General features: G+C 31.5%; 1 protein-coding gene across 2 annotated transcripts; it reads left to right on the forward strand.

Annotated features, from left to right (window-relative positions):
* Positions 1-17,443: 17,443 nt before the first annotated feature.
* On the forward strand, positions 17,444-46,836 carry LOC129975151 (acyl-CoA Delta-9 desaturase-like). 2 transcript variants are annotated; one of them, XM_056088112.1, is made up of 6 exons: positions 17,485-17,528; positions 29,542-29,600; positions 30,166-30,344; positions 33,732-33,862; positions 33,940-34,145; positions 46,182-46,836. In XM_056088112.1, exons 3-6 carry the CDS (start codon positions 30,167-30,169, stop codon positions 46,660-46,662), a joined length of 996 nt encoding a protein of 331 aa, XP_055944087.1. In that variant the 5' UTR covers positions 17,485-17,528; positions 29,542-29,600; position 30,166; the 3' UTR covers positions 46,663-46,836. The 2 variants fall into 2 exon arrangements, with proteins under 2 accessions (XP_055944088.1, XP_055944087.1); XM_056088113.1 differs by lacking the exon at positions 29,542-29,600 and having other exon boundaries at positions 17,444-17,528.
* Positions 46,837-72,089: the final 25,253 nt, after the last annotated feature.

A 72,089-nucleotide genomic window follows, 5' to 3' on the forward strand; every position in this document is an offset into this window, starting at 1 on the left:
CTTACCATTCAGAAAATTAATATGAAATTGACACTTCGTGCTATAATTTATATGTTCCTTTTAATTTTGCTGTGTAAAAGAATTACATTCTTTTTCTTGCATATTTCTGTGAATTTAGTCTATATTTATCTATTACGATGGAAAGATGATGATGGAATTACGTTCATTCTATATTTTAGTTTTGTTCCTATAAATGAATTTAATTTACGAATATTTCAGAATTTACTTTTCATGAAAATAAAATTAAGCCTATACAATATTTAAGGTAATTTCTCATACAGGATAGAATGATTTTGAAGAAGATTCTGCAGATATTTGAAGCAGAGCATTGGAGACAGATAATTATGACCTTGCTTACAAATGCATGTATTTTTACATTCATGTATGTATGCTCTTCTGCATCCATGCATGTAGCCGAAATACATTTTGTTTGGATTATAAAGCTACTTTAATGTGAGTTTTTATTTTCTTTCACTCTGATATCATAAATGAGGTGAATATTCATAATATATTTAAAGATTCTCTGTCGCTTTGTCTCTCCTTCTTTATGTCACAAATGAAAAAGATATCTGAAATATTTTTATGAGGGCACAAGAGTTATCAGTAGACAACAGAACTATTAAAATATTTAACTTTTTCTTGTCGCCCGGTTATCACAAACGAGAATTATCAATGAACAGCAGAACTGCTTAGATATTTTCCACTCTGATGTTAAGGATCAAGATACATCAAATAGTCATATAATTGCATGTGTATCTTTATTTCGATGCCATAAATGGAAAATAGTGTCGTATAATTGTAACAGTGTATCTTTATGCCAGTGTTCTACTCAGGGGAAATGGTGTCATATAATTGTAACAATGAATCTCATACCACTGTGACACACGGGATATGTTGAAGGGTTGTGAACAGAATAATACTCATAATTTATCAATCTTAACTAATTTCTTAAGTATACGAATAAAATATGATATGTATTAATTGTATCTTGGGTTTCCACAACTCTTTGGCTTTAAATTCATCAAAATTAACGGGACGAGACCTAGAAAGCAACTTTTTCCTTCAATGCAGCATCTGTTATTTCGCCAGTTCTACGCACACATTTAATGTAATTCACAACACAAATCAGATGGCAGAGACTTTAGAACAACTCCATTTTATTCGCGTGCTTTCTACACTCTCTCTCTCTCTACACAGCCACTCTCACGTTACAGAATTATTTTCGCTTCACTTTGGGGGCGCCACCATACAATCATTTCACAACACCGAACATCCACCCCCGGGTTGAATGATACATTCAAAAACTTAAAAGTAAAGAACAACAATACAAATGAACACATACCACTTAATACAATAAACAGTATACAACATTGCAAAAACAAGAAATACTCAATTTATCAAATATACACAGTTGAATTCACACAAAAGGTAACAAGTATAATACTCAAAAACATACATAACAATACATAAAGAGAAATTTTCGCACAAATTACTCATTTGGGATGGGTAAAATACAAATTTTAGTAATAGGACGTTTAAAAACTCCATTTTTGGTTTTCACTAACACTACTCTGATTTTATTATCTTTACCATAATACATACACTTCAAGAATTCGACCAAGAGGCCAGTTACACACAGACAAATTTTCTTCTTTCAAAATTACCATATCATTTATTTTTACATTATTTTTCTCAAAAAACCATTTATTTCGATTTTGAAGTGTACTTAGGTAGTTATTTGACCAACGTTTCCAAATCTGTTGTACAATTTTTGTTAGTTTTTGCCATACCTTTAACCTGTTATCAGGCAGTTCAGTTAAACTCGGTTCAACAATTGCTGAAATCGGACGACCAACAAGGAAATGACCAGGAGTCAAAACATCAAAATCGTTAGGGTCACATGATAAAGGGTAGAGGGGACGTGAGTTGAGAATTCCCTCAATCTGGTTAAGAATCGTTAAAAATTCTTCATAAGTGAATTTTAAATTACCCATAATTCGCTTTATATGATATTTGACGGCCTTGACTCCAGCCTCCCAGAGGCCTCCATGATTTGGTGCTCTTGGTGGAATGAAACTCCACTCAACACGTTCATCACACAAAAATTTACTCATATTATTGTTACTATTACTCAGAATTTTTCTCAGTCTCTTTAACTCTAATTGTGTGCCTACAAAGTTGGAAGCATTGTCTGAAAATATATGTTCAGATTTTCCTCTTCTACTAAAAAATCGTTTTAAAGCCGCAATGAAGGCTTCGCTAGTTAGATCTGAAACTAATTCAAGGTGACATGCTTTTGTGACCATGCACACGAAAACACATACGTAAACTTTATTGAAAACGCCTTTTCTCTGATTAGGATATTTAATCCAGAAATGCCCACAGAAATCTACTCCCACTTTGTTAAAAGGAAAATTTTGAGAAATTCTCTCGGTTGGCAATTGACCGATAATTTGTGAACAAGTAACGGGTTTTGCTTTAAAACAAATTGTACAGTTATTAACTAATTTCCTGCACATATTACGACCATTTAAGGGCCAGAATCTCTGTCTAACAATAGACAATAAAGTTTGTGGACCTACATGCAATTGTCTCTTGTGAGTCAATTCAAGAATCAAATTAGTTAACTTGTGATTCTTAGGAAGAATTATTTGGTGTTTTTTTGTCATAATTTAAATTACTATGTGCCAGTCTACCTCCTACTCTTAGTACCTTTTCAGAGTCTAGAAATGGAGAGAGATTTTTTATCTTACTTTGAGGGCTAACCATACCCTTAGTGGACAAGTCCTTTAATTCTGATTCAAATTCTACCTGTTGCACCAACTTCACAAGCGTAGTTTCCGCTCGTTGGACTTCGGATATCTTCAATGGTCCAATTTGTTTGTTAAATGGTTGCTTACAATTATCGATGAACCTGTAAATATAACTAAGAACACATAAAATTTTTTGGAAATTATTAGATACAGAAAGAATTTTGTTCAAAAAACTATTGTCCAAAGTCACAGCCAAAGTTTTTCTCTCAGATGATTTTAGTTCTTCCTGACACACACTGTCATCACTAAGTATCACGTCATCATTTTTAGGGACAATGTTTTCTTCATGTAGGAAACTCGGTCCATTCCACCACTTCTCACAGTTCAACAGTGAGTCGGCGCTGATGCCTCTCGTAAGAAGATCAGATGGATTGTCCTTTCCAGGACAATGGTGCCACATATCTTTGTTTGTCAAGGATTGTATTTCCTTCACACGGTTGGCGACAAAGACTTTCCATCTGCTGCTGGAACCTTGAATCCAACTCAAGGCTATAGTGGAATCTGTCCAAAAGTGGTTGGTTGCTGGTATTTTCTCACTGAGGACTCTTGATACTTCTTTTGCCAATCTCGCAGCAAGTAACGCACCCATTAATTCCAAACGTGGAAGGGATAATGGCTTTAGAGGAGCCACACGGCATTTTGAAGCTAAAAGATACACACAAATTTTGTTAGGAGTTTTCAGTCTTAAATATGAGACAGCTCCATACGCTTTAATGCTAGAATCGGAAAATGTGTGTATTTCACATTCTGGGGGATTCTCACTATCACACTCAAGGATATATCTAGGAATCTGAAGTTTACCTAAGAAAGACGCTTCTGAACACCACTGTTCAAACTTCTCATTAACATCTGGCAGTAACTCTTCGTCCCAGTCTGTTTTACTTTGCCAGATTTCTTGAAATAAGATTTTAAATCTTATAGTGAAGGGGGATACAAATCCCATTGGATCAAATATTCTGCCTGCGGCCATCAACAAGAATCGTTTAGTATTTTTCCTTTTCAGAAGGAAGTCCAATAGACCTTTTAAATTAAGACTAACATAGTTATTTTGAGGACTCCACGAAAGTCCCAAAACACGATGTGGTTGGTTCACGAAATCGTTAATATTTAAATGGTCGAAATGTTCTGTCTGCCATTGTTTCATTAAATCACAGTCATTTGAAATCCACTTCCTCAAATTCATCCCTGCATCATTCATGATTTTCGCTGCTGTGTTTGACAAGTCAAATGCTGATGATACGTCGTCTTCACCAGTGACGAGATCGTCCACGTAAAAACAACTATCGAGTGCCCGCACAGTAGCGGGATATTGTTCCTTATATTTCTCAATATGGGTTTTTATAGTTGCGGCCAATAGAAATGGAGACGAGTTCACACCAAAAAGAACTCGATTGAATCTATACACTTGAACATCTTTTTCACTGTTAGCCACAAGAAACCTAACTGCGTCTTTATCTTTTGGAGTCAAAGAAATCTGGAGAAAGGCTTTTTCCATATCAGCTAAAATGGCTATTTTGTTCAAGCGAAAGGATATAAACAAATCAAAAATGTTTGGATTTAAATTAACTCCTTGATGTAAACAATCGTTCAGCGATAATTGTCCTATTTCATGTGCACTAGCATCAAAAACTATACGTAATTTTGTTGTTAGAGATTCATTTTTTATTATCACTTGGTGAGGAAGATAAAACACTGGGTTATTTGTTGAAGCAAACGGATTTGTTACCCTCTCAATTATCCCCTCATCTAGGTAACCCTTTAAAACTTTAGAATACTCAGAATACAACACCTTATCATTTTGCATTTTTCTCATAAGACTGCTGAGTCGTCTTTTTGCTAAATCAAAATTATCGCTCAACTCATTACTATCTCTTTTCCACGGGAGTCCCACCTCATACCTACCATTTTTAAAACATATATTTTCCTTAAACAATTCTAAATTCACGTCCTCCTCACTAGTAATACCCTCGTCCTTGACACCTATTGATTCTAACTCCCAAAAGGTCTTTAATGTTGTATTTAAATCACTATCTCGAATTAAACCACAGTGCATTTTGTTATTCACCTCCTCATCTACACTTCCGCTAGCGACATATCCGAACACTGTATTTTGCAAAAGTAGTCGAGAATCTCCTGCATAAATTTGACCTGGCCTAAGCAATTCATAAAATATTTCCGCGCCTAATAAAACATCAATTTTTCCAGGAATATTAAATTTGTAGTCTGCCAGCTCAATATCGTTAGGTAAATCAATTGAAACATTAATCATTCTTGAAGGAATTAAATCGGTTATTTTTTTGACACCTAGCAAATTAAACTCTTTTTTAAAACTCATATCAAGATTATTTATGGTTGCCATAACACACCCATTAACCGTCATTGATGAATCATTTAAACAAGATACAAGTAAATTGATTTTCTCATTCCTCAACTGCAATCTATCAGCACAATCCTTCGTTATAAAATTTGATTCGCTTCCTCCGTCTAGAAGGCACCTCACTTCATGTCTTGCGCCGTATCTGTCTCGTATTAAGCATCGCACGGTACTCAATAAAACTGTTTTTGTTTTGTTTTGCAAAAAACTCGTAGCCACTACTGATGCATTTCTCTCGCTCTCACTTTGGGGGAAGGCAATATTTGCTGACCCTCCCTGACTGACGTAAGCATGTGCATTTGGATTCAACGGCGTCGAATCATTGGCTCCTGTTGCGGTTTGTGTCTGAGCGGAAGAGTTATCTCTTTTGGGATAATGAATTAATCTATTGTGCGGTTTCCCACAAAAACAATTTTTAGCTCTACACGGCTTCTTAACGAAACAATTTGAGGAAAAACATTTATAACATAAGCAATTAGTTTTCACGATATCTATTCTTTCGTCAACGCTAAGAGATTTGAACACAGGACACAAATACAGTGGGTGGGATTCCTTTGTTTTACAACTATTTACAATGCATTTCGCATTTTTAACGGAAGACAGATAAACACTTGAAGTATTTTTTGACCCACGACTATTATTTTGATTACTGACATCATAACGCCGGGGTTCATATTTAGATTTATAATTAGGTATTAAACTTTGTTCTCTAATTTTTCCCTTCGACGATATGAAAATATCGCATTCTCGGCCTAACTCATGTGGTTTAAACCACGTCTCTCCTTGTTTTACGCCAATATGAGTAGTTAATTCTCTATCCAACGTCTCGATTATTTTATCTGACACTATTAATTCACAAATTGATTTTAAGTCTTTTACCTCCCGTAACTGACAATAGTATTCAAAGGTTGCACTCAATCTAGATGCGAACTGCACATAACTTTCATTGGGTAACCTTTGCGCCTTTTTAAAGTGATTTAGACATTCTTGGGGTGTTGGTTGAAACTCCTTTAACACTATGGCTTTAAGTTTATCATAATTACTCAAATCTTCTTCTCGAAGATAAACCATTAAATTACACGCTTTCTCTCCAAGGATATTTAAAAGAATTTCGGGCTTTAATTTCTCGGGAACATCTTTGGTTTTAAATGCCTTCTCAATCGACTGAAAAAATAAATTAAATGACTCGGCTCTCTGAGGAATCGGAATAGTTAGAGTTTTAATACTCTTAATCAAACTCTCTACATTACACTCTGTTCCGATTGTTTTAATGTCATTTTGTGATGGCTCACTCTCTCGAGATTGTTCACGCAATTTTGCAATTTCTAATTCCCTTTCTAACTGGGACAGTTTAATTCTCTCAAATTCTAGTCGATTTTCGTTTTCTAATTTTTCCCGCTCAAGTCGATTTTCGTTTTCTAATTTTTCCCGCTCAAGTTTATCTTTTCTCTCGTTTATTTCCTCAAGTACACAGTCAACAATAGTTTGATACGATTCTTTATCTGTTTTATAAATCTTACTCTCCTGTATTAACTTTCTTAAATCTAGAACTTTAGCATTATCAGGTATAGGTAATTTTAACTCCTCGGCAATAGCCTTTAACTCCTCTTTTTTAAACTTAGTAATACTCATTTTCACAGAAATTAACTCAATCACAAATGAAATTAATAAAACACAAATTAATTACGTCTTAAAACACTAGATATAACAATATCAATATCATAAAATTTGAATAACTAACCTCTCACCAAGTAACAATAACAACTGAATCTCCGTGAAACCCAAACTTGAACTCTGAACAACACAAGACTATCGCTTTCGTTTTCAATTAATTTTCGATGCACTATTTTCAAAATTTTTGTTCTTCGGTCCCAGCCACCTCCGGGTCGACGGACCATGTTATTTCGCCAGTTCTACGCACACATTTAATGTAATTCACAACACAAATCAGATGGCAGAGACTTTAGAACAACTCCATTTTATTCGCGTGCTTTCCACACTCTCTCTCTCTCTACACAGCCACTCTCGCGTTACAGAATTATTTTCGCTTCACTTTGGGGGCGCCACCATACAATCATTTCACAACACCGAACAGCATCCGAAGATTTATTGTAACCTTTTTATGAATAAAGAGTTTTAAAACAACACCTGCGTAAGTCTGCTTTCAAAACTAAAAACACATTTTGACAATATCTTCCCTCATCGATTATATGCAGCCGGATTTATCTACAAGAATAATACTATGATCCCTAAATCGTCCGAGATCGCCGCGTCAAACAGAGGTCGGACTTAAGCGCTTTGAGGCGTTTATGTGAATTTAAGGGGTGAAAAGTATTTTGCGACGAGCGCACTATATGCTCGCTATAGGGGGTCCGCTAACCTTGACATCGATTGATGCGCTGCTTTTCAAATCTGCTATGTGTGCGAAGGAAAATGGCACGTCCGATAGTAACTAAGGCGATGAAACTTTGTTTATCAGTTAAAAAGACCCAAATTCAAAGATTGGATTTTTTTATAATCATTTTATTACGATTGCATATGATTTTCTATTTTTTATGCATAGAAAATCATATGATTGAGGCGTTTAGGTGAATTTAAGGGGTGAAAGGTATTGTTACGAACCTGCGGTGCTGCTTCCCAGCATAGTTGGTTCCACCATCGGAAAGAATGTTTTACAGTCATCGGTATTGGAAGGAGTCCGGTTCGCGTCGGAGGTCCTGGAGCTTGGCGACAAACTTGGCAACCATTTGGCGACTTGGTGACGACTGCGGCGATTTTGGCGCCAAAAAAGATTATACCCCAAACATCGAGAATTTTCCCGATTCGTCCAATAGAAACGGAGATACGCCTCGAACGTTCCTGATTGGTTGAGAGGCGGCTAGCCCCGCCTCCTCAGACCTATAAAAGGAAGCGGCTGCAGCTGTTAGGGTAGAGTAGTCAGAAACGACAGTAAAGAAGTGGCCTTCCGGAGATAAGCGGAGCAACGACGGAGTGAAGCTAGTGCTGAACTAAGCTGTGTTCCACTTTCTGCAGTAGAGTTTGTTGTACGCTGCTGTGTATGTTGCACGTCTCGGATGAAGATAATCGTCTTCTGTGCTGTATATAGTTGTCGTCTTTGTGTTGTCCTGTGTGTCTTCGTGTGAATAAACGTCGTTGTTTTATTTTCTACCGCCGCCTGGTGATTGAGCGTTCTTCACACCATATAACTTCCACTATCCGAACGAACCCCGGAAATTTCGTAACAGTATTTTGCGACGAGCGTACTGTCTGCTCGCTATAGGGTGTCCGCTGACCTTGACATCGATTGATGTGCTGCATTTCAAGTCTGCGAAGGAAAATGAAACGTCCGATAGTAACTAAGGGGATGAGGAAAATAAGGATATTTATCTGTTAAAAAGGCCCAAATTCAACGATTGGATTTTTTAAAATCATTTTATTACGATTGCATAAGATTTTCTATTTTTTATGCATAATATAACATAATTTCTAATATTTATATCAATTCAAAAATCTATTTTCTTCCTCTTTCTTTTTTATTTCTATTGGCACTGATTATTGAAATTTTTTTTTCTTTCGAAATCTGTTTCCTTATGTTTTCTTTTCTGATACCTTATTCAATTACAGATCAATTTTTTTCTAAATTTTTGGATTACCAAAAAACTTCGATTAAATATTAAATTAAAATTTCGACAATTATTGCTTTTTTCCTCACCTTTTTGAAATTAGTACATTTTAGAAAAATATGGTGAATCTTAAATAAAATCGATTGCTATATAAAATTTAGAAATAAAGCAAAATTTGATGCATTCAGCTTCAATTTTGAAGGAACTTCTGGGATAATAGTTGAAAAATTATGAACTGATTTATAAATGTCTATATGCGTGCGAAAGGTACAAATATTCTTAACATATTTATTACCTTATTTGTCAAACATTTCTTAGTTTTATACAAAAAGAAAAATTCTGCTGTTTGGAATAAAATTTATTATGTTTTAACTACGCAATTAAGTTTAAAATGTTAATTTTGATTCAGAGACTAATTTGTATTGCCGTGAAAATTCCACAAAATTATGTAATAGAATGTTTTATGAGAATAAATAAAATAATCATTTGAGGAATCGATAACGATACTTTTTTAACTCTGAAATATCGCCAGGGCACTTTCCTCTCCCACCACCACCCCAGTTATTTACTTTATCTACTAATACGAAAACAGATTTTTTTTAAGAGGCAAAAGAGGGCATAATTCTGTAAGATACTCTTCGCGATCATCTTTACTGAAATAGTTTTTCAGGGAATTAAATATACAACGCAGAAAGGAAGACATTTTTACAAGCTGCATTTTATATTACTGCTGATATTTGGTTATTCCAACACGAACAATCTCTAACTTATAGGCAAGTAAAATCGCTTACCTTTATTGTTTTGTTGGAAGCTCTTTGTTTACATATTGATGTTGTTGTCTCCATCTGGTTACAATTGAAAATCTCAAATTTATAATTAGTGGTAGATTCAGTGATTAATACTAAAGTAAGGGGAATTTATCTTTAACAAGATTATTAAATAGCTACTTGATTACATGTTACATGAATAAGAATATATTTACAAATTAGAAGAAAATACAGAAATGCGTTCGTTGGTTTGCCGCCAAACCGAGAGCAAGTAAACAAACCCCTGGTGGAAGGGAGGGAAAGTTCTTTACAGTCAAAATTGGTTCCAGTTAAGTCCTTGTTTCCGACACTCTCCCACCTTTGAGTTTCGTAGAAGACTTCAGAAACTCAAACAAAATGAGTCCAGGAGAACACTGGGCTTTAAAAGCCGGCCATAACTTGATCTTCTTGGTTGGTTCACATCTGGAATAGCATGAGAGTCACTAGATGTAGGTGTACCATCAGGAGTCATCATTGTGGGTGGAGAATCACTCTTTGGGAGACATGGGATAGAAAAATTTTCACTTTGGCTTATCTCAAGAAGAAAAGGTCTCTGGATTGGACGTAGGAAATATCCAGATTTGGTCTAGACTTTCACGAGACGAACTTTCATGCCTTTTCCAAGATATAATTTGATGACTCTTCCCGAAGGCCAATTTATTCGCTTAATGTTACTATCACCGATGAGAACAATGTCTCCTTCTTTAATTTTGGATTCATTAAGAATCTTTGAAAATTCTCTAAGATGTCCAAGATATTCGATTCTGAAACGGTTTCTGAGATTTTGACACAATTTTTGCCTGTAGAAGAATCTTTTATTCATTCTCTTAGCATCTATTTGCTATATATCTGGAACTCCTATTTATTTTACATCTTGCAAAAAGCCGACGTCCTTGCATAGGGTAGCGCATCTTCCCCGTGATCTGGGCGCCCCGGGTTCGAATCTCGGTTCGGGCATGGTTGTTCTTCATTTGTGTTCTATCTGTGAGGTGTGTGAATGTGCCTCCCTGTAAAGAGGAGTTGTGCAAGTGAATGTGTGAGTTTCATCTTCATATGAGCTAGAAATCAGACTTCTGCCCTCGCGTGCTCAGGGGTCTTTACCCTCAGAAACTACTCCCCTCCCCCTTTTCCGTGGTAACGCGGACACGACATCATCATCTTGCAAAAACATAGCAGGTGTTAATGCTACAAGGTCTTCATTGTTATCACTTAAATATATCAAAGGCCTTGAATTTATAATGCCCTCAGCATCACATAGTACAGTGTGCAATTCTCAAACTGTAAGGAGGCATTTCAAAGAATTTTTCTTAAGATAGATTTCAACATACCTATAAGCCTTTCCCCAAATCCTCCCCATCATGGGGCTGATGGGGGGGGGGTAAATTTCCATAGGATTTTCTTTACTGAAGCATATTTTCCCCCAATCAACTGATTTCAGCTCATTAGAAGTACCCACTAAATTGGTTCCATTATCTGAATAAATTGTAGCTGGTCTTCCTCTTCTAGAAATAAACCTTCGTAAGGCTAGAAAAAAAATATCTGTTGATGAACTAGTTACCAACTCGATATGGACTGCACGATAAACTGCACATATAAAAAGTACAGGCCAACATTTGGTTTTGGTTTTCAAATATAGTGGTCCGCAAAAGTCAACTCCTACTACTTCAAAAACATAAATCTCTGATCTCTGACGCGATCTTCGATAGTGGAGCACTTACTACTTCTAATGGCCGAGATGAAAAACGTTGGCATACTACACAATTCCTTATTACTTGACGTATTGTCTTTCATCTTTTTAAGATCTAATAATTCTCTCTTAAACTCGACATCAAAATCTGTATCCCAGCATGACTAAGTTCAACATGCTTTTCAAAAATAAGTTTTCGGATAACATCATGCTTTGAAGGCAGCAAAATAGGAAATCTAAATGTCGGTAGATCACTTCTTTGAGAAATTTTGGTCTTTACTCTTAACAAACCATCTGAATCCAGGAATGTCTGTAAGTTCAGTTTTTCGTTCCCCAAAAAATATTGACTTTGAACTTGTTTTAAAATGAACTTTTCTGCAGCCAGCCTCTATTTCTTCAAAATCTAAAATGCCGCATTTTCTTTCTTTTTTCTCGGTTTTAGCATTTTTACAAAAACGAAAAATTCAAACCGTGATTCTGGTCATTTTTCGAAAGAAGATACCTTAGAAAAGTACTCTAATTGCTCTGTCGTGGTGTAAGTGACAGACTTAATAGATTTTCTTTTTTCGGAGTTTACGACATCAAAATCTAGTATAGTTTCTGAAACAGGCCAATCTTCTATAGGTATTCGTAGCCAATTTGTACCCAACCACCAAAGAGATTTCACAAGTTACTCTGCATTGGAACCTCGTGATAGAAGGTCAGATGGGTTTAACGTTCCACTTATGTGCCTCCAGTCTTCCGGATATGTGAGTTTACGGATTCCCAGTACCCTGTTGTAAACGAACGTGGCCCAATTCTCATTTCTTTTGATCTAGTACAAAGCATTCATGAAGTCAGACCTGTAGAAAATTGGTATATTCTCAAGTCCAAGTTCGAAGATGGTTGCTTTTGAAAGTCTAGCTCCAATAGTGCCGGACAAAAGTTCTAGGCGTCGAAAAGAGATGTTTTTCAAAGGAGCAACTCTATAGCTTGTATTAACTGGCACGACGTGCTATCAGCAGATTCAGCTTTCAAGAAGATACATGTAGCGAAGGCACGCTGACTTGCGTCACAGAAAACATGGATGGAAAATTTGGAATCTTCTGCAAAGTCCTCACGTACACATCTTGGTATTTCAGGAGCATTCAATTTCGGAAGCTTCAAACTTCCAGCGTTCAAATCTTTCAGTCATCAGCAGAGGGAGTTCAGCATCCCAGGACAATCCCAATTCCCAGAATTCCTGCAACACAGATCTGGGCTCTATAGTCACAGGACAAGAAAATCCGATCGGATCTAAGATTCGATGAACGGTTGACAGGATTTTTCTTTTTGTAATAGGTCCTTTATAATCTTTCATAAACTTTTCAAATCTAGAGATATAGTGTCCTTTGGCAAATTCCACAGAAGTCCAAGAACCGGAACCTTTCGGTATTTTTTACCTTACTTCAGTTTTGTCTTCAGTAGGAGAATGCTCCCACCCTCGAAGTTCAAACTTGGCAGTAGATAATAGTACTTACGATTCCGAAATAAACCTAGCGAGTTCTTATTTTCTGTTGACGCTGAAAACACAATTATCAACGTAGAAGGTCCTCATAAGTTGTTGGGCTTTTTCCTTGAGATGATCTGGAGCATTTTTAAAATGAAGTTCTAATGTAGCTCCCAGAAGGAAAGGACTGGAGGAGATTCCGAACACAACTCTTTTGTGCTGCAGGATCTTGATATTTCCTTCTTTTCCTCTACCCTTCCATAAAAATCTGAGATATGGTCTATCTCGTTCTTCTAATCCAATTTGCAGAAAGGCCTTCTTGATGTCAGATATTACTCCATATTTTCCAACATGAAACGATTTATGAGAGATGGAATGAGTTCCACAAGATTTGGTCCCTTTTCGAAGCAGTCATTAATAGAAGGTGTAATCTTTTCTTTAGCTGAACCATCAAAAACGGGTCGACTTTTGGTCGTCGAATTCTCCTTGAAGACAGGATGGTGAGGTAAGAAATGCTGCCTTTCTTTGATTTCTTGCGTAGGATCAACATCTTCAATAATACCCTCCCTCAGCTACTCACAAAAAACATCATCATAATCGACCAGCTTTTCGGCACGTTCTAAGGCTTTAATACAAATGTTAAGTCTTCGTTCAGCTATCTTTCTGCCATCATTAAGAGGTGGATGATCATATATCCACGGTAGAGTGACAATGTAGTGCCCCTCGTTATCTCGTGTTAAACTGCGTTCAAAATGTTCCTTAGCTGCTTCTTATAGTTCTTTTCTACTTTGAATTTCCGCAAGGTCATTGATATCCAATGTATCAAGCCTCAAATCCGATATATTTACGTCGTTGACAAGTAGAGACATTAGCGTGCTGAAACTGTCGTTTTTATTAATTCCCGATCTTCAATAACTGTGCATCCTAACTTGATGTTCATCGCGATTAGATCAGGCGAAAGATTTTTAATTTCCTCTGTAAACAATCTGGCTGCCGTATCTGCCCCTAATAATATGTTAATTTCCTTGGGATCGTTTTCATACAAACAAAGATTTTCATTCAAGCAAATATCACTAGCAAATATACCCAATTGTTTAAATTCTTCGATATTTTCAGGATCTTCTAATTTGGGAAGAGAAGAGCAAATTTTATTCTGATCCATTACTTCTACATTAGATGAGAAATTATTCTCTGTATTACGCAATTTAATGGAATACTTCTTGTGGTTTTCCCGCCTTTTCAGCCCTTCGAAAAGTCCATGAGTTACCGTTTGTTCCCCAAGACCCGCCACGTATTTGCTGACATACGACCTCTGGCTCCCTAGATCAATGATCGATCTAACATGGTGTTTTAAATCATTATTTTCGACGCTAACAATTAGTCTGGAGATAAACCTCCTGTGAACATAAATTATTCGCCAACGCGAAATTTTAATTTAAAAAATTATTCTCATCCTTACTTTCATTCAAATGGGTATTATTTTTCGGAACAGAATTGCCTTGATTGCATAATATGGATAAATGTTTTTTACCACAGAGAGTACAAACTATTTTTGACCAACAAAATTGAGCTACATAAAATGGCTTTGCACAAATAAAACACGCAGCGTTTTTAGCAATATACATTTCCGCTCTTCCAAACTTAAAAGTACGTACGTATTCACAATCAACAACATCGTGAAATTTATTGCAGAATAAGCATTCAGGTGTTTTTATTTTTAATTCAGAACTGATAAAATCTGAATTGCTAAATCTCTTTGCAGTGAAACATCTAGGATTATTTATTTTTCCGCTCGATTAGTCATAACGCAACGGGGGGGGGGGTATGAATACTTTACTTTTTTCGAACTCACGGGAGAAGCATACATTAACGATCGTTCTTTTGCTTTCAGCTGAAGAGACAGGAAGTCGAGCAATTCATCTATTTCATATTATCCGATTTCCTGCTTTTATTATATTCTAAAACGAGAAGGGGGGGTAGGCATTTTAATAGGACTGGGCAAAATAGGTTTTCGTAGATTTCCTTCAAAACATTAAGAGATTCAAGAGATCGAATTTCTGTCTGTATGATAGCAAACATTTTTCGGAGTGATACAATATCATCTGAGTTCTTTAACTGGCAGATATGCAGTAAATTATTCAAATTGGTATTAATGAGAACATCTGATCTTCCGAAACGTTCTTTAAGTAATTTTATGGCGATTTCGTAATTTTCTGTTGTTAACGCAAATTCTTCTATGGTACTAAGGGCAGAATCACCTAGGTATGCTTTTAAGTAATTAAATTTACTGTCTTCACTTAGTGAATCATTTTCATGGATGATTCAAAGGAGTTCCAAAATGAAAGCCATAAACTTGATTGCCCATAGAATTCAAATATCGCAAGTTTTGGCAATTTAATGTTCGATGATTCTTTATAACATGAACTTGGAACATTCAAAGAATCAACATTTTTGTTCGTTCGCGTATTTTTTTGGTCACTCTAAATTTCCAACTTATAATTTCTCGGGTGTATTCCGCTACTTCTTTTACTTCTTTTCGTCCTCGGAAACGAATTCTTCAATTTGTGAATCTAGATTCTTTAATTCGCTTGACTCAACAGCAAGCTTCTCTAACATTTCTTCTAACGCATCGACATTTACATCTGTTTTTCGTTAGTTCTGTTTCAATAGTTTTACAAATTTTAGTAACAGATGTTCTCGATACTCCCCGTTTCTTTCTTAACCTGCCAGTTTTATCGTCCATTTTTAGAATTGAACAGTTCGGGATTTATATTCAGTAAGATTCACTAGTATATAAATTCAATAATAAATCAGTTCAAAATTCTAATATATATTTTTCAGCTCTAAATTAGAATAAACCACACCAATTATGCCGACAGGTATGCCAAATAATATTCCAACACGAACAATGTCTAAATTATAGGCAAGTAAAATCGCTTACCTTTTTTGTTTGTTTTTGGAATTTCTTTGTTCGCTTACGCTTATTGATGTTGCTGTCTCCATCTGGTTACAGTGAAAATCTCAAATTTCTAATTAGTGGCAGGTTCAGTGATTATGATTTCATTAATACGGGGAACATATCTTTAAGAAGAAGATTATTTAATAGCTACCTGATTACATGTTACATAATTAAGAATGTATTTACAAATTAGAAAAGAATACAGAAACGCGTTCGTTGGTTTGCCGCCAAACCGAGAGCAAGTAAACATACCCCTGGTGGCGGGAAGGGAAAGGTCTTTCCAGTCCTTGTTTCCGACATGGTAATTAGAGAAGTTTTAAATTTTATGCTGGCAAAATAATAAATTTTAACGATACATTTTTTGAACCTTTTCATTAGATTTCTTTCGGTTTTTCGAGCCACTATACCTTATTTGATATTGCACTATATCTTAGTATGGAACTCAATGACACATACAAGAAGTAGAGCTAAACTAATCTATTAACTCAACTCAGAACACAGTGAATGACAGATCTTCTGCTTTTATACTAACAGAGAAAGTTACAGAATACTTTTCTGGAGACAATTAGAAAAGTCCAGAGCACTTGTCTGGTAAACTAAAGAAATGCCCAGAATCTTCTGGAACATGAAATAAAGGAATTATATATTTACACAGACTGTGAATCGCATTGTCTCTAGCGGGATTCGAACTTACAATCTCTTGATTAAGAGACCAGTGCTATGACCATTCGACCATGGGCAGTCGCCTGCCTCTTTTCAATGCGGCAATTTTTACAAAGTTTGTAAAAATATTTTGGGTAAGCTAAAAAGCAAATAAAAGCATGTCCAATTTTACTTTAATAAATAAATTTAAATTATTTTATTAATAATTATAAAAAAAACTAAGCTTGAATTTTTAAGATTTTTGTAGCTAAAATAGCTTCCCATTCTTTGAAGACTTCATGATAATTTTCATATGCTTTATATAAAGGTTTACAAAATAATAATAATAAATAAACACTAATTCCAAGATTCGAACTTAAAATCCGAACTTTATTTTTATTATCATATGTTTTTATATTTCATAAGTAAGAAAATGCACTTTTGGAAAAAAAACTGAAGGATATTTGTAGATAATAATGCTTTATGTTTAATTAATTTATCCTTATTTTATTTCTAAAATTTATTCTTAATTCTATTGCAACGATAAAATGCAAACAAAAAAAATGCTCTTAAAGTCGTCAAAAGACGTGTGAGTTACGAAATAATATACCCCACCGAAATAATATAATATACGAAATAATATAATATGCATGAAATAATATACTCCACCGCCACATTATATCTTGCTATCACATCAATATAACCTTATTTTTTTAAAAAAATGTTTGAGCTTTAAAGTATTATCTAACTGAACCACTAAGAGTTTTATTTTGATTCGTCATTTCTCTTTACAAGTTGTTTGTTTTTCGACAGAGATGGTTATAGTCTTCTTCTGCAGAGATTTTGATAATATTGTTTTTATTTCCTTTGAATTTTGCCATTATGTTTAACTATCTATATAACGTGTCTATATATTTGTATATAGACACGTTAAAAGTAATAAATGTGAATTTCCTATCTAATGAAGAATTTCGGTATGAGTCCTTTTATATGTTTGCAGGAAAATATGAACTGTATGAATAACAAAAGTGATCAGCTGCTCGCCGCCTACGATGAAAATTGAAAGGTAGGAGTATATATAAATAATGTGATTTTTAAAAACTTTGAATTTTCGAAGCTAACACTTTGATATCTGGTTTGTAATTTTTTTTTAAAAGTAAGTAAGTTCTCAATTTAATTTTTTTCCAAAAATGTTTTTAAATGTATTGCATATAAAAATTTAATATAATGCTGAACTATTCCGTCATTCCAACGAAACTTCATTCCTTTCATTTCATGAGGGTTTTTTTTATTGTAATTACGAATGTTTCTTAAATAAATTTGCTAAAATGCTATTTAGTATGATTAGTATAATACGTACAAAAACAATATATATTTAGGAAAATGTACAAGAGTGCTTATTTAATGCTCATAGTTGCTTAAATATGATTTAATTAAAGTATAATTTACAAAAATATCCCAGCACAATTTTTATTTTTCATTTTCATCTGAACAAATAAATGTTTTATGTTTCATATATTGAATTCCATGTACGAAAATTGTAAACTAAAATAAATACATTCCATTTACGTTTTAAATATGAACTTTTTAAAACAAAATCAGAGCAGTACAGATATTATCAGTTTTTTTAAACTTTTATATTACCAAAGCCGAATTTTCAATGAATTCTACTAAAATTAATGTAAATTGTGATTATAACATTATGCAAACAATTAAATATGAATCTGGGTATTCTAATGGCTCCATATATAAACTATATAAATAAACCTGAGGAAGCGATTTTTTCACCATATAAGTCCAAGCTAATCAATAAGATTTTTTAAGAAAATTTGTTCCGAAATACTAAGAAAAGTGAGGAAAATATTTGTTAGTTTCCCTGGAAATTAAATATATAGTTAATTTTATTGACAAAATGTCTGTGTAAATATCACACATTGAACAACGACAAGAATATATCAAATTATCCAAAGATTTTGTAAAACTGGCTGATTATTTAAAAATGTTTGTTACAGAGAAAAGTTATTTCTTTACACAGAATATCCCATAAATTTTTAAAAATTTATAAAATTGGAAATAAATAATTTATTTGACTGTGTGTGCTACAACTATGAAGGAGGATTTTATTTTCGGCAAACAAAAAATAATTAGTTAAAATGCATGTCACTACACGCAAGCAAGTCGGTGACATCCTTGGAAAACCTTTAATTTTAAGCAGGGAACTGTTTACAAGCACATCATCTCTGGACTAAAATGCTTGTTCGATGCGTTCATCATCAACATAAATGGGTTTAACTCAATGGGTTTTATCCCGAATGAGTGAGGGGACCATACCTTTGAGCAGTGCTGATCTATCGTTCTTCATTAAGAGTTCTGAGAAACGTCTTCATTTCGGATGTGATATGAGGAAATATACTGATGTGCATGAATGTTATTGAGCCTAAATCATTATTTCTCAATAAGTAATAAATCACTTTCTACATTAGAATTTGTATGTAACATGTTGCATTACCTGTGGATATCTTAAAGCTTTTTTTTGCATAAAATTCTACAAGAAGAAAATAACATACGCAGGTTAAACCACAACCAATACTAGTACATTGTGAATACAGAAGCTCTTCAGTCTCTTTTTTCGAGATTCTACATTCATGGGTGCTGATTGTAACTTGCAAATATGCATATCATCTTTCAACTATTGAAAATATTGAACAGTTACGGAACATATTACCTTCCATTCTTTCTTGAAAGATATCATTATATTTCCTTCAAACAAATTATAAACTAGAAATATTTGTAAATTGGTAAAAACGCGATTTTTTATGAAAGCTCGAACATTTTAGATTAACATAAAAAGCTGCTGACCTAATTTAAAATATAATTTATTGTGTTATCAAGAATTTAATATAAACTGCTTAGATGCTATTACAAACTAAAATTCGCAGGCTGCTTTCAAGGTTAATTTTGGTGCTTTTTGTCATTTTTCACAGATTTTAGGCCCTTTGTGCAAATTATATCATACGTAATGAAAAAAGGCTAAGAAGTAAATAATTCCTTAAGATGTTATATATAGCATACCTTTAATTTAGCCCAGAGTATAGCAGATAGCTATTATTTCTTAGGCAAGTTTAGATGTTAATTAAATCAAATTATTCAATCTTTCAAATAAGGCTAAGTAACAGGATAGTTAACTAATAAGATATTTAATATCTGATTACAATGATTATTTTCGTAGTTGTTTTATGTAATTATAGAACTTCAACGGTTTTGCTCAGATTTCCTGTTATGCTAGAATTTTGAAATTTTAAATGTGTATTTGTTCTTAATGCATTACACTATTTAATTTATTTTCAAAAATGAATTTTCAGTTAATTGAATGATTTCATATTAATTGTGTCATTTGGCAGTGGATTTAAAATATGATTACATGATTCCAAAAAAAATAATAAATTATTAATAAAATACTATAATATTTATAAATTATTTCCTTTTTCTTAAAAATAAATATTATAAATATATTTTTAGAAGAACAAAAAAAAGTTTTTTCTTTCACCGATGGATGGGATGCACTAACATAACGTCATTTCAGAATAAATTAATCACTTCATAAAAGCTTTTTGAAAAATTAAAATGTATGTTTAAAGTTAAATTTGAAAACGAATCTTATTTCAAGACATAAAAAAGGAAAGCTTGTAATCTACTAGCTTTAATCTTAAAGACCAACTCTCAAGAACATGCATACAAAAATAGTCTTTTTCAGAGAAAATAACATTCCTTATAAATAGTTATCTTATTTAATTCTCATTATTCCAACACGAACAATCTCTAAATTATAGGCAAGTAAAAACGCTTACCTTTATTGTTTTGTTGGTTGGAATCTTTTTGTTAACATATTGATGTTGTTGTCTCCATCTGGTTGCAGCTAAAAATCTCAAATTTCTCAATTTTCTCAAAATCTCAAATTTTCAGTGACTATGACTCATTAATACGGGGAACTTATCTTTTAGAAGATTATTTAATAGTTACTTGATTATATGTTACATGATTAAGAATATATTTACAAGTTAGAAGAGCATAAAACGCGTTCGTTGCTTGCCGTCAAAACGAGAGGAAATCAACAAGCCCCTGCTGGCGAGAAGGGAAAGTTCTTTACAGTCAAAACTGGTTAGAGTAAAGTCCTTGTTTCTGTCACTCATAAAAAAATGACCGATCTCAAGAGAAAAAATCGACTGATTAGTTGATTCTAGTTTGGAAAAATTTAAGTATCTCTGTTTTTAATGATAATATGTAAATGCCTGTGTGCCTTTTGTTGCTATGCATAAAAGATCTTCACACATAAAAATAAGTTTATTATAAAATACTTTTGAGTGTGGCACAACGAACTTCAAAGCAATTTTCTTAAAAATTAAATTATAATTTGAATTAATTAAAACTAAGGAATATTTTCGTTCTCCCTATAATTCTCATAATTATTATAATAATAAATATGATTTTTATGTCACTTTAAAATTAATTTTATAATATCAGTATATCTAATGTAATATTTTGATCTAATTTTAATACATTTTTAAAAACGTTAAATTTATAATTTTTCATCAAATATTTTTCATATATATTGAGATTTAAACAATATAAAGTGATGCAAATAATGAGATTAAACAAAATAGTTTAAATAAACGATGCAATGTAAAATCCTTTATTCACATTGTTTCTTTGTATTATCTATTCCATTGAAATTTATAAATTTAAACAAAAGAAATAAAATTAGCTTGTTTAATCCTTAAAATACATGGGAAATATCAGATTCAAGATTTTCGCGATCTCATTGATCTTTACTTTCACAAATTAAAAACTTCTTGAATAAATTGCATACTATAACATGTGCATATGAATTACCAGTGTATATTAACAAATATTTATTTTCCTGAATGATACTATTGGCAAGAATGGAAAGGTCATTTGGCCACAAACACACACATGGAATTTTCGTACTTTACTTGTGACTTCTTCGATTTCTTGTTTGCTTATGAAAGTTTTCTGATTATTCATATAAAGTGTGTCGAATTCAAATCTGTTTTTATTCATTCATGCTGACGTTTTTAATGTGCAAAGCTAGAAAGGCGGAATGTGGTCATTTTAACTGCTAAACAAATATTGCAAACTATGATGCATTTTTATTCTATTTCATCTGTCTGTGCATTGTTTATATTTTATTTTACATGCATTTGAACATTAATTGATTGAAAGGTATATGGAATGATGGTAAAATTACCTGCTTAGCACCTCAACTGTGTATAAAAGCTAATTGGCATTTATTTATTTCAAATATTTTAATTTCAATTACATCATTTCTTCAATATGTATTTCCTCTTTTAATTCACAAAGGATGGTTCTTAAAATAAAATTTGCAAATATTGTAAAATTTCCCATCTGAACCCGATTCTGGTTCAGGTTCAAAATATCTCCTTAAAATCAGTACCTTTCTGACGGCCAGCTTCAGTGGACATATATTCTTTTCAAGAAATAATATTTTGAAGGCTACAGATATTAATTATACTCTTTCTTTAAGAAGGCGTTCGCAGCGCATCTTGTGAGAGAAGTTTTTTCATCAAGTTCATTTGCTGTAAGGTGCATAAAGCTTGGGAATTTTATGTTCATAGAGACTCTTCATAAATGAATAGATTCAGCATTGGTATAGCAGTATTTGAAACGTTTAAAACCCTCACTGAAAACTGCTAGAAAATATATTTGAGCTAAAGAGGCTTTCATTTTGTAAAGGTTTATCTAAAAGTAGTTTGGGTACGGGATTTGGCATTAAAATTTATTCAAGAAAGAATAACTCTAAATGGATTTTTAAAAAAATTATGACTCATTTGCGTTACAATCTCAAACCAACATAATTAAAAATATTTCGAGTCGATCAATTTATTATAATTATAAAGGTTTAGAACACATTTTTTTTTGAAAATATGATTTGTAATAAAAATGATCAAAACATAATATAAGTGAAAAAATATTTCTTAACAAGGTACTTAATAAAAGGAAGTTCTATGTGTCGTAAGACCTGTATGTACAAAAGAATTATAATTAAAGATCCCGTTTCAAAATGCTGTTAAAATAAGAACAACTGGACAGAAAGACGTCAGTTTTTAATTGAATATGCTTGAGGAATGGGGAAATGGTATGGAATAAGAAAAATGATTCCAAAATGTATCAATAGATGGCTCTGCAGACAGCATACTATGCAAATTAAAAGACACTCATGTGCACGACTCATTGCAATGGTTAAAAACACGCTGGATAGTTGGCGTACTCCTCATATTATAACTAAGCAGCTTTTCTTGAGTCTCTGAATGAAGGATCGTGCTATTCTTCTGAAGCTATTTTACAAGAACGGCAAAAAGAACAGCGCGTCAGTAACTTTAGAGAAATTTCGGTTATTAAAGAGTGTAAAAAAAGGCTGTGTCTGTCAAAGGCCTGAAGAAAACGATTAAAACAATCGAAGAGAAAGGTTCTTTCAAAGTGAAATCTGGCATAGTGAGGAAATCAGTTGCTTCTACGTTAATAGATGTGGCCACGAAATTATAGAAAGAGACTAGCAGGGGCTTGCAAACCTGTAGTGGACGGATAATAGCCCGATCTCTAGGCATGCCTGTGAACTCGGTCCATAAAATTTTACAAGTCACCCTGCATTATTCTCCATAAAAAATTACACATTTTCAGAAGTTCCATTTGGCTGACCTGCCATTAAAATATATTTTTAATCTATAATTTCTTGGAAATAGGCAATGAATGGCTATAGTGCAGCTTTTGAATAAATGAAGCCTATTTCTATCCAAGTATTTGTCTATATAAAAAATTACAATATATAGAAAAAGGAAAATCCATTCGCATATACACCAGTAGAATAGCTTCATTCTGAAGAGTTAATTGTGTGGTGAGGGTTAACTGCATTCTTTTCGAGATGAGGTTTCGAGATGCGGATTCCGTTAACTGTGCTGTCAGTGGTAAACGATGTGAGAGTCTTTTGCGCAACCAGGTCATTCCTAAATTTCAACTACGTGCATGTCTGGACAGATTTACTCTCATGCAAGATAGGGCTCCTCTTTCCATTGCAATACGGGTCATGCAACTGTTTAAGGGGCATTTCGGAATTGATAGAATTAGCAACCATCATTTTCCAATAAATTTCCAAATACTTTTGACGTCTAGCTATGGGGTTATCTTAAAATTGTTGTGTTTAGTGGCCTGATTACAAATTTAGCTGAATTGAATGCATAGTATACGGAATGCATTCACAACGTGACCCCTCAGACACTCAGATCTGTTGTGTAACATGCTGTTTGTCAACTTGTAGCAAAAAATGTTGTTGATAAAAAAAATGTATTGCAAGTCTAACGACAATTAATTCATTTTCATTGTTGTTTTCATTGTTGCTTTTATCGCATTTCATTGGCTTAAGGATAATCAAACCATTCATTTCCATCCAATGTGGTACAACCTTGCAGTGGCAAATGGGCATTTCACTAATAATGCCATATCAATTAAATGATTTGGAAGTCAATTCTCTAGTCATAAAAAATCGAAATATTCATAAACATTAAGCAGTACAGCAGGTTTAATGTCCAATCGATGCGCAAATTGTCGCATTTGATTCAAAATGTCACTTGCTGGCGAATCCGCTTCAGTATGTCCCATACAGCGCCATCTCATGACACACACTGGAATTTTTTTCTTGCTATATATTTTACCCCTTATTCATGTATATTCATTTTAAATCTGAAGTCATTCTGATATTTTTTACAGCATTTTGAAAGTGGTACTTTAATTAGAATCCCTTTATATATTAGTAAATAACAAATATCTAACTAATTAGCTGCATAACACAGAGTGCTCAGAATGCGAAACTAAACAGATTTCTTCTAAAGCAAGTATCAGAGAAAATATTCATTTGACTCATTCATTCTGATTTACGTACTTTTACTTATATATCTCTCATGACCGGATGTGGAAGCTTGTTGAGAATTTTTCCGTCTTAGTTCCTAACAGATATACCTTAATATTGAAAATTCTTTTGTCGATTAAATTTACCAAGTTCATCATCAATTTCCCAAATGGTCATCAAATTCTCGCCAATGTGATCTAAGCAATCACTTGACATTCATTAAAACTCTCTTCTCTACTTTGAGATAAATTGAGCAGGTATATAATAGTAAAGGTTCTTAACACTGCATTCCTGTTCCGCTGAGAAAGAAAAGCAAAATTGATATTCTTGTGATCATTTTATTTTTAAAATTGGAGGACGAAAATATTTTAAAGTGCAAAATTTATAAAGGAAAAATACATCACATCATTCAATGAACGTACACTTAGAAACATATTTTAAAAGTATAAAATTTGCAACTTCAAATAAGTCAATATATATTAAATAATGAAATTTATTGGCACAATCGTGAATTATTTTTTTATTCGACGGAAAGAGAGAAAAATGGTGTGTTATAATTAAAATAACATTAAAATAATATTTTTTAATTTTTAAATGATTTAAAAATTGTTTTTGTAATAAAATATTTTAGGAAAATATCATTAAAAAACGTTTTGCGTCGTTTTCAACATTATTGGACTTTTAATTGTAAAGCATTGATAGTTATTATCTTCTTTTTTGAAGTATACGTTTGCCTTATAAACCTTAATGGTCGTATAGAAACTGTAGATTTATATTAAATGCCATTAATTAAACAAGCCTTTATATATATTCTAATAAAAAAACCTGTGTAGTGTTTATATTTGAAAGGTCTTTAACTGCAATCTCTAATTTCTTTTTAAATTATATGTATCTAAAAAATCGAAAAAATTTGATCAGGAAAATGGTATTTATGCTATAAATCCATAGCTGGGGAAAATAAAATATCAATCAAAAGAATTCCTACTTATGTTGGTAAATAAGAAATGCTACAATAACAGTTGAAAATTGGGCGAAAGAAATATTTTTATTATAGCTGTAATAAATGTGTTATAATCTTAATAATATTTTTTTTATGATTATAATTGCTTGCATTTAATTTCAAATGGAGAATTACACATTTTACTACCCTCAATCTGTCTCATATTTTTAGCAATATTTATGTTAACTGTCATTGGACTCGATTTTTATTGATCAAAGAGATTAATTTCTAGGCTTTCAAAGAAAATTTGTATTACCAGGAACATATCACACTTTCCATTTGTTACCCTTTTAGATACAAATTATTATATCATTCATACTACTTCACTATTTTCAAAGAAGTTCTCTTTAATTATGTTAACGTCCCAAACGAAATCTACACGAGGGTATATTGGGAATAACACCGCAATTTCCAATCCTGTTCCAATGACAAGAAAGACTTTTTAGATAAACTTTTCCTCCCAAATTTTAGCACTGCATCAAAATTTGTCTTGATGGCTCACAACATCAAGTCCATGAATATGGTAGGTTTGTAGTAGAAGAGGAATTCGATCTTGGGCTTTGCGACCCTGAAGTTAAGATGTCATCAATAGGCACCAGGATCTCGGTCCTCAAATCAGTACTGAAACTTTTGATTGATGATTTTTAATCGCCATTCAAATATCATATTGAGTTTTCAAAAGAACGCTACTGCCATACTTTCAGAATAAAATACACTAATGATTACGAGACAAAATAATTTCGCTCTTTGAATAGAACTCTGACGTTTTAGTCTAACACTTATACAAAAATTAATTCATATTGTTACTATTGAACTGCTCTTCTTCAATCCGATGTTATGATGACTAGAGGGCTTTTGTCATCCATAAACACGAATTCTGCGCCCTAGGCGCCCCGAAACAAATGTGCATGTTGTTCCAGAATGACGTCCTGATAGATTTGGCCTATCATGGTTCGAATATGAACATGCAGGTCAGTTCTGGAACCCAAAAAAATTCCTCCCCAAACGAGTAATCCTGCACCACTGAAACGGTGTCATTCAGTGATGGTGGTAACGGGTATCTGGCGCTCTCCATATTAAAGTCCGATGAGAATCAGACTCCAAGCTAAACCTGGACTCATCGGAAAACATTACACAAGCCCACTGTTGCGGTGTGTTCACAATGCAGGCTCTCTCCTCCAGGCAAACCGCAGGGGACAGTGAGTAGCATTAAGTGGAACACATCTGACAGGCCTACGAGCATATAGACCAATCTGCCCTAAGCGTCTGTACACGGTCTGCCGTGAAACTGTCGTACCAGTGACTGAAAAGAGCTGACGAGACAGGTCTGATGCTGTGCTCGGTCTGTTTCTTTTGGCAGTAACTGCCAAATACCAGTCCTCATTCGGCGTTGTAACTCGGGGACTGTAACGACTACTCACATTACCATCATCTTGGATACTTCCAGCACGGTACGCCCACATTTCAGACAGCCGATAATTCTACCACGTAAAAAATCATTCAAATGCACCCTTTGTGTCATAACTATGCGGTTATTGCACTGAAAGGCTTATAAAGCGCTTTCATACAATTTTACTTCTTTGCCTGTATTTATTATACATCACTCTCTTACACTCTCGTCATTGTGACGTACTATCGGTGTCATCTGGTGGCCTCCTGCAATTTGCATATGATTGTTGAAGATGCGTGTTGTCATTTTTCGGATGATATATGCATTTTAGAGTTCGATTTCCGCGTAACTCTGAATTATCCTTAATTTATGGACATGAGTGTAGATATCAATAGCTGTACATTTGATATCACAGCTTTGCTTTTTCGCTTGGTTGCACATTTTTAAGAATCTAGAAATAGCTTGATTCAGATATAAGGCAAGTATGTTTCATTTTATTGAATATGTAATAATAAACAGTAAAGAAATTATTAATTAAAAGTGTCCAAACACTGTATGAGATAAGGCAACAAAAAATGTTACAACCGTGCATTAAAAAATTTAATATCAAGATATTCATAATAGATTTTTACCCTTTAATTTATATCAGAACTCGTATACGAAATAAATACTTTTTAAATAGAATTTTCTGTTTATTTAGTTGCAGGATCTGCGTCTAGATTGGGAACTAAACAATTTACGTTGCAATTCATCATCTATATCCCAGCTTTTAGTGCCAAAGAAACTTCTTTATGGTTTGAATGGATATAGATGATTTATTTTAAAGGAAAAGACAAATAACTGTGAGACTTTTTGAGACTCTGAGTACTATTTCACAAGAACTTCTGTGATTTCTTTTTTACTCCACCGCGCTCAATGCTGGCTTTCTCTAGATGAATACGAGTGTCCTACCTCCACGATCCCAGAGATCTTTTCTTTTCCCATGGATCTTTGTTAAATACGCTTCCACATCCCTGTGTCTTGAAATCAATCTTTTTCTTATTTATATATTCTATTTTCCTTTTTTTATTTGAACTGAGTTGAAATTTCATATTTATTTTTTTTAAAAAAAGGAATAAATATTTACCACGTTTAAACTGGGAAGAAAACTTTCTTCAATCCAAAAGTGTTTTCTCTTAGCAATTACAGTCAAGCATCAATCCACGTGAATACGAATGAATACAATCCACAGGCTGGTCTCTAAACACCTCCAATCATATCAAATCTCATTAGAAGATTTCGGTCAACTCAGGGTTGATAATCTACACAGATGGGTTAAAATTCTAAGCAGTAATAGGGGTTGCTTATTGTGTTACACAGGACGCGATCACTACTAATCAGCAGGCAATCAGCCCCTTCAAAGAAAATGCGGTCATTCAGGCTGAACTTCCAGAACTCAATAGAACCGTCAAATCTGCAATCTCTTGCTTCTCATCAGTCACTATTTATATCGACAATAGATAAAGTATACAAGCTTGAAATTGTCCAAAATCCAATAATCGAGTAGTGAAAGACACATTTTCCCTTTTAGAAATCCCAACTTTCAAATTCCATTTATCAAGGGTCATATAAATTATGACGGTAATGAAGCGGCAAACAAACTGGACAAAACAATGGAGAGTGCGAATCAAATTCTATATTTTGATGCTTCCCAAATTTCATCTGAAGAAAATTCTTCAAATCCCTATGATGACAAGAGGGATTGGTGAATTTAGAACTGGTTTAGAAAATGAAAAATTCTATAAAGTAATAAATACAATGGACCAAGATTTCGAAAGCAATTTCCATGAAACTGTTTTATTTTAATTCATAGAAAAATTAAATAACATGGACACTTAAATGTAAAATAAATAGCAAAAAGTAACGTGGTACGGGATAAAATCAATATAAATTCATTTCTCATTTAATATTTATTCTTTCAGTTCGAAGCATTCAAAATATTTAGCGAAATATTCTTTTGTAATTGTGGACTCAAAATGGGAAAAAAAAGCTTAATGATAAAAAAGCATTGAGAACCCTTCCCGAGCTCATAGCGTTCAAGTATGGAAATATACGCATATTTCCAAGCATATATACATTCTAATATGTATATATTTCCAAGCTTTTAAGTGTTCAAACTTAAACTGCCTATATGTAAATTTATGTATATCAAATGCATTCATATATTTTATAATTTTTTCAAAGAATTATTCAGAAAATAGAAACTTCTACAGATTATCATCATCAACAAAAAGTTCACAACATTTCTCAAAGTTAATTTATGGACTTTTTAACCTTCAACAAATGATATCTAAAAGAGGATTTTAAAAGAATGCATATGAGGCACAAATATTGAAAACTATAATCATTTAAAAGTTATTTATTTGCTGTGGTCATTACTTTTAAACTATAAACTTTTACACCATTACTTTGGTGCATTTATATCTCAAAAAATTCCTTTCATTGTTATGTCGGAAAGAATCCACTGTCAGACAGTGATAAATTTTACAGAAAGCTTGTTCAGAATAATTACTAATTCTGAACAGGCTAAAAGAGTTTTAAAAAGTTATTTTTCAACTAGAAGTAATGATGCAAATTTCATTCATTTTACATTTCCCTCAAAATTAAATGAAACTCGCATTTCTTGATTAATTCTTGTATCTGAGTACCGTGTACACAAGATGGTAAAAAAAAAAAAAATCTCTAAATTGTAAGTGATAGAGGGAAACAAAATAATCCTTCTTTTCTGAATATTGAGTTTGGTAATGAGACGCACTTAGAGCAAACGTAGAGCTATTAATAATAACTTATATTGGTTTTAGGTGAACATATTTCTTGGATTTGCAACAGAGTATTGCTACACATATATTTACATATAAAGGTACGTATGAGATGAACGTATATTAGGAGCTGCTCAAAAGTTATTCAATTAATAATAATAACAATTTTGTCCGCTTTCACTTGCAGTCTCATGCATCAACTGGAATAGATTAAGCTACGAACTCGGCAGATAATTTTATTTTTTAAACAGGATATTCCTTCCTGGTTCAAATCCAAATGAATTAATTCTATTCATAAGATAATATGAGCTAAGTACCATACACTCTTTTAATTGAAACATTTAGGGTTTTCTGTAGGATCATAATCAGTAAAATTACAGCAGTTTCTTCGAAGTCATGACATTAAAATTATTTAAAAAATTGTCTTTCTTCTAAGAAATCTTCAAACAAAATTTTCTTCATTGGAATAATAATACATAATGCATGTTTATTGCTAAAAAGACTCAATAAAAATGCTCATAAACTGATTTTAAATTCAATTTACATTTAGCTAAAAAGTCTTTTGGTTCTAAATATTTCTGATTTCTTAAATGTCCTTTTATAGAATAATTATTCTGTGAAAGTAGAACCCTAAAATAAATGTTTGTATATGGAATTTTTTTCCAGAATGGCTGTAAATTTGACCACCTCCGAAAAATTTTATTCTGAAAAAGATTCCGAAAAACAAGAATACAAAATAAAGATAGTATGGTTCAATGTAGTATTTTACATATATCTTCATGCAGCTTCCATCTATGCGCTTTACCTGGCCGTCACATCAGCATCATGGAAAACTGTTTTATTTGGTAAATATTTTATTTTAAAAACACATCAGGTGCATATTCAACTATTAATTTAGCTATTAATCAATAAATGATTTAGGCTTTGGCAAACATTACGTCTATGAGTTTTTAATTTTCACTGTAGATTGGCTTGGATTTTTTTTATATGTGTATGTTTTTACTATAAAATTCAATATTTATTGAACCACTCTTTTAGAATTCTCAAGATAATACATTTTTAAAGTTAATGAATATATTTGAGTTCAACTCTTTTTAAGTTAATTACAGTTTTCTTAATCTAGTGTTTGCACTTGGTTTCGAGAACCCTTGAAAATCTTGGATTTTTTGAGAACACTAGATTATTAAAATACTTTTGAAGTAGTTTTATTAAAATCTAGATAATTTAGAAACTCCATTAAGCATTACTTCTAAACTCATACAGGAAGGCAACGCATTTGTTTTCTTATTATATCGTAATGTTGACCAAAGATTTTTCTAATTCTTCTTGCTTTTAGAGAGGATATCGATTCTATCGATCCCAGATGAAAGCAAAGTGTATCTTAACGTAATTAACAAAGATAATACAACTACTTAAGGTTATTAACAAAGGCAAATACTTGCTGCTTCTAGTTCATTTAATGTACAAAGAATACGAAAATATTGAAAAATATCTCAAATTCATGTTCGAATTGACGGGTTGTTCTTTGAATATAAAAGTTTAAATCTATAAATGAGTTGATTAATATAATGATTCGGCGTACAGTTTCAATTAGTTAATAACTAATTGAAAAATGTTTAGCTAATACACTGCGTAAAAAAAGTAGAAGGACACTTGATTTTGTAACAATAACCGAAAAATATTTTATTTTTACTAAAATTTTTTATTAGAAACATTTAACAAATATTTCAAAAATACAATTTTAACATCAGAATTATGATGTTCAAACATAAAATATTAATGGCAACAAAAATCGTTTCACTTTTTTGAAACTTTGTAAAAAAAGTAGAAGGACAGCATTATAATGAATGAAAAAATAGTGACTTTAATAAGGAATGGTCTTCCCATTGGCCTTTATAACTTCAAATATTCTGTTTGGAAGTGAATTGTATAGAGTTTGAATTTCAGTTTGACAAAAATTGTCCCACAATCATTCAATGCTTCTCGAAGCTGAGTTTGCGAATCAAATTGCCTTCCATCAGCATAAACTCAACGAACTAGCACTGCCCAGATGTTTTCCACTATATTAAGGTCTGGACTTTTGGCTGGCCATGGTAAAACATCCACATTATTTGTTAGGAACCAATTTTTGACTCCAGTCGCGGTGTGAATGGAAGCTCCGTCTTGCTGAAACTTCCACTCTTCACCCCCCCCCCCCCATGTCAGAGGCATAAGGAAGAGGCTCGGAATTCAGCACTTGAATGTAGTCTGTATGTTTTTGCATACCATTTAAGAAAACCAGACTTGTCCTTCCTCCGTATCCAACAGCCAACCAAACCATTAAACTCCCTCCTCCCATTTGTCGTGTTGAATAGTATTCGTCTTCAGTCTCCAGTCAATGCCAGTAGTGCTGATATCTGTCTGGACCGTCTACGTTAAATTTCTTTACATCGGAAAATATCACAGAAGTCCATTCTGTAGTCCAGGACATGTGCTCCTTAGTCCACGCTAAACGGTTATCAATGTGAGCTTGTTTCCACTTAGGATGATGTTTCCGTTTTTCGAAAATGAATTTTTTAGATCTTTTTATATAGTTGTAAACTGTTTGTTTCGTCACATGATTAAGTCCTGCTTGATTTCTTGCCTTTGAAACACTTCCTTTGTTCTTCTTCAGCACACGAGCAAGTTTTCTTTCATCACGTGGTGTTTAATTCTTCGGTCTACCAGTCTTCTTTTTATTTCCATTTTTATAAAGATTTCTGATAAAGTTTGAAACTGTATTGGGGCTCACCTGCAACAATCGAGCAATCTCTCTAACACCTTTACCATCATTTTGATATGCGGAAATTTGCCCTTTTTGCAAATTGTTCAAAGGTATTCCTTTAGGCATTTCTGAGAACGGAGAAACAACGTAACTTTTAAACAAATTAGATTTTTTTGACAGAAAAGGATAAACAAAGTATAAAATCACTATTTAAATAAAGAACAACTCACTAAATTAAATATATTAGCAAGTGTCCTTCTACTTTTTTTACTCATCGGAAATTATATATACTAATTTTCTTAATAATGCTAGTGATAGATGTTTAATTTCTGCCTAAAATGAAAACAAGGGTTATTAAATTAAATCTGCATAAATATCTAGTAATTAGGAGAAAATAAGAGATATTAATTGGCAAAAAGACACTGTCCTTCTACTTTTTTTACGCAGTGTAGCTAAATAGCTGAAATAAGAATCTATATTGCATAAATTTGTCATGCGCACACTTTAGTATAACTGTTTATTTGTAGAAGAATCTTATTTTTAATTTCTCAAAGATATCGGATTTTCAATGATGATGTCGAAATTTTAATAACATCTTAAATTTTTCGACGCTTTTAAAAAAATTTATTTCCGCTTATAAGAGTTTGGAATAATGAACCAAGAAGATCCAGAAATAATATGCTTATACTAAATAGTCTCTTTTAATTTCTAGTAATTCATTATATAAAATAATGCAAGAAAGATCTAAAATACATTTGTCTTTTATTAAAATTTTCTCTTTAACTTAATTAGATTTAAATATTAATCATTATATTTATTAACTACAATTAGAAGTCTTGCACTTCATTGTGTATAAAAGATTTTTAAGGAAATTTTTCTACAGTTCTTACAACTAATTTGGTCCCACTTTAATGCAAAAAAGTTATTGTTCTTAGATAAGAAAAAGTGAAAATGAAGCTGAAATCGTATTATGGTAACAATATAACGGGGAAAAGTAAAAGTAATAAAACTAGTACAGCAGTAGTACCTCTATATTGAAGTTAAAACAGTTTGGATGACTGGAAATTTTAATAGTTCACTATCATCTCCAGTACTCTGATGGTTAATCTAAATGATGTTTAAATTTTTTCCAATTTAACCACCTTACGCGTACAAAATGTTTAAAAAGAAGCTTAATTTTTTTAAAGCTCTCATTATAACAACAAATATTAATTTCACTGCAGTTAAAAAACAGACAGGGAAAGTATCACTGATGTGTTCATCGTCCATGATTAATTCCAAATCAACTAAATCCATCCGCAGACGAACTTGAATAATATGGAAGACAGTGGTTGAGAATTTCTTGAAAAGTAATAAAGTTCAATGATGATTTTTTTCATATTTAAGCAATTATATATGGAGGATTAATATGTTGTACGAGTTACAATCTTTCTCTTACTGACTTTAAATTACGTTAATTTTCTTTTAATAAGATTTTTTTTAACTTCAGCCTTCATTTATGCGAGTTGTGGTGAACTGGGGATTACAGCAGGGTCGCACAGGCTTTGGTGTCATAGATCATATAAAGCAAAGTGGCCACTAAGAGCTCTTCTTTGTTGCTTTGCTAGTATTGCAGCTCAAGTAATTAGATTCTTATAAATCTAAATATGTATTTAATACTTTAACGTGATACTCCCATAAAATCGATTCTCTTACAGAATGACATTTACGAATGGTGCAGAGATCACCGAGTTCATCACAAATTTACTGACACCAATGCAGACCCGCATAATATCAAGCGAGGATTCTTCTTCGCTCACATAGGATGGCTGATGTGCAAGAAGCATCCAGATGTGGCTAAAAGAGGGAAGTCTCTTCATCTTGGAGACCTATGGGCCGACCCGATTGTTAGATTTCATAGAAGGTACGAATATTCATTATCGATCTCTCGCTATATATCTTGTTTACACTTGTATACAATTCGTGCCTGAATATCTGTTTTGGAAATTTTGAAGATATTCAGAAAATATTCATTATTATGACAACGGAAATCTTTAAAAACCTCTGGGTGGTTTCTTTAATGGAGGAATGTTGAAACAGTTTTAAAATTTAAGTCTACTGCTCTGTTCACAGCTATTAAATACAAATTATGTTCGAGTCAGTGTGCCTAGGGAATTAAAATCTTTATTTAATAAAATCAGGAGTCTATTAATCCAATATTATATTCGGAGATAAATAAGAATTGTTTTAACCATATAAATTAGACTTAATGTAAAAGGAAAGGATTAGAGCAGTTTTTAAGGCTTACCTCTTTTTTTTTCTTCTTCTTTTTTTTTCAATTTGAACAAAACGTTTTTGCAAGAAGTTTGCATATATATTGTTTCTACAAATTATATTTATTATCATTGATTGATGGACAGTATGCTTTATTATCAAATTGGAAATTGATGTTAAATTATTGTCTTCAGTTCAATAATTTTCAACTATATGCCCAGTTCTTCATTCTGGGGAGATATTCTTTTTTCCAAACGTAAAAGGCAGTTAATTATTTGCCTAGTTCTTCTGAAAGCATGTTTCTTTTCATAAGTTGGCTTCCGTTTCGTTTGATATTCACTCATGTTTACAGGATGCATAAATTTTAAACAGAATCATCCAGCAAAACTATTATAAAATATAACCACAGACCAGAATTTTTTTTAATTTTTCAAGTGAATGCTTTCGAAGTTGGTCAAGTAAAACAACGGATTCTTTGCTAATATTGTAATCTAATATCACTTCCTTTTGCTTGGTCTGTTATTATATGAAACATGATAAAGCATTATGTTCATAAGAATGTTTTTTTTTTGTATTTTTTGGAATATAATTCACAGTTTTTCACTTCTAAGGGACCCACATACATCTCTAAAAGTTCATAAAAGTCAACAGCAAAACTATTATATATTACTCATAAAACTTGTTGCATCCATGATTTATCAAATATCGGTTTATGAATCATTCTACATATTATTATATTTGATTAAAACACATATCTGCATAGTTTTCTTGTGATAATATTTTTTATACAAATAACAGCAAAATAGGAAATTAAATCTGCGATATTTTTTTTATATTTTAGTGAGCAAAATAAATATTGGTTTAAACCGTGAAACTTAAATTGTAAGAATATATATACTATATAATTAAATACTTATGCTTTGCTTTATCAACGATATTGTTAAAAGCCTTTGCGTATTAGATTTTCTTTTAAGAAAATTCTGCGTATTTCTTTTCTGAATAGAAAATTAGCACGAAAGTTTAAACTCAAAGCTTTCTAAATACTATCCACGCCATAATCTTCTGTAAATATAAAATTTAAGACATATTCGTTCAAATTAGGCATGCATAACTATCGTAAGGGTGAAAAAATGCTTATATTGCATCTCAATATAGTTTATTTATTTACAAAATACTATAATTATTAGTTATATAATTGCGACAATATTCGATTTTATTGATATTCGAGATATTTTCTTATTTACATTTGGCTTAGTAGCATAAGATGATGCCATCTGCTATGAAAATGTATTTGTAGAAACTTTTCAAAAAATCGTAATTGATATTATAGAATTTAGTTTTCTGTAACTAAAGTGAAGACAATGTCATTCTCGATCAACACAGTAATATTCAATGCAACGTTGTTCTTTTAAAGAATAATATGCATTGTTTATTCACCTGACAATTAACAATATTTTGTCGGGGATGCCCTATTCGAGCTTGCTGCAATACCTCTGGCTTTACTTATGTACGTTATGTTTAGGGATTGCAATACCGGACCACAATTTCAATACCGGTATTCGGTATTTTTTAGATCTTAATACCAGGATACAGGTTTTAATACCGGTATTCGGTATTTTTTAGATCTTAATACCAGGATACCGGTTTTAATACCGGTATTAGAAATTTTAGAAAAAGAAAGAAAACTCAGGTGTTTCCTTGTTTTATTTGCCAGTTTTATAAGAGAGTGTAAATATCAAAAATAATATGTAACTTATAAATTATAACAGTATATAAAGAATCACAAAAAAGTAAAGGAACAACTTATTTATTTAAATCACAAAAAAAAGTGTAAATATTACTATTTAGTCTATGGTACTATTACAAATTTTTGAAATGTGATCTTAAAAAACATAATGCATTAATTGTACTGTCATTAAGCCTGAAAAGTAATTTTGTGTAAGAAAATTACCAGCTATCGAAAACGCTCTTTCGGCATCTACGCTAGTTGGTTTTACCATTAGCAATGCACGATATACTTTTTCCAAGTATTTACCTCTAAATCCCTCATCTTCAAATACATCAATTTCTCGTTGGATGGTTATGGATATAGCTGATTTATGAATTGTATTTTGGTTTGTTGATTTTTTTTTTTTATTTATCGCTAATTCTAATTTTTATTCAAGAGACAATTCCTTTTCACTATCGACATTCAGTTATCGAAGATTATGATAATCTTCGATAACTGAACCGAATTTTTCTGAGTGTTGATAGGTTGGTGGGTAAAAAATTGTAAGAAAATTTACTATAAACTTAATCATATTTGAATTATTTTCTTTTCTTTATTTTCATTTTTGAAATCATTATAATTATATAAATACCATAAGACATTTTCTATTTTAGTATGCCTTTCTTCTGTGCGATTTTTCAATGTAATAGATAATTCTTCAAATAGTGATGTGTGTTCTTTCATAACTGCAACATGAAATTTATTGTTGCATTAGCTGTTAATAAATTAAACCCTCTCCAACATAATGCCTCTATAGTCAGTTTTATTGGAAGTAGAGCTGATATGGTTCTGGATATTAAGTCGAATTCACTATCTGAAAAACTTAATTTACAGGTTTAAGTCGATTATTGCTTCTTGGATTTCTAAATTTCATAAATCGTTCCCTCATTAGGAGTAAACTGTTCCAACATGTCTTAGAATCTAGTATTAACATATACTCTATTTTATTTTCAGTAAGTATATATTTTAGTAATATGTCGTTTTTGATAGCGGAAAGTTTAAATATCTTAACAATTTTTCGAACTTTATAAATTATAGGAAGCAATTCTTGATGGGTTAATATTTCATCCTCATTAGCAATATCTTCTTCAACAATTACATTGTCATTATCTTCATTGTCAATATCACTCTCACTCTTACTCTTTTCAAAGTTGGAATCCGAAATTTCTATATCCACAGTATTTGGATTCTTCTGTTCTTTATTTTTTTAGTATAATACATCTATTACTCCTAATTGAATACCATGAGCATAGCATAATTGCTGATTTGCACTAGTCAACTTTCCAACTTTTTTCATAACTGTTGCTCCATCAGTCATTATATCTTCTTTCAGGGATAATCCATGTTTCGCTAATTTAGATATAAGCAACTAATTAAGCCATTAATTAGCTAATTAATTTCGCCCGTTAGGGAGACATAAAAACAAAAAAGTATACTATTTTGCTATGCTGGCGATCCCCGAACATATAGTGGAGACAATTTAAAAAATTTCTAGTAAATACCGAAAAACCGGTATTTAAACTTGTGAATACCGGTATTACAAAATTGTACAAATGGCTCAAAATACCAGTATTCGGTATCCCGGTATACCGGTATTGCAATCCCTAGTTATGTTGTTATGAGAAAGATGAGAATAAAAGAAAAGTCTTATGATGTTTTGAGCACAACCCGAGAACAATCAGTTGGTAGTATTGACAAAATTCGTACTGGAGGTATACTAAATCATTATACAGGACAATTAAAAATGAATAAAGCGATTACAAACGGCTATAACTATTTAATGAAATTAGTTTATCCATAAGATAAACACAGCGTGTATGTGCTTTCCATGCCTAAAACAATTTAATAAATCAAAGTTCGCATTTGTAATGCGCTTGCGTCGGTGACTGCATACATGCATCAGAATGAATGGCGTGAAATGGGTACCACTTAAATATTGTCCGTGTGACCAAGGGAAGTCACTTAGATCATCTCTGACATATGTATACAAAATTTTGAAATTACGTCTACATTATGTGTTAATCTTGCCGATAAATTCTTTTTCATTAAATAGTTATAGCCGTTTGTAATCACTATGTTCATTTTGAATTACCCTGTAGTACTTTTTGCCCATATATCCGAAGCAAGAGATCATCGGTTATGTGGATAATACTTGTATGCATCTTACATTAAGGGGATGAAATAACGGTTGTGTTTTACGTATAAATGAAGTAACATCTAATCTGTAATTGATAGGGAGATTGATGAAGCGTATTTACAATGAAAAAAATATTGTCTTCTCTTTTTCATAGACTCATAGATAGATTTTCTTATTCTCATAGAAATTTTCAAGAAATCCCGCCAACAAGGAACATTTCATTTTACAGTCTGATAGTTATTTGCTTATCACATATGCAATAACAGGAAATGGTTATCTACATATTTTTCATATTACAATAAAAAATTTTAAGAAGAATAAGAAACAGTTTGCCATCCACGATTGTATTGTTCTTCCTTTTTTACCTTCTAGTGTTTTTCAAGACGACATAGATATTTTCATGCACAAAAAATTTAAAATTTCTGCCAATGTTAGTATTTACATCTCAATATTGGCAGAATTTTACAAAGAAATAATAAGGATTATCAGAAATTTGTTGTATTATTATTCGGATAGCTACAAATTTTCATCTTCAGATTTAAAAATGAAAGAATTCATTTTAATAAAATAACTTTATTAGGATCTCTCTTTGTCACAGCACAAGCATATCGATATTAAAATTTAATTCTGTATTTTCCCGCTGTATTTTTCTGTTTGCAAGTTCAGCGGTAAGCACGTGTTTGAAGAGATCGGCTTCGTCTCAGAGAATTCCTCCAGTAAGCACGCAAACTTATGTAGTATGGTACACAAAATTTACAATGCAAAGCAAAAGCAAATGCGACAAAACAAAGAAAGTTATGCACATTTATACGCGATTTTTGAATTAATACTCGCTTTTTAATCTGAAATACAAAATTTTGCTAAGATATATTTTTAGCAAGGTAAAAAATTATGTTAAGAATTGTTATAAATTTTTAGAAATCTGACATGCCATCCAGATCTAGTTTTACAGACAGTTTTACCAGTTTTTTCTTTTGGATATGAGGCCGTTATTTTTATTTTATCGGGCTGCTAATATGACACTTGAGGAAGAGTATGAATATTGTTGTCATCATCCAAACGAAAAGGACGATTTGTCACTATCCATTAACACAGATTTCTTCTTTCCATTAAAGAGAATTATGTATACATTGCCGCCTTCGGCTGACTAATATATAAGGATCAATGTAAGGTAGTGAGAGTAGTCGTTTTACTCTATCAATTCACAAAAACACATGTGAAAAGTTCTTCAATGAAATTTTGAAAAATATAGAGTTTTTTCCATGACGAGGTGCTGACACTAATTACAATAAATGCATTTTATCATTTAGCATTAAGTATATGTTAGATGTTTTTCTTATTAATGTATATGTTTTTATTGAGGGAGCAGAAAAGATGGGATTGCAGTAGATGTAGGATTTTTCACATATATCAGTTCTTCAGCTGTAGATTATATGCCATACTCATTGAGTGGAAGCGAAGAAATTGATTGGTATAATATCACTCCACCTAGAGTTCTCCTGAGCTTCAACTGCACCTTTTAAGTGGCTCTTAACATGTCCATTAACTTTCTGGTGAATTCAGAATTCATAGTCACAGCAATGAGTTCTGTTAGTTCCAAGATAGTTCTGTTAGTTCCAAGATTGGATATCCAACTAAATTGGAGAACCCGGCATCATGTTGGCTGCAAGTGTTATTTCTATCTATCTTTAAGTTAATCAATTTTTGTGAGACAATAAATTTTAACACTGCACAGAGGAAGCAGACCCATGAAATCAATATACATAGTTGAAATCTGGCATCAGGTATGGCGAAGATACCAACTGGTGTTTTTGTGCATCGAAGGATAGTTGCAGAGTTATCAAGAGAATCTTTGATCGTTGCAGAGTTATCAAGATTTACCACTATTTTAATATTTATCTTGATATTTGTCTACTCAAAACGCTGAATAACCATTTTTATAAAGGAAAAAATATTAATATTGGAAATACTATAAAAATATTTGAAAATCTTTCGGTGGTAATCCCTGGAGATGAAAGAGCGGGGAATATTTGTGGGTGCATAACACGTAAGGGACGGTATATATCTTCAAAAGGAAAATATCGTTGTTTTAATATTAAAGATAGTGAATTTGATTGAAGAAGATATTTGAGTTCATCCACTGAGCCGAAGCAATATCTTGTAATCGACAGTGCTAGTTTTGTAAACTAAGGCGATTTTATTCCGAGATAAAGCATCAACTATAAAATTCTGCGCTGAATATCTCTAGAAAATTGTCTAAGGAAACCCAAGTGTCTCAGTTGACATGGACTGCATTTTTAGCTTTCTGTTGAAAAGAGCAAATAAGACACATTTGATCAGTATCACTCATAATGTCTCTTTCTTCCATCATGCGTCTAAATCGTTTGATTATCGTATAATTGGCAAACGTGGACCAATTCTTTTGGGTAGAAATAAGTTTCATTGACAAGAATGTCGGTGGTTACTAGAGATTTACCCTGTAATATGTTAGTGACAGCAACAGTAAACTCTGAAGCATCAGTGCAAATGCTTCAAGATGTATTTGGGTTTAGGTGGTGTTATAAAGTAGCCTTTCTGAACCTGTCTAAAAGCTGTAATAGCTTCATTTGCTTAAAATAGAAATTTTTTTCAGGTTAGCACCTACTTTTTGACTTGAATACTTTTTTTATTCTGAAAGCCTTCTTTAAATTTCATGAAGACAGTTTGCCTGATGAAACGTCTATAACAGTTAACATACCAAGAAAAGGACATAACTGCTTAGATGGCGGTTGGTCGTAGAAATTTTTAAATGACATCTACTCAATTTGGTAAAGGTAATAAATGCAATTAGAAAAAGCTGTCCAAATATTCCTCACAAATTCAAGTCTAAAGCCTCTTACCAGAAACATTGTTGGTGGATTGTTCGCGGTGGACAGTTATTGCATATTCTTTTTCCACATTCTCTAATAGAAAGAAATATTTGAATATCTGTCCTTGATAAATGCAACAAGATGCAGTGAGAAAGTGGTCGCTTTTAAGCTCGCAGATCTAATCTTTTGAAAAATTGCAGGTAGAAATGCATTTCTATGCTCTCTCCTGGAATTTTCCATAGTACCAACTTATCCACGATTCCCTGGAACGAAAAGATATACGATTATATGGACGTAAGCGATTTCTGTAATCTTGTCACTTGTTTCTCAATGTAGGATTGCCGATTCGCTTAATCATCCCTTCAATTTTCTGAAGAATCTGCTTTCACAGGATGAAGAAGTTGCATTTATTGACATGGATACATTTGAAGAGGTAGAAGATTCGTGGCATTTTCTATAGATAATGGTATAATCTATGGCAAAAGTATTTTTAACAACAATTTGCATTTGTTGCAGAAAAAGTTTTAGCATAATTAGAAAATTATGTAAAGCGACATAGCGAATCATTGTTCTTTGCAATTCTAGGGGTTTTCTAATCCCTATCACCACACCGGATAATCGTTTCAAAATTTCTTGCTGCGAAGACTCACTTGATCTTTGAATAAGATATGCTTTCATTATAGAATATGGATTTAAGATAATATTTCGTATTATGAAGCGACTTTGATACGATGCAATTGAATTTTGTTACGTGAACTGGTTTTGACACTCAATATTTAAATTTTCTATAGTACTTAGCATATCACAGATTTAGATCATTGATATTGTAAGGAGAAATTTTTACTGCTCTTACTTTAACCATCTTGAGGAAATGAAATGGCAGATGAGAAGATATTCTTTTCACAAAGTTATCGCCAAATTCACAGTTGTTGTGAAATAAACATGATTGTGAAAAAGTTGTTATACAATCATTCGGATAGATTCAAATTTTTCATTTTCAGATTTAAAAACGAAAGAATTCACCCATATTTTAATAAACAATTTTATTAGCATGTCTCAATTTCATAATTCAGTCCTGCTGGCATAAAAATAAAAACTTTCATTTTTCCACTTACACCTTGCAATGAATCGCTGGCACATACACAAACATAAGTACGCATGTGGAGAAATCGATTTCATTACAATTTTAATGTTCTGAGACTGTCAAAATTTCCTTTCTTTTCCTTCATGTGATTTGATTTTGTAATACAATTTCGGGATTCTATGGGAAAAGAAAATTGCTGTTGTGCATTTGTTCAGCTAGAATACCTGAAACCATTACTGAGAACTTCAACAGCAGTAATTATACTTATAATGAGAATGGAAGAAATTTAGTTTAGCTTAGTTATATTAACGTCCCTTTTTAAAGCAACAGTAGACCTAATTTGGGAAGGCCTAGCAATTTTTAACTGCAGTTAGAGGGCGAGGAGGATACCTGAGCCGAAGTGCCCCTCTGGAAAATTCCGCACCATATCAGCGGGAGAAAAAATTTTCAACGAATTTAGCATACACAAGAACAGCTATCAGTACAGTACTTTAGGCCTTGTAGCTGGAACAGTCCGGTTCCGAAGCCGAGACCTTACCGGTAGGCCGCCATTGCCTGACATTGAGAGAAAAATAAAGACTCATCATTGCATTACATAAGAAAGTTTGAAATGAGATGAAATTTTACTTTTTAATAAATTACAAGGCAAAGTGAGTGCTCTAATAGTCTAAAAATCTTGTCTCCGTCGGCACTTTCTTTGCACAATACCCCAAATGCAAACATTTTGGAGAGATACTTTATATTCATTTATTGGGAAATGAATACTAATATACAAAGGGTTGATGATCAGATACCCTATTAAATGGTCAGAAACTGCTAAAGTAGTTTAATGAGTCGAGATAATTTTCTCTACTTCCATATAGATCCAATACATTTTCTGGAACAAACATATTTGTATGAAAGAGAACTTGCGTTATATTAGTACCTGAGAGAATTTCAAAGACTAAAACTGTCCCAATAACGAAGCAATACATATTATCAGAAAAGATTATGATCTTTCGTAATCAGAACATTAAAAATAAAATCATTGCAAATGACTTAATTAAAAAAATAGATTTTTTAAAAATTCTCTTCAAAAAATAATGTACTTACTTTTTATACGTACAGTAATTACAAATTCTTAATTTAAATTATTAAGAAACTTAAAACTTACAGAAGAGTTTGCATTGCTTAGCATTTAGAAAGATCCGATTTTAAATCCTTTTATATATTTTCTCCTTCACAATTAGGCAAACAATTTTTTTTTAAGTTTAATTCCTTTAGGCATTTAGAAACACGTTAAAACAAAACATAAATTAATACGGTAATACAATGACGGAAAATAAAAACCTACCACCAAGAAAAAGTTGTCCCATATGAAAGAAATTTGGAAGGAGCTTTTGCATATGTGAAATATGTCTTTCCCGATTTCACGTTAGAAGAACAATTTCAAAATTTCGTTCAAGAATAAAGCTAATGTCACTATGAAGGTGTAAATCTTGTTTAATTTGAGTACGTGATGTAAAATTAGTATCATTAATTATCTTTTGGCTTTGTTGTTATAAGCTAAAATATTGACAAAAGTTTCTTTAAGACGATTATAAAAACACTTGCGAAAACATTAGTAATTTTAATATGATTTCGAGAAGAATTTTGTTTTCTTCTTTTCTTGACTTAGCAGTTTTATATGCACTGCGCAGGATAGTTGGTAAGGAAAGTCTTGAGAAAGTTCTCAAGAAAACCGATAGTACGTAAAACACAGGCAGTACTGACGTATTCGCTTTGTATACTTGCAGACATTTCAGCTATTATTGTCTTCAAAGTGATACAGAGAACTATAGCAAATCAATTATTTCAGAGATAACTCCTAGCCAGGCATTTTATAGCCTTCATAGCACTATCTCAAAAAACGGTACCGTCTTTGGTTTAACTGGAGTCAAGGAGATCTCAGTGGAGGATTTGGTGTAGAATTGTTGTCCTCCTAAATGATAATCATTTATGTCTTCGTGTTAGTAACGGCCTACATTGGTAAGAAGAAAGTCAGATAACCATTTGGAATCAAGTTTTCGGCTGTGTATATACACGGACTCAGCTACAATCTGAGAATCTATTCCTATTGAATCAGGAGCCTTTCCGCCACTTAACACCTTGACAACGAATTTGTACTTCAGAATAGTGACATGAATCAGTTTGCTGTTATTTTTTATTATTATATTAGTGGGTGTTTTCTATTGGATACCTTTTTCTTACCACTGTTATGACAAAACATTCTATGAGGAATTTAAATCTGCTGTCCTGTTCTGCGAGATCACCACCATAATTTTTCCCCACCGGTCACTGTCATTATTGAATGAAAAATCCAAATTCATTCGCAACCAATTAAAGCATTGCTAATTTGAATGAACAATAACAATAAATAGGTATTGAACCTATCCCACAAAATGACATACACATTTTATTGTTCAATTACCATGAAACTTTGTATATTTGCATTTAAAATCTCGACGACGACAGATGCTTATAACATGTTACCATTTCACGTTTAAATTGACTATTCTTGCACATGCTTTAACCTAAACGAATATTTTTAACCAAATTAATATACCAAAGCAAATAAATTGCTTAAATTTTTTTTCCTCTAAATTAATTTCTTTTTAATTTGGGGATTTTATTTTTCACTTGTTCAATAATAAATAGAACTAATTTTAGTTATATGATGTATTTTATTACGTAATTTTATATTTTTAATCGAAAGTCTGCAATCCCCCCCCCCCATCCGACTTAAAAATTTATTAACAACTCTGAAAATCTGTATCATAATTAAAATTTCTTATATGAGAAATCGCTCATTGGTGTAAGTAAAAATTATTGTAGGTGCATTTCTAACATTCCTTCATTTTGTTAAATTTAGGCTTTTGAAATTTTCGGGCTATCTGATTAAATTCGTTTTTATTAAAAGTATAAGTATAAACACAAATCGGAGAAAATCGTAAAGTTTTATCAATGAATTTTTGATAATTCTCGACTAATTCTTCACCTAATGATGTCTGAATAAATTGCTTTCTTCCAATAAGATTTCTTGAGACAATTGATTTAACTGGATTGAATGAACAGAAAATACACATAGCTTGTTAAAGTCGCAGGTTAATCTTTGAGAAGGTATAAACATGTTCAACCAGATTCTTTACTTTTGGAAGCAACAAAATGAGACATTGCATTTTGTGAATAGTGAATTTAATTTTTTCAATATCAGGAGGTGATTTTTTAATTATTTTTAGACATTAAATAAAGTGTCCTATCCCCTTTATTAGTAATGAAATCAAGTAATTAATCTTAGAAGAATTATAATAAGCTTTAATGCCTTGCGTTTTTAGAAATAAACGCCATGCAATTTTCGTATCTCCTCCTGAATAATTGAGTCGAATCCAATGAAATTTTTACACATATTATATAAAACATAAAAAAAATACTGTTTACATTTCAACGTATAAAGAATAATTAAAGATTCAGCTAATTAGAAATGAAAAAAAAATTATGCTTTTTTTAGATTTTGACTCTAGGGTATACATTTAGAAAATTACACAAGATGTAATGTAATAACCATAAAAACCAAAATTATTGTATTAATACTAGTTGAGATACTTGATTTCTACTCTATCACTTCTCTACTCTACTCTACTAAATTTTTTGCTTCTAATATGTCTTAACCAAATTATTTTGTTAGCCATAAAATAGTGAATTCCTAGAAGAATCAAGTATCTCAACTAGTATTAATACAATAATTTTGGTTTTTATGGTTATATTACATCTTGTGTAATTTTCTAAATGGATACCCTAAGAATGTTTTGTGTCTTTGCATTATTTTGCAGGTTCTACGTTCCGATGTCACTTTTCTTTTGCTACATCTTGCCAACTACGATACCCGTCTGGTATTGGGGCGAATCTAAGTGGAATTCGTTCTTCATCGCTGGCGTGTTGAAATACTGCTATAATCTCAACATCACTTTTCTGGTGAATAGTGCAGCTCACACATTCGGCAGTCAACCTTACAATAAGTATATTATGCCTAGAGAAAATGCTTTCGTTTCTTTCTTGGTGCATGGAGAAGGCTGGCACAACTATCACCATGTCTTCCCATGGGACTATTCTACAAGCGAATTGGGTTACACGTTGAACCTTACAAAAGCATTTATAGATTTCATGGCATGGATAGGTCAAGCTTATGATCTGAAGTCTGCTCATCCTCAGATGATCAAGAATAGGAAAGTGATGACTGGTGATGGTTCGAGAATGAAGCAAATGGGCGAAAAAGAACAACTGTTCCTATGTTCTCAATCATATGCTCCATGAAATTGTTTCAAAGAAGTCTTTTTTTTTCCCTTTTGTATTTTTTTCATAGAAAGCATAAACTGAATTTGATCTGATGATTGGATGAAATTTATTGTAAAATCCTAGATAATCGATTCAATATTTGAAATTATATGAAATTTTTCGCTTATTTCAAAATAAAGCAATACGCATTCATTGAGCATATACATTGAAATTCAAACTATAATCACACCAATAAGCATGAAGTAAATTTTAGTTTACGTAATGGTAGTTACATACATAATGGTGATGCTTATAACCGCTAGTGTAGTTTTTCGTGTGAAAAAGGTATATAGAAAGCTGAAGCGCTTAAGCTTATCAGAGCTCGGGGGATCCACTATACTGTATGCACTAAAAAGAATTTTATATTGACTAATGTGAGAAATCAGTTAAATATGATATTAAAATACTACAGATAGGATGTAAAATTTTCTAGGCAGCGTAATTTCCCTGATGATTCCATTAATATTTGTAAATAAAAAAAGCCTCTAACTGCTTTGCAATATAATACAAATTAAAGATGCAGGAATTTTAATACAAAAGAGTTAATATTGATAACTGCGAGTTTCAATCAAATAAATGTAAATAAAAAAATTCCAGAAAAAATTGCAATTAGATAAAATTCATAGAAGTAAAAACCAGATATCCAATATTTAAATGACAGGCATTAATATCAAAACATTAGTTTTCTGCAGAAAGAAAAATAGGAATAGGATATGTTAAGATAATTATTTATAGCTCTTTCTATTTTGTTGGGTTTTGGCAACAGATAACCGTACGAGGAAAAGTATGCCAATTGTTATATTAATGAACTGATTTCCTCAAACGATTGTTTGTGGACATTAAGAGGAATAAAACACTTCGATGGAATATGATGCAGAAAATTTCTCTGATAAGGTTTTTAAAAAACTCAATTCTACATGTGAGGTTAAACGACAAAAATTATATAATAATTATTAAAAGATATTGTGTTTAAGGAGTTATTGAAAGCGCCTATCACTGTTGTCATTACACATTTTGCAAAGTGGTAAAAACCCGTTTCCGTCTCTCGAAGCTACATTTACGGTGTCTGCTTATGCCTACCACAGCGATGATAATCCATGCTATGAAATCTTTCGTTGTGTCTATAATCAACTCATGAACGAGTGTATTACTACTGTAACTTACAGGTTCTGCAAATTTCTTATGCTCTGGATACCTTATGCTATGGTAGACTTTTATTGCACTAGGATATGACCAAAAGAAAAACTCGTAGCATGGAATAAAATTTTCTAATTATTTTAGTTGATTTCTTCATGCACCATGCAACTTCACAAAGAGTACTATTCTTTTTAGTACGTCTTACTCAGATTTCCTTGCTGTTGTTGTTATGGTTCAGGGCTAATTTTAAAAATCCGGCGGTGCATGTCATTTGTATAATTTTAAAGACGTAAGTTATAATTTAATTATCATTGATATAAGCACCCAAATGTCTAATGAGATGCATGAAATAGCCCAAGCAGCAAAAGATCGTTGGCCAACCATCGCCCCACGGAACGAGCGAGATTGGGGAGAGATCGCCTCCGATCTCGCCCCGACATTGATCATGTCCCCCGGCGGTTCGCCGCGCGATGGTCGCCCCGACTTGTTTTCGACGAATTCGCCGATCCTTTGGCGACTTGTTATTATCACGGGCGACGTTATACCAAGCATTTCGCGACCTGTTTTATCAATGGGCGACCCAATACCAATCATTTCCCCATGTGTTTTAACAATCGGCGACCCAATACCAATCATTTCCCCGTGTGTTTTAGCAATGGGCGACCCAATACCAATCATTTCCCCATGTATTTTAACAATGGGCAACCAAATACCAATCATTAGGCAATTTATTTCTGAACACTTGCTGGTGTCAAATTGAAATATTAGTTTAATGGTTATTCAATTTTCTCAAACTCTAGAAACTAGTGTCATAATATTTAAAACTATCATACTTTCAAAATTTTGTCAAAAGACTGAAAATACGAGATATTTTGAATAGTTTACTTTTCTTTTTTACCTATTAATAATAGTGTTTGTTACTTATTTTGATAAATTTAAAATTCCATAAAATACTTGCTTTTGATAAAAAATTCATGGAAAATGTCATTGTAACAATTCTTCCAACTTTTTTTAACTATTATTATAGCATAGATTTTACCACAATCTTACCCTATAAAATGTTTAAATGACATTTTTTTACTGCTCTTTAAAAAAATAAACAAATGTTAAAATTATCTGAAATAATTTTAAATTTGATCCCCTGAACATCTATTTACATATAAGATTCATTTCCTTCATTCCTATTTATTTTCATTGTTTAATGGATGGGAAGAAGTAACATAATCATAGTTTCAATTATATAATTAATCAGTATGATTTTAACTGATATTAGAAATTTAAAAGAAGATGTATTATATATATTGCCTATATCATCTGTTTTTAAAAGCTATTTTATAAAAATTCGAAACAGAAAAATATATAATTCTTATTAAAAAAATATTTTTTTACCATACACACTTTTATATTGCTTAATGTGAGTAATAAACAAATAATTCCTAAAGAATAATGAATAAAACACAAATTCCTATTTTAACACCCTAAAATTTAATGCATTGGTTAAAAATAGTTTAAAACACTAAATTATATAATTCCTATTATATGTTTCTTAAATAGAAAATATTTTACAAGCACAAATTATAAGTTACTTCAAATTTCTAATATTTTCATAATTTATGTTTAGTGAGGTTTAGATTCATAGCAAAATAACCAAATTTGATCTATGTTAAACCCCGAATATTTCACAAATATGTTTCATAAAAATTCCATATACAAAAATGTAATGCTTCTTTCAATTTTACTGATTCTATTTACTATTGACTTTACAAAATTACTTCATGAAGAAATTTTATACCTCATTATAAATTTTAGTGTTAGCTAATGTCCAATAGATAACATTTTACAAGCACAAAATAATAATTTACTTCAAATTTCTAATATTTTTTTTATTATCTATGATTAGTTTGGTTTTATGGCACAAGAATTAAATTTGATCTTTGATTAACACTGAATATTTCTCAAAAATTCCATACACAAAAATGCAGCACTTCTTTCAATTCTACAAAATTCCTTATATTTACTATTAACATGCAAAGTTACTTCAAGTTGTAGAAATTTTACACAGTATAAATGTTAGTGTCAGTTGATGTCCAACATATAACATTTTACAAGCACAAATTAATAATTTACTTCAAATTTCTAATATTTTCTTGGTCTATAGTTAGTTGTTTGGTTTTGTAGTACAAGAACCAAATTTAATTAATGATTAACACTGAATATTTCACAAAAATTCTATACGAAAACATGGAACACTTCTTCCCATTATAGGAAATTTTATTTACAATTAATTTACAGAGTTACTTCATATTGCATTAATTTTAAACTTCATTATAAATGTTAGTGTATTCAATAAACAACAATTTACAAGCACAAACTTACTTCTTATTTAATAATTTACTTCAAATTTCTAATATTTTCATAATTTATGTTTAGTGAGGTTTAAATTTGTGGCAAAATAACCAAATTTGATCTATGATTAACTCTGAATATTTGAAAAATATGTTTCACAAAAATTCCATGCACAAAAATACAACACTCTTTCACTTATACGAAATCTTATTTATTATTAACTTACAAAGTTACTTTATAGTGTAGAAATTTTATACCTCATTACAAATGTTAGTGTTAGCTAATGTCCAATTGATAACATTTTACAAGCACAAATTAACAATTTACTTCAAATTTCAAATTTTTTTAAATCTATGATTAGTTTGGTTTTGTTTCATGGCACAAGAACCAAATTTGATCTATGATTCTCTGAATATTTCACAAAAACTCCATACCTAAAAATGTAAACACTACTTTCAATTATACAAAATTTCTTTACACAAATATTTTTTTAATTATTATTTTCCCCTCTTTATTTTTAGGAGAAAAGAAAAACAACTATGCAAAACAATTTATTTACAAAGACCTTCATTAAATAATATTTTAGAAATACAAAGTAAAATAATAATTTACTTGAAATTTTTTACTGAATTTTCTGTAATGACTTATACACCCAAGCAAAATCCTGAAACTATGACTTATAATTTACAAGAATAAATAATATTGACACAAAGTCATTTATAAAAAATTTATTTAAACTTTATTTATTATGTAATACTTGAAGAGTTTGAAATTTCTGTAAATCCACACACATTTATATAAATATTATATATATGTATAACTGAATCTTCAGCTACATATAAAGAATTATACATTTATTTATACATTTCATTTTTCCTTTTTGATTACATTTGATGGACCTAGAAAACAATAATAATAGTAATTGAGATTTTGCTTCATTTAAAAGTACAAATAAAACATTTGTTGACAATTGGAGATGAGTAATTAACAAGCGAAAGTCTTATAGAACTTCATAAGCATAATATTTTTGTTCTGATACTGGACTGTTTAAGCAAACTTTATAATAATGTTTAGGATAATAAAGAAAAAAAAAACTCAAACTAATGGGAGTAAAATTTAGGTTACTGTTTTATGAAATGTGAAATAATTTGAAACTATTCATATAAGAGTACTCAAAAGTGCCTGCATAATCTCAAGTTTTAAAGATTTTTTTTATTTTTTGAAGTTTAAAATAAATACATTCTGCTAAACTTTTTTTAGCCTCATGTCAAAATAAAAATAATTACACAAATGTTATTAATCACAATATCAAAATATAAAAATGTTATTTAATACTTTATTAAACTCCTTTCATAGAAAAATTGTAAATGAAAAGGAAAACTAACTAAGCTAAATAGAATTAAAATCACTTGAATTGTCAGTCTGAAAAAATAATGAGGTTGCCATTAAAAAAATTTTATTCAAATTATATAGAAAAATAAAAGTTGTACAAAATAAAATTTATACCTTTCTAATTAAGGCAAATAAGTTTTCAGATAAAAAAAAATCAGAAATTAAAATTTACCTACTTGTGATTCAAGCCTATCACATTGCAACATTTTGAAGTTTTACTACATTTTTCACGAAAAGACATTAGATATTTTGGCCCTTTAACACATACATCTGATAAATCCTTGATTGCTTCCACTGCTCTGAGTAATTGCAACTGACCAGAGAGAAATTTTGTGATTTGGAATATCTTCAATTCTAAACAAGTTCTTAGGATATAAAGTGAATTGGGACATATAATTGTCTCACATATAATTGTTTTAAATTTCCTTCTGATGTTCCAAATAGGTAGAAACCATACTCCGTCACATTAATTATAACTTCAAATATTTTGCTCTTTTTTGAAGTCAGGAATAGAAACTTGCACAGTAGTTTCCAAAAAAATAGTGAGAAAATTTTTTTTGTTTATATTTACAGATCAATTTTAAAATTTATTTTATCTTTAATTGCATTTTCAGTTTTGAAACAAAGGTTGCACAAAATTTTTATTTCATTGAATGAGAGATAGACCTGTCTCAAAATACCCTATTCAACAGAAGTTCTACTCGGGCAGGTTATAGAGATCAGGTGGATTGTAGGTGGTGGATCAATGCAATACACCATTTTCCTTGTACTCTAGATTCTCTAACAAGCAGATATGGCAGATCAATTTAAAGAAATGAAAAAAGTTATAAAATAAAAAATAAAGATAAAAATTCATTAATAAAGGCAAATTTTTAATGAATTTTATATTAATTCTGATAAGTCTGTGTTTTTTAAAAATAATTTTTGTGCATAGAATACTAAATAGCAAAATAATTTTCCAAAAGTTCTTTAGTAAAAGAATTTTTTAAGGGCTTTTTTTCTTTTATTTATTTATTTGAATTCTCAGTGATTAAATGAGATTCTTTTTTCTTTAAAAAATGTTTTAACTAGTGTTTATTTTTATAATAAATTTAATTACTATAAAACTATTAATAAATTTATTGAAATTATTAATTTAAAATTGTAATTATTATTTAAAATTATCAATGATTTTAATTTTAAATTATAATTATTGATTTAATTTTATAGTTGTTAATTTGTAGTTAATTTACTTTTTTTGTAGATCCTACAGGTTGTAGTATGCATGGTGTATTAAATACTATAAAATAATGTATTTTAAATTAATATAATGACCACTAATTTGAATTAAAAAATTACTAATGTATATTGAAAACAACAGATAAGATTGAAAAAAACATTGAAATGAAGTAAAACTTTGGTAATTTATTCTTAATTTAAAAATAAGCAGTTATATAAATAGTTGAAAAATCTAATTTTCGAGAATTCTAATTTTCTAATTTTTAAAATTGGGAAACATAACAGGATAAGAAAAAAGGAAATTCCATTATTTTTAGATGATCTATAACTTTGCAAAGGAATCTCTCATGGAAATGAGGAGGCTTTCCATAAAAGATTTCGTATTAAAAATTGTAAACATTAATCTAAGGCCCAGTAAGTGACAGGTAATTCCGTTAAATGTTTTTATGATGTCAGATGTAAGGATTTACAAAGTGCATTTGAAAGATCTAGATATGAAAGTCTATTTTGAAAAAGAAACTAAATTTAGTGGAGCGACTGTCTTGGCAAAAAAGCCTACCACTAATAATCCTAGGCTCTTTAAAGGATGGCATTTTCTATTCTTTCTGGGGAATAAACATGGATTATGTTCCACGCAATAACTAATTCTCCAGAAGAGGAGAATTCTAAAAATTCTTCTACAGAATAATAATAGCGGAAGTGGGTAAGTGCAGTTTACCTGCAGTCAAGTATTTTGGAGTCGTGAAAACGTTAAAATTCAAGAGTGATTTTACTTTGATAGAACTGGTGTTAACATTGAGAAATATGCAGAGAATGCAACACATGAGTGCCAGAAAAAGATCCTATAGAAGTGCTAAATGTCAGTTGTAACGCCTTAATTTGAAAGAGAGAATGACTTTAATATCATATTCGACAAAATGGCCTTAGATATTCTAGAACTTATGTCACCGATTTTAAAAGGCAGTTTCTGTTGATGAATTATTTTACCAAGTGATCAGAAACAATTAAAACTTCCGATGAGAAAGCTGCGAATGTAGCTGAGGAACTTTTTTGAAATCTGTATTCACCATTATGATATTATCCGAATTCAGATCAAGGTAAACATTTTAACTTAAGAAAGGGCCTTTTAATGCTGTATGTGGATTACTATTATACACGTAAAGTTAGAAGCATCTCTATATGCTTATTATGAGAACCATATATTATCTAAACATATTATTGCCAATTTTTAAACATATCAGCTCCCTTTTTAATGGAAAGCAAGACTTTTAATTGATTTTAAACTCTTGCAGCCTTTCTTGGCGAAGGCCCACCCGTTTGTAACATTATGAAGGCGCACTAAAGGAGACAGGAATTTAGCACGCAATTTCTAAATATGTTCTTCGAAAGATAATTTCGCCCTTTATCTATCTAATATGATATGTTTTTAAATTTAATCAATCATCGCAGCAGATATCGAAACCCTTACCGATAACCAACGTATATCATGTGTCGACTTTTTTGTTGAAGGCTGAATTCATAAACTTTTTGTCCAACAAGTAACTAGAATAAAAAGACCAATTTGCTTCTATCCAATATAAGGTAAAGATTAGTAAAGTCAGAATCTTTATAAAAATTGGGAAACAAATACTTGATGAAAGTGAGCAGATTACTTTGGCTTTTTAAATATTTACAAAAAAAAATCATTACAGGCAAAAAAAAAACCTGCAAATATCTCCAAAAAATAATTATATAAATTTCTCGTGTCACCTCTTATAAGAATAATCTACCAAGTGCTAGGTACTTCTTTCTTTCTATATGGGATAGCATATGATTTTAGTCATTCAGAAAGAAATACATTCTTATGAAAAAATGTGTTTAGCTGAAAAATGTTTAATCCTGAAAAAGTTTTGAAAAACACTTTTTTGATTTTGAATAATCTAATGTAATTCATGTTTTTTAATGTAATTTAAGTTTTTGATTAATTCAAATATAATATAGAGATTATTTTGATTAATTCAAGGGAAAAAGATTATTTTTATTAAATCAACTATAATAAAAATAAATAAAGAAAACTTATAAATCTTCTCAAAACAAGTAAGAAAATTATCAGCTATGTTAGTAATTATTGTATAAAAGAAGAAATGAGCATTCTGAATAAGAAGTTTAAGTAGAAAAGAAAAAAATAATGCACAAGAAGTGTGGTGAAATATAAGTTTTTATTTTTCATCACATTTATCCTGAAACTATTGAAGACATTGCAAGCATTTTTCCATGTCTCTTCATGAGATCTTTAGAAAACCGCATCGAGCGTGCGTGATTGGGAGTATAAAGTTAAGCTTCAGTTAACAAGTGTATTTCCTCCGAGAATGTCACGTCGTTCTTCTATTTTTTTTAATTATTTCTAGATTAATAGAGCAAGTTTTTAGTCTAATTGGTCATTATTTACGTAAAAAAGAAGAGGAATGAATTTGACAGAATCCTTTAGCAAATTTATAAAATAGTTTTTACAAGTTTATCGTTAGGATTATTTTAACGGATTTCATTGCCATAAATGGTTTCGATCTTTAAAATCAAATTTAAATTAGAGAAAAATCCATAAAAAATTTGAAATATCTCTGAAATTCCAAATTCATAGAGATTTTACATCTCATCCAAAGTACGTGAATGAAATAATAAAGCAATCTGAAAGATATAAGTAGTATTAAAAGCCATATTAAACAATTATTGGTTTATTTTAAAAGTTTTTTGGACAAATTATTTCGTTAGTCTGCATATTTATTTTGAGGAACAAATTTTAAAAGTGAATAATGTCCTTTTATGTTAATAAAAGGACATTAATAATGCACCTTTCTTGCCTCCCATTCTTTTGTTTATACAAAGAATGTACATTTTTTATATAATACATTTTTTATTCATTTTATATCGAAGTAAGTTTCAAATATCATTTGAAAGATTTATTTTTAAACTATCGTCTAAATTTTTTTAATGAGTATTTTAATTTAAGGAATTATATTATCTAAACGTCACACATGAAAAATATGAATTGCTAACGTATAATTTATGTAGAATATATTGTTACAAAATATTTTTTCTACTATAAAATACCGTCGATCAATCGTAATGACGCAGCACATTTAATTGCTATAGTTCAGCAGCTTGCTTGCTGTCTAATCCTATCCAAGACTTTTACTTGATGTTGATGCGTTTGGCGACTTCCGCACTTACGAAGATGACATCATTCACTAATTTGGCGGCGACTACAGATCCATCCGAAACTTCTCAATGTTTTTCACATGGATCTCTTCGTCGTTTCGGATTGTACACCCAGACTTGATTCCTCTCCTTAAAATGCAGGATGTCCCATGGAGCCAAACATGGTATCGCAACAGAGTTCACCGGAACGAATTCTAGCCAGGCTGGTCGGTTGGTCACTTTGAACTTTCTCCATCGAACCAACGGAATGTCAGGATGGTCCAATAATGTCTCCTGGAGTTCACTGGAAAGCCAGGGATTCGTCTTCGTCTTCAAAGTTTTCACGGGAGTATTTCCAACTATTCCCGGCTTATTCTCGGCAGTAGAGAACTGTCCGCAGCTCTCAACAAAGGGTCTTCTAAAGTGCTCATCAGCCTTTGCTGTAAGGGTTTTTTTGCGACGACGTAGCTTGACCAGATACACAGGCGATTCTTCGGCTTCTATTTGCATCACACCCCTTGCAAATCCATAGCAAAGCCGAATTCTTGAAGTAAACCGAGGCCAAGATAACAGGGATCTGCAATTCCAGCCACGTATTCTTCTTCATTGTCACTATGCAAGGAGCTACTAAGAGGCTTGCAAAGAGATTGTCCAGTCAATCTTCGGGATGAATCCAATCGAAACAGGGTCTCTTTAATTTCTGCATCCACAGGCATTGAGCACGGGTCGCCACCAACAGACCCGTCCAAAGAGAGTTCATCTTCTCCCTCCCCAAGTGTCTGCTCCTTCGATTCCACTTCAGGGGGACTCATTCGGAGAAGCCTGCTTCAGCTCTGCAATTATTTGACAGTCTCCCTGTTCATGCATCTTCTTATTGAACTTTGGTTCATCCTCAGGATGGCTAAATTCCTTTTCTGTGACACCGGGCTCCATTCGATCTTCAGTCTTTTCTTCTTCCAGTTGGCTCTCGCTGCTTCTTTCAATTTCTTCTGTGATATCTTGGACATCTTTGATTTTGTTACCTTTTTCTTCTAAAATTTCTTTCTTTAAATCATTCTTTATTTCTTCATATCCGGCTTTCAATTCCTCTTGACCTTTCTTTATCTCTGCCATCATGGCAAGTAGCTCTGCGAATTTTTCATCCATTCCTCCGGTTCACAGGAAAATCCAACTAATCCCACTTCTGACACCAAATGTTACAAAATATTTTTTCTACTATAAAATACCGTCGATCAATCGTAATGACACAGCACATTTAATTGCTATAGTTCAGCAGCTTGCTTGCTGTCTAATCCTATCCAAGACTTTTACTTGTCGGTGACTCCGACTCCTCTCACACACAACTTCTGGAGATCCACACAACTTCCCTCCAGCTTCAGAGTGTCTGTCTTTTATAGCTCCGGGAGGCGGGGCTAGAATCTTCAGACCAATCAGGACGCACCTAGGTGTATCTTAGTTCCTACTGGATGGTTCGTGAAACTTCTCGAACTTTCCAGTATGATCCATTTAGTCACCAAACTCGCCAAATTCGTCACCAAGTCGCCAAATGGTCGCCAAGAACTCAGGTCATTGACGCACAGGATAGATCTTACAAAGATTTTAACGGTTTTCACCAGGATGACACAATTCGTACCGGTTAGCAAAATTACGGATTTGTAACAATATGAAGTTCATATAATTTACAAAAGAAAATCTACGCATAAGTGAACTAATAAATATGAGTTTCCAAATATTATTATTATACATTTCACCATTTTATTTTCACGACAGAAACACATATTTAAATTCTTAATTCACATTTTATTGTTCTTATTTTAAATAAAATACGCTTAATATTAGTAATTTATTTAAAATATTAGTAATTTATTTAGAATATTTCATTAAAATATGAAATTGATTCTGAACAATGATTTTCGAAATATACAACTAGACGAATATATAAGGCCTGCTGCGCAAGAACTTTCATCTTCCGGTTCATAAAAACAACGCGAAATCATATTTCAGTAATTGAGTGTGTGTGTGTGTTTTTTTATTATTACGTAAGCTTAAGATTTTTTGGATAAAAGCACATTTGCATTTCGGAAAATGAAATGTCCCTCATTTATAATTGCATCTGACGTTTTATAGAAATAATTAACATACTTTTATTGGCGCAAATTTATTAGGTATTAAGTTAAATTAATCTGTTATATATAAAGAATAAGCTTCCCACGAAATAATTAAGGATATAATTGGAACCAAAAATTATTATTCATTCCCTGATTTCTTTTTATAATTTTTTTTATCGATTTAGAGGCATCCTCACAGCATAGTCGATTTATGTCAGACGGCAAAAGGAACTATTCATGTCTCCTGGCATCGAAATGCAGATTACATTACTGTTTCTAATCGGCAAAACTTTGTAATGTCTACCAAATGTTATATTCGCGATACCAAAATTGCAAATATATCTGAAATACTGCTGACTTTCCTTGAGGGATTAATGGCGACCTATATATTTATAAATACATTAGATATAAAAAAATTATTATAAAAACTAGATTCAAAGAAAGAAGTATCAAAAGCGTCAACATCAAAATCAAAAATTCCAATCTAATTAATAGTCTCATTTCTAATTTCATGCCTTCAGTAACAATATTAATTTACAGAAAGATGAAATTCTGTTACCTAAAATTTGAGACCTTAAGAGAGTTAATTCTTACTTAACCTTAGATGAGTTCATTCTTGGAAAAAAAACTGATCCTATGGACTTCTTATCTACAGATAAAATTTTATTAAAAAGACACTTATGATAACTGTTATGAGAATATTTGATGTAATTTTCTTTGGTTCCAAATTCAGAGAGATATTAATAATAAATATAAATTACAATCAAAAATCTAGTATATATGCTTTGTCGTAAAAATGTATTTTGGATTTGGAATATTAAATCACAAATGATAAAAGAGAACCTTCAGAAATTTCCCTTTAATTATTTATCAATTCTTTCTGCATTTGGTGAAATGGAACTAATTACATACCATTAATTAATAACCATCTAATTAATAATAACTTAATAAATTAAATAATCATTCATTCAAAAGTTATCTTGTGATGTACGTAATATGATTTAGAAGCACTAATCATTAAACCACATTCCCCGTTTTTAAAACCTACTTAATTTCTTTTCCCATTCCATAGAGTATGCATATTAATATATGAAAGTAAGATTTATTTTTTTCTTTCCTATTTTATAACAGGCGTTGAAGGACAGGCAGACTATTTTATAGCAGGCATTCAATAAATCATCTGTTATACTTATGAAATTCTTGTGAATGGACAAAAAAAAAAAAACACTAGATAATTACAAAATGCACCGTTGTTTACTACTGAAATTTTTCTTTAAATGCATTTTAAAAAGTTACTCATAGTGATGAACCGCGATTCTGGGAATTAAAATGCCAGCAGGTAAAATGGCAGAATTCAATTACGCCAACAATTCTCAATTGAAAGTATAGAAATACGATGCCTATTACATTGAGAATAATGCACAATATCTAAATATTATTGCTTTCTTGTTCACAAAACAGAGATAAAGTCCTTGCGTATTCAGAAATGCACTAAATAAAGATAAATTATTTGGGACCAAATATCCAAAAGAGTGTTTCATCTGTTGGTCACATTTTATGAAATATAGTTATCATCATTTTATCGAGTTTGATCCCCTCACTAATAATCAGCGCATGCATGTTTGAAATTGGTAATCCGATTTGTTATTCAAACGTAAATTGCAAGATGTTCACCAAGGATATCTGGGGAGAAATTTCGGCTATTCATACTTGGTAGTTCTGAATTATCTTTCTTCGCAGGTTAGTATCAAGAGTTTACAGAATTAGACATTATGCTTTTACTTGTGCAAATTTTTCAATAAAATTGTGTGTGTGTGTGTGTGTATTCATTGATTACTGCACTCTGCATTGAAAAGTATTAATTAAGATGTAAAAATATGACTCATAAATTAAAATTTCCTGGAATTTCATTTATTTAAGTTGACAGTATAGCTGAAAAGGAAAATTGCATCTGTCAGTTAGTGATTCTACTGTGGTTTTCTGACCATTGATACGATAATGAGTAATGCAGGAAGCAGGTGAATTCACTTTGCCATTTCATATGTAAGTAATTGCATTTATACTTTGGTCACCTTCAAGGGTCAGAAGGGTAAAAAAATATCTGTCTTCAATACAATACCGAATACTCAATACCGAAGGATAATGAAATGGTATTCTAATAAATATAAATTCTAGAATCTATACTTATTTCAATGGAAAGTTATCTAATAAATATTAACATTTTGGATTCGTCAAAATTATTAGATAGATATGTATTAAAAATATCTTATTTATTTTTAGCTGCATAAAAATCTGGATAAATATTTCTTACGCCTACACCATATAAATACTATCCAAAATCATTCTATAAATAAACAAAATATTATATTATGCAGTAAAAATATTTTGCTGCTTCTTGTAGTTTTGTTTTATGAAATATAAAATTCAATTCGTATTAAGATTAATTTATTTTTCGCAGGTACGATTGACTGATTCAACTTATTCTATTCATGATCCTAATATTTTGGGGTTGTTTGATTTATTGGATGACAATTATGGTGTTATGGCAGTTTCAATTAATTTAATTTTACTTGCTGTGAATGCTCTATGAATAATAATTTTGTAGCAAATTAAATGATGATGTTTTAATGAAAATGTTTTAAAATATTGAAATGACAATGTTTTATATTCCAAATGAAAAAAATATTGTTGTAAAAGTTTCACGTAATATAATAAAAAATTAATATTCTTGTCAGTTGTTTATGGTTTGTCTAGTTTTATTTTTATAGCACTATTTATAAATAAATAGATAAGAAGGAACATTGTACTTGCCCTAAATTTTCATATCGAGATTACATAATTTTTTTACAAACTGTTGTTTATTCAGTAAAATTTAAACTTACCCGGAACTAGTGAAAGGAGGCTTACGTAATGTACTAAATCCTTAAATCTACATTTATCGAACAGATTCATTTAAAATGGAAATTTGGCTTGCAATGTTCTTTTTCTCACTAAATATAGTAACACTGAAAAGATTCAAACTCATGCATACTTTGAAAATGAACAGAAAGGCAAGAATTGGAAAATTTTGTTTCAATCTAGCTTTCAAATCTAGATGTTACGAGAAGAGAATTAAACACTTTTTCTAATTCGACACATCATAGTCTGATATTGTTTTAGCTGGATTCGATAATCATGCCTTCATTCACCAAGTGCTAAATTCTGTACAAAACTATTTTTATTCCATACAATTTACAGAAAAAAATGTCCACGCAATAATTTAATTATGCTAAAAAGTAGAATTAGACCGATTAACACCGAAATAAAACGATTTCTTATTGTAACTTTAAACAAAGCCTGTGAAGGAAATTTTTAATGAAACATAAAACATGGTTTTACTTTCATCGCTACATTAAAAATAATTTAACAATGGTTTGTGGTTAAAACTCACCGTAATTATGATTAAAGTTGTGAGAGGACTTAGATAACAAAATTAAAATCTCTAACTTAAAAATGAAAAGTGTGTATGTGCCTGCGCATTTTTTTTGTCCAAGTCCATTTAGTTAATATGGTAGATAACCACCTTTCTACGAAGGGTGATGAAGGGAAATTCATAAGGTATTAATGTTGCGGATTTGAAGTAAATGAGCATTAGTATTACATCATGAATTCTAAAATCAAAATTCAACGAATAAATACAACAGTGGCGTTAAAACTTTCAAGTAGTTGAATAATATCCATGAAGATCCCAGAAGAATATCCATGTCCGAGCCAGGAATCGAACCTGGGACGCCCAGATTACGGAAAGACATGCCACCCCTAGGTCAGAACGCCGGCGGTATTCTCGTTGATGGAATATATATGAACTTTGACAAAAAAAGGTTTTGTGGGAAATTCATATATCATACTTCATCAGTCTAACACTTTTCGATTTTCAGCTATATTATATTCACTTAACAGATTATATAGGCTGGAAGATAAACAGTGTTCGAAAAGCTTTGAATGAATATAATCGTGTAAGAAATATGGCTGCAAGAAATATGGCTTTTATGGCTTCATTATGGCAAGAAATGTGCGTTTATTGCATGCACCGAAGCTTATTTCCTTTATTGTTGCAACAGTAGTTTAGTAATGCGATTGCTTGAAATGCAAAATGATGAAATCGATTCTGTTGAAAGCCAATTAGCTAAAAAGATTCTTCTAATGTTCTTATCTTTTTAAAAGTTTTGCTTTATTTTGGTAGTTATATCTAGGAACTTTCCAAATTTGGAAGATTTTTAAGATACATGCAAGTGCTTATAAGTGCCATTTTCGAATAATAATGTTAAAAGAGTTGAGTTTAGCTGCCGTAGCCATTTGTCTTACTTGAGTAGCATTTAGCATTCACCAAAAAAATGTTCTAAAGCTGCTTTTTCAGTGAAAAGGCTTTTAATTTGTGTACTCCAATTGAACTTGTCTCGCATACAGACAAAATGGCAAATAGAAAAAATTCCAAAAGTGCATTTTTTGAAGTGATAAGCTCAACAACTTCTCATTCACGCAACATTTTGGAGATTATCCACTGAGTATTGAAGACATCCAAGTTTGAGGGAATTATGGAGTTACACAATTTCAATTTTGTTTCCATTAAGAAAGCGATTAATTTTAGCATGTCCAAGTCATTCTTTGTTTCATATGAATTAAATAGAATTCATATGAATCTCTTTTTTTTTCATCTTTAAAATTAAACAAATATAGTAACATAATGAAAGAACTATGCAGTAATAACAAAAAAATTAAAAAGAAATTTTTTATTTTGAGGTTAACCATTAGGTTAAATTTATATCCCTTATGCATTTTCAAAAGGAAGAACATTTTTTCTATTTTTCACAGTAAAATTATAAATTATTTAAACAATTATAATTATTTAAATTTTTTCAAGTTGAAATTCACAAACTTCATGACTATGAAACCTTGAAATAGGAGAATAAATTTTTAATAAAAGTTATTTCATATAAACCTTCATCAAAATATGTTTTCAAGAAACTGGGTAATTTTTCTGGAACTTTTATGAATTTGACATAAAAACTTTAAAAATTTTATTTGTAAAACAACAGAGGAGCAAATTTACTTAAATAAGGAGTTTCTCTTTTAATTTTTAAAAAAAATTAACTAAGAGATATCTAGACATCATTCATAGTTTCTAAGTTTATTATTTTATTTATGAAATATATCAACAAGCAAACGTAGCACTTGATCTATCTTAGTTCTCTGCTATTGCGGATTTTCATAGTGAAAGACTCTGAATAGTCAAGGCCTGTGTCTGGAAAAAAATTGCTGGATACAACTTTAGCTATTGGATGAAAATCCATTATTTGAGATGCATTATTCATAGGTTTCGTGAACAGTCTTCTGCTGAAATAACAATTTAGCAAATGACATCTCAATAGTTCATTATCCAATATTTCTATCAGAAGCATTAACAGTAAATTAATATAAAAACAATATGTTATTTAACACAGAATGCTTAATAATGCAAATAATGCTTAATAAGCTTAAGCTATACATCGCAAAATAGCTTACACTAATAGAGATGTATAGATTTGAAAATGCGCATCATGAAAATATTTAACTATTAGTTCCGTTAACTAATAATTTTAGAAGGAATTAACCGATGCTTTCGATTTTCTAATATGTTTGCGTTTTTAACCAACCGCCAAACAGAGAATATTTTCGTTATCCGAAAAGGTATGTTCGAGATTCGTCAAAGGATTCAGAAGAGTACAGGATCTTAAGTCTTAAGGCAAGTCCTAAATCATGCAAATTCTTATTTCTGTAGCACAAAAATAATATTAAATATTTCAGATGTTTATTTTTTTTTAAGTTTTCTAGATATGAATCATGCAGTGGTATAAAAAATTCGAAATTTACACTTATCTTAAAAGAAATCCATACATAGTGAAAAGATGGTAGTAATTTTAATTTTATTATAATTCTGATTTTATTATAATTATAAAATATTTTAAAGCTTAATAATTTCTTAGAAGAAATTACAGCAACGTTTTAGACTTATTGATTTGGAAATTTATCCTATGATTAAACCAAATTATTAATAGATGCATAATTAAACTGATGACTCATTTTTGGTTCAAATATATATACAGTTGCGGATTTTCACCACCGCCGGGTTCGTTTGTATTGGGTGTATGGTGTGAAAACACAATCAGCAAGTCTCAGTAGAAAACAATAACGACGTTTATTTACAAATAAAGATACTAACACAAAGACGACAAATATTTACAGCCAAGACGAACACAGGACAGCACACTACCACAGACAATATCCCACAAGAAGTAATAACGTCCACAGCACACAAACCAGCAAACAGAACTCAGTAGAAGAGGGAATCCTCGGAGCAACGCTCAACGGTCTCTACAGACGGCCGAAACTTTTCCCACCCCCTCTTCTCGCTTTAGCTGTATCCAACTGCCGACTCACTACCAAACGACTGGCAACTTCACACACGACACTACTTCCACAATAGACAACAAGACGCGGCACACAGCAATAGCTTGGGCTCCACACAACGCTGGACTATTCCGCCGTTGCTTAGTTATCCTCTCGACGACTGGTCACTCGTTTACGACTCCAATTTCGATCACGATTCAATTCGCCTCACATTGCAGCAAAGATGATTGGGTGCCGTAAAAGATGCCAACGGCACGCAGTATTCCTAGGTGGTCACCTTGCCAAGTACTGACCTCTCTCGATACTGCTTAACTGTGTTGATCAGACGACAACCGGTGCTTTCAGCATGGTTCACACATTGCAGCTTAAGACTGTCGGCCTTTTATAGTTATCGGGAGGTGGGCCGAGAATCTTCTCGGTCAATCAGGCCGCTTCTCAGTTTTTATTGGACGGATCGTCAAAATCCTCGATTTTTCCCGCATTATCCATTTTGTCGCCAAAGTCATCAGTTCTGAGGCCACTGACGTGGCACCCGATCAGCATCTGCAGGGCTGATCTTACAACATCCCAGTAATTCAACTAACCGTGCTTGGAAAGCAACTTTACATGCTTGTAACATTACATACTATATATTGTCGCATTTTCCTCAGGGATTGATGAAATTTCGTAATCAAAAGAATAAAAGAAAAATATCTTTGAGGGGAGGGGGTATGTAGCACATGATCATGACAGCGTATGGAAACAGATGGACTCATAACATTACATTGAAACAAAGAATAAATTTATGGTAATATATGAAAAAAACTTTTTCAAGTTATGCGTTTTTCTAAGGAATTGTGGACATTAAACATTAACACAACAATAACATTTAAAACATTAGAAATGCAAAACGTTTCATCGTCAAAACTATATATTTACTCAATCCTTACAAAATTTTCGAATCAGAAAATAAATTTTGTTTCGAAAAAAAAAATGTATAAATCAAAAAGAATTGAAAGTATTAAGTGTAGTTGCTAAAACAAATTTCTAAATAAACCATTTTTAAGATTTTGTAATATTTCTTCCTTTTAGAGTGAATCGTTTGGTAAGAAAAATACTTTTACACATATAGTAACAGCCGCTTAAAAGATACCAGGTCAATGACTGCTGGCCTTGTGGACAAAAACGATCTGAAATATCCGAGAATCTTAAAGACAGCTCCATTAGATTAGAAGACCATCCATTCGCTCCGCGTTTGATCTAGAACATTCGATGTCCCACTTACAGAAGCTATGAATCATAAGACATGGAAGAAAAGCTGGAAATTAGGAAGAACTTTCAGAGATACATGTCTCCATTTCTGTCAATAAAGAAAACAATTGTTTTGACATAAGGTGATTACTTCAGTTAAGGTTTTAAAATAACGATTCTTTTCAAAGGCAAAAATAAATTAGCTGTACATCTATTCATGTAATAAATTTCTATCTATCTTCGTATTCCTCTATTTATATATGAGCCGTTTATTTTGAAAATGGGGCAAGTTCTTTTTTTTTTGTTTTTTTTTTTTGTTATTACGAGATATTTAAAGGTTTGCGTTTCAATAAATTTAAAAATATTGGTAAGTATTAATAGACATATTTTTTTGTATTTTGTGGTACCAGATAATGTAGGTTTATAATCCAATAGTGTTTACAGTGCTGACTAAAAAAATAAGAGCCATTATAACTAAATTAACTTGCCTCACTTTCAAAATTAAAGAACTATTGCAATCATTCATTTAATTGGGAAATAATATTTCAGTTACATCAACCTTTTTTTAAGAATAAAAACAAAATACTATTCTTATTTTGTCAAATAAATATTTATTCATTTGATAAAATGGGAAACAAAACCAAGAATATTTTTGTAGAAAATATAACATAACAACAAACAATTCAGTTTTATTTTCAATGAAATTATGTATTTGAGTTTATACTTAGGTATAATCAATTTGAATTTTATTCAAGATTTAACATTTTAAAAAATTCATGATGAATGGGAGGTATATATGGTAATAAATCCATCATATCCTCGTATTTTTCAGATGTAATAAATCTTCTTTTTTTATTACATAAAAGATAATTTTATATTTCTGAAAATTGCTTGGAATTATTTACCTTCCTCGTTGTATTGACAAATCAATAATTTTAAATTCAAAATCTCGTTCTATCGAAGTTTTATTGAATATTTTGTATGGTGCATCCCTTCAAAATCTGATCCAACATATAGTTAATCAATTCACGGTTTCTCCATCGGTATTTTTCTTTCTTTTTAAAACCGCTTTTTCCAGAGTTGGGTTGAAAATAAATTTCCATGTTTCATTTCATGTACAAAAAATTTATTATGTTTCCAACAATTTTGTATTACTTTATAATATTCCCGAGGAATATGCAAGGAACTGAAAAGGTGAAACAATAGAGACTCTGAAAAGGTGAAACAATAGAGACCTATTATTCTGTTAGTCTTGTAATAATGTTATTATCGAGAATTGATGTATTTTGTCTGACATTTCACTGAGGTTTTCAATTGATTTCCTTTTTAATTGGAAATAAGTACACAATTTACAGGAAGACTATGCTTGATTTTTAATGTGAAAAAATTTAATCCTAATAGCTTATGTCATAATCATTTTAATAAGCATTTTTTGGAACAATTAATTCCTTTCCATCATTTTTGGTGTTTGCGATTAGTTAATTAAAATTAAAAATATTTTATCCGGGAATAAATTAAGGAAAACTATAACATATCACAACAATACTGCAGAACTAAATAACAGGCACACCCACCAAATATTATGTAGAGCCACTAAGAACACGCAGAAGTGCGGCAAACTCGAGTCCGTGTTGCAAGTGTGGAATGAACTCTATTAACGTCTGAAAGCATACTGGAGATAATTTACATCAAGAATTTTCCAGGTCACTCCACAAATCTGCAGGAGTGTGATGTGGTAGAGATCTTTTCTAAACAATACGTTGTGAGGTATCACAGCTATATTCAATAACATGCATATATGGGGCTTTAGATGATGAATGGAAGTGTATAAAGTTAGAAGAATAGTATTGGATCTGCTAGGTAGTCATTTTCGACGAATGGAATGTCACATTTTCTTGCTGGAATAGTCGAAATCTTTCAAAAGGCACAACGGGCATGAATAGATGTAGGTGAGCACCTGTTATCTTAGATATATGCTGCTGACTGCATCATATTACGCTGATTAATTGTATAGTTCCTTTATTTGCATATACATGCCCGTACCGTTTTTTCTGGCCCTTCAATGTATTTGATAATTCTCAATTTATTGAACCCTTTTTATACTTTACTTAGCGTTGTACTGGTTTAATTTTATTTTCTTCTGTAAGAAATGCTATCATTTCCAGTCTGCTGAGTTGTTGCTTATATTTTTTATTTATTTTTACTACCTCATGTACGTAGTATAGAGAAAGTATAGTAATCAATAAAAAATTCAAACTCGAGATTTTGATAATTCTTTACGTTTTACGTTACCCCCCCCCCCCTCCCCAAGTTCGAAAAATACATTTTTGGAGAATTCCCATTTGTCTAACTGAGACAAAGATAAGTATAAAAACACTTTGAGCTAGACGGATGAAATTTTGTATACAGTCTTTACACCAAACTGCAGACTTTTATCGCATTTTGTGCAAAATCAGTTTGTCCGGCTGTTCGAATACAAACTAACACGACAAATACACAACGAAGAGAATTAGATGGTTAAAATATTTAATATCTAAGAATTTTGAGCCAAATCCAATGAGGGATCGTCTGCATTTTCAGAAACATGTAAATGCGATAACTCAAAAATGCAGTGACTTAAATATATAAAATCTGTTATGGAATTTTGTGACTACAAATGTAGTTTTGTGAACATTTTTTTTTCAATCGGCTAAAAGACAAAATCAATTTTCAGATACTATTAAGGAATAATCATCAGAAAACTCGGCAAAGATGACGCGATAGATCCTATAAAAATGTTAAATTCAAGCCAAAGGTAACTGTTGTACTCCAGTTTCATGGAAGGTGTTTTCTGGGATAACGCCTTTATTAGGGAGAAAGTTTTGGGAAGACCGCGCCTACTAGTTCTAAACCGGAATTAAAACGTTATAGATTACTAATAAAACTAAAATCTTGTTAAATTGGATAATTTTAGTTTAATTTTTACCTTGGATGAGCATTTGAGAAATATTATTTTTTTTTTCTTTTTATAATAATGATTAGGAAATTCGAAGAGTGAAGAAAAACTTTGTCTTCATTATACCAAACCGACAAATTTCCTTAAAAAAATATTATTTTATTATGAAATTGCATCATTTAAAACATATTTATTTTTTATGTGCTTCGATTGCTATTTTCGAACTTCTGACCAGACACTCATATATAATAAAAATAAGAACTTGTTCTTCAGTTCAGCACTGCTTCTGACCAGACACTCATTATAATAAGAATTTGTTCTTCAATTTTACACCTTGGCTTTATTATTTCCTTAAATGCATTATGATGCATCCAAATTTTTGCTGAATTTCGAAGTCGATTTTTGATTTATAGATATATACTATCTGACCCGGCAAACGTTGTTCTGCCATATAAATTATTTTCAGTGAATATTTTGGTTGTTAATTAAAAAATAAGGAATGTATTGTAAGTGTGTGGGGATGGAATCTATGGCAGAAAGAGGAATGGAGTGCTGTAGACGATGATCGCCGATAAAAACAAAAAATCACCAACCATTCATTTCTCAATACAATGTATTTCATTGACGTAAAGAAAATACACATTGTTTGATCTCTTAAAAGTTAAACGTAAAGTGAAAAAAGTAATATATTTTTTATCCTAAAGTATAAAAATGATATTAAGAAAATCAATATTCATTTCGAACAACAAAAAATAAAAATAAAATTTAATCTGCACGAGCATGGTAAAAAATTAGCTTTTATTAAGGTGTTGCCATCACATTTTCAAAAGCTCTGATTAAAAAATAAATCGATTACTACTGCAAATTAAATCTAGACTAATGTAACTTTCGGCACGTGACTGTATGAAACGAAATAAATAGGAAATGTGATATTTTCTAAGAAAATAAATGCAAGACAAAATTTTCTAATATTATTTGCAATATATTATTAATTCAATAAATCAGCTTTTTAAAGGTAAATATAGCTTAATTTATGTAGGATATCCATTCAAATTCTAATGCCAATGGTTCAAGATCCACTGGTTATTTTGTAAATCTTTTGTAAGAGACATGCATAATATTTAGTACTGTTAAAATGGTGTGAATGAAATAAATAATTATATTTTATATAACCTGAGTCAGTAAATCTATTGATGAAATTTTTTTTTCATACTCTGGTCTATAAGACATATTTAACAAAATACTCTTGAGACACTAATATATATACTTATAACTAGCTGACCCGGCAAACGTTGTTCTGCCATATAAATTATTTCTATTTAATATTTTGGTTGTTAATTAAAAAAAATAACGAATGCATTGTAAGTGTGTGGGGATTGGATCTATGACAGAAAGAGAAATGGAACGCTGTAGACGATGATCGCCGATAAAAAAAAAAAAATACCAACCATTCATTTCTCAATACAATGTATTTCATTAACGTAACGAATATATACATTGTTTGATCTCTTATAAGTTAAACGTAAAGTGAAAAATAATAATATGTTTTTTATCCTAAAGTATAAAAAAATGAAATAAAGAAAATCAGTATTCATTTGGAAGAGCAATTGAGTGTACGATATTTTTTGTCGGTTCGCCTTTAGCCAACACAAATACGCTCGATGGTTTGCCCACGCGAGAACATGCCACGTATAATTGTCTCCGTGTGACAAACATGGTGTGCCCTAAATCTAAGCAACAAACAGACATCGTTTGACCTTGAGACTTATTGATTGTCATTGGGAATGCCAATCTAATAGGAAATTGAACGCGTTTGAATTCAACTGTCACGTCTGTGAGAATCATTGGAATTCGTGGCAGCAAAACATTTTCGGCTCGGAATTTGCCATTCAAAATGGTGACTTCGGTAACGTTTTCCATCAATTTTTTAATGACCAATAGCGTGTCACAGCCGTGGTGGGTTGAAATTCTGAAGTAAAATAACTGGAGATAGAATTTTCAGTCGTAGAAGGTGTGGTGACATGCCTGGCAAATCTAGTGAGTTCAAAATCTCTGTTGGATAATTTACAACTTCGTTAGCATCGCAAACTGTATCGATCGATTTGTATGATACGTCCACATTTTTTTGCAGCGAAAATGGCTCTTTCTGCCAGCCACGCATGATTTATGTATTTTGCGCGTACATCGGGAAATATGCGGTCAATTAGAGACTTTTGCAAATCAACGATAGTGCAGAAATTCGTGGGAAATTTTATGCATCCAGTATTTTCATAGACAGCAACTTTTCCATCGCCGATATCTAACAATTGGTCCGAGAAAGTGTAAGTAGATGGATCCTGTAGCATTTGGAAGCGCATGTTTATTTTTAGCTGGATTTTTTCAACATTATGCCACAGTGATGATGATTTCAAGCAAGCGTTGATCTCATCAGCGTACGTTGAACGTGGAATGACGGGAATTGTTTGTCTGAAATCACCTGAAAGGAGTAAGAGAGTGCCGCCGAATAGTTTGAGGTTGTTTTTTTATATCTTTGAGTGTTCTGTTCAACACCTCAAGAGAATGTTTGTGTGCCATAGTGCATTCATCCCAGATGATAATTTTGCATTTTTTCAGTACCGTGGCCATAGACGTTTTTTCTTTATATTGCACACTGCTTCTGGGTTATTTTGAATATTCAGTGGCAGCTTAATTGCTTAATGAACTGTTCTGCCTCCATCCAATAAAGTTGCTGCAATGCCAGATGATGCAACAGCCAATGCAATGCCATTATTAGAGCGTATTTCGGCGAGAATTAGCGAAATGAGAAATGTTTTGCCAGTTCCCAAAAAAAAAAAAAAAAAAAAAGAATCCCACTTGTCCCACCGAAACTGTCAGCATAACGCGGTCGTAAATAATTTTTTGTTCATGCGTCAGTAGTGGAACATTGCGAATAACAATCGCTGCCATTTCTTCTATTGTAGTGCAGTTCACGATTCATTTCGGTGTCCATTAAATCAGATGCACTTCGATTTGGCGAACTCATACCGAAACGACGGAGTGGTAAATTGGCAATGACAACGCAAAGATCCTCGATAGCAATCAATGCTTCATTGTACATTGAGTCGCTGAATGCAGTCGTTAGATCGTTGCACCGTGTACGAATTCGATGCAATAAATTGTCAGTCATTGAATCTTTGTGCTTATACTACAATGTGTCTGCTCGTCCCGGGAAACATATAGTCAACACTATAGCTAATAGTAAAACGAATTTGTGTTGCTGTACAGCCCAATGCTGCTTCAGCAATCATATCGTCCCAGTGATTGTCGTCTTGGAGCAAGCCGAGTGCAAGGCATGCATCTTTATATGTTGGATACTGTTGTCCATTCACTTTTCGTATATCTTGAAATAACAATGGGCCGGTGACATTAACCAACACCAGTCGCAGACAGAAGCACTCAAT

The sequence above is a fragment of the Argiope bruennichi genome, chromosome 7, assembly GCF_947563725.1.
Source record: "Argiope bruennichi chromosome 7, qqArgBrue1.1, whole genome shotgun sequence".
NCBI classification, from domain to species: Eukaryota; Metazoa; Arthropoda; class Arachnida; order Araneae; family Araneidae; genus Argiope; species Argiope bruennichi.

What these genes read in the sequence shown, in the direction of transcription:
- LOC129975151 (XM_056088113.1), top strand. Translation starts at nt 30,167, where the DNA reads ATGGCTGTAAATTTGACCACCTCCGAAAAATTTTATTCTGAAAAAGAT. An exon ending in ATGGAAAACTGTTTTATTTG is followed by an intron (nt 30,345 to 33,731) that starts GTAAATATTTTA and finishes TTTTAACTTCAG; the next exon opens with CCTTCATTTATGCGAGTTGT. An exon ending in ATTGTTAGATTTCATAGAAG is followed by an intron (nt 34,146 to 46,181) that starts GTACGAATATTC and finishes ATTATTTTGCAG; the next exon opens with GTTCTACGTTCCGATGTCAC.